Here is a 72089-nt window from a genome sequence, read left to right on the forward strand (position 1 = left end):
ATAAAATATTACTACCCAGGTTACTATAAAAGTAATTAATAAATTACTTTCCCTTTTACATATATTAAAAAGGTAAGTAAAATATGTTACGTATATAATTTATGTATATTTTTATTAAATAAATAAATTATACACATCCCATTATTTATTAATGGATTATCCAATAATAGTTAAGTTACCATAATATTATAAAGTAACTTAAAACATAATACGTATCAAATCTATGTATATTTTTGTTATTTAAATATAAAACATATACATCAATAAAATATTACTACCCAAGTTACCATAAAAGTAATTAATAAATTACTTTCCCTTTTATATATATTAAAAAGGTAAGTAAAATATGTTACGTATATAATTTATGTATATCTTTATTAAATAAATAAATTATACACATTCCATTATTTATTAATGGATTATCCAATAATAGTTAAATTACTATAATATTATAAAGTAACTTAAAACATAACACGTATCAAATCTATGTATATTTTTATTATTTAAATATAAAACATATACATCAGATTAAATATTACTATCCAAGTTACCATAAAAGTAATTAATATATTACTTTCCCTTTTGTATATGTATATAATATATATCTATATATATACATGCACAACTATCCATGGGCAATAATCCATACACATCCAACCTCCTATCCAAGTAGTCCATGGGACCTAATTAGTTGGCCCATTACTACTAACCATAACCATAAAAGAAAAATAAAATAAAATAATAAAAGAAAAGAAAACATTTAATTTACAATTAATCAAAACACTATTTAAGCACATAATCTAATTAAACAATTAACACATAGACAAATATAAATAATACATAGACACATAATCAAATAATCAAGTAATACCAATTCAATTAAACACATAAGCAATTGGTCAAACAATCAATTAAATAATTAAAAATACAATTAAAATAAATAAATAAATACCGAGACTATCTTTTTAAAATTAAGGGTATTACAATACGTACCCTAACCATGGTCCTGAGATTGAAGCTCATATCATGACACCATAACATATATATATAAACTTCGTATACTCCTAATACAAAATATCATCCATCTAGTATGTGGCCTGATATATATATAACAATCCATCCAAAAATCAAAGTAGGTCATTCAATTATTTTATTGACATGACACAAATATGAGTAGGACTTAACCTTTATGGTTACCTCAATCTAGATTAGGTAGGACTTAGTATTTGAACTAATCCATCCCTAGTATGCCACCGTCCCGTACCGGTCCATACTATCCTTCAATCAACATAATTGATAAAACAACACTAGGTATTCATCAACCATTCTCCAAAATATGCATCAATAGAAATTAATACATATACAACGATATTAGGCATTCATTGTAAAACCTAAAAATCATGTTCCAACTATTTAAATTGCTAAAATAAATCAAAGCATTTAAATCCTCCAAATCGTCCATAACTTGATAAAGTTAAAAGCAAGTTAAATATCAATTTATTCCAAACCAAGCATAGTTAATTGCAAGCAATTCACTGCACTTATAACTTTGTTTAATTATGATTAAACAGTATTAAATTATATATAACAGAATCTCTAGTTTCCTGTAATTAACTTAAATAACCAAACAGGGTACAACATGTAGATTTTTCTCTAAGTTCACATTGCTCCATTCTTTAATACATTTACCAATTAATGCTTCCCTATATTTTTACAGGTCCTTAGCAATTACCTACACTATTTAATGCAATTTAAACGGATTACACAGACCCGATACAGCCCAAACACAGCCTAAAAATCATTAATACGTAATTATGGGCTAGAGCAGGCTTTCACAAATTGAGAGCCTGCTCCATTAACATGGGAGCCGGCTTTGTGGAGCTAGGAGCTTGCTCCACACTCTTTGGAGCCGATTCCATTAATGAGGGAGTTGGCTCCCTTCTTTTGGGAGCCTACTCTCTCACTCCCTGAAGCCGTTCTGCGTTTCTGCTTCGTCTTCCTCGCCTCCGACGATTCCCAGGGCCTCTAAAATCTTTTAAATACTTGTTCCAGTGTTCAATTAATGTCCCAGATTATTTATAAGACATCATTATGCATTAACAACATCAATTACACAAAGCTTACAATCAAGGACAGAAAGATTCAGTTTGAAAACTTAAAGAATTATCAAACCAGTTTATTTCAACGAAGCTAATAAAAATTTAAACATGCATCAAAGATATATTTTAGCATTAATTAAACCTCTGGAGTCTACCTAGGCATGCATAGAACACAGATTTAAAGGAAAGAGTTAGAATAGAGACTTGCCTCTAATTTCAGTTTAGAAATCTTAAACCATCTTCTTTAGCAACTCCGGCGACCTTAATTGCTTTTACTGACCTCTGTTGCTCCCAATTCAACCCACAAGCATGCGTTAATTATTCCTCCTTGGTTCGGCCTTTGACCCTAACCAAACCCTAACTTTTCTCTCTCTGTTCTCTCTGCCTCCACTGTTCATGAAAAGGGTTCTAAAAACCCTTAGCAGACTATACAAGTATTTATAAAGGCTAATACAAAACCCTAGTCCACTTAAAACAGGAGATAGAAAACCCTTATTAAATTCTAGTCGGCCACAACATGAATCATAAAAAAATAATAAAACCCAAATTTAATTTAATTAACGTATTTAAAAAACTAAACAATTACTTCAATTAAAGAAAACAATAATATAATCCATTCAATTAAAGAAAAATAAAAACACAATTAAATAACATAATTAATCAATTAATTCAAATAACCCCAATTAAATAAGACAATTCATTTAAATACAACAATTCATCAATTAAGTCAAATAAACAAGCAAACAAACCATTAAACAATTAAAAATGCAATTTAAACAATAAATTAAATACTAGGACTTTCCTTTTAAAATTAGGGGTATTACAACACCCAATCTCACCTGAGATGAAATGAACTCCTTATGCACAAGGAGAAGGACCAACTAGAAACACACACAGGACTACGACCTCGATTCTAGGCGACCTCGCCACCAACAGACCGTTATACAGTATCAACAAAGAAACCTCGTATACGATACACCGCGATACTCATGCTAACCAAAACCAATTAGATAAGAGTACCCACGTTCATGACACACTAACACTAGAAACAATCACAACCCTTCAGACACTGCGTCCCATTCTACCTGGAACCTGTCACTCCTAAATGACAACCCCTATGTTATAAAATGACACTGCACCATCCATACCATTTTTAGCTTCTCAGACAATATTGCCTCAATCACCGTGTACATAAGACTTGTGACCTTAGTTATAACAACCCACTGACTCGTCAAAAGAAAAATGTGCCTATCTGGCAATATCGTCCTCACTGGCTCTGTGATACCCCTCGGATCCGAGACACTGGTTGATCAGGCCCAGGCCCAAACTCCAGGGAATATCAAACAATTAAAGTATTTTAAAGCGAACACAGATGACAAAATGAAATAATAAAGATGGAATAAAACTGAAAGAACATTTAATTATAAAACCCTCCATGCATAATTGAAAAATAAACCTCCAATCCTCCAAAACTTCAAGGTTACAACTTGGGAATCCACTTGTGGACCCCTAACCAAAAGTTCAACTGAAAACTGAAAACTGAAAATAGATAATGCTAAAAACATCGAGAGAAGTCCTACGTAATCAGATGAATGTGAGACTGTCCTCGACAAGCACGATCAAGCTCTAAGGCTAGAACCGTCTTGTACCTAAAAAGAATAATAAAGGAGTGGGTCAGACCCACGAGCAAGTTTTAATCTAACTGCAATCCATACAGTGACCCGATACGCAGATACACCGTAGACACCTCACAATATCTATCTAGTCCATACGTATAAATATATCCATACTAAGGGACATTCACTAGTCTATAATAGGGGTCTCAACCTGAATAGAAGGCAATATGCGAATACGCACCCAAAGGTGGGCATGAGTACCTAAACCTAACAGGATACACCTCAACCTATTATAACCAGCTACGCATCCACTACATATACGCACCCTAACCAACGAGTCTGAGACTCAAGCTCATCTCGTGGTACCATAAACATATATATGAAGTCCATCCAAAACCAGGGTATGTAGTTCAATTATTTATCGAACTGACATACAATAACAAATTAGTTAGTCACTCAACTTATTCAGTTGATATGACTTAACCATCATCCATTAATCCAGGAAGCCACTCAACTTAGTTGCAGTTGATTTGACTTAAACACAATTAGGATTCAATATTTATAAATCCATTCCTTTAATCTGTTAGGTTAGGTTTAGGCATTTTGAGCTAAACCGTTCCTAATATATCACCGTCCTATACCGGTACATACCATCCTCCATATCCAGGTAAATTACAATGTATACATAATGAACAAGTAATCTACAGTCCAAAACCACTATCCAAATAATTGCAGAAAAGTATTTAAAGTTTCAGCAATTTAAATCCAAGAATCTAACCATATAATTGCAGGAGACAATTTAATAAATCAACAACTAACATCCAGAGCATACATAGACCAAATTTAATATGTCAAGGACTCCATCATGCATGTGAATAGGTTAAATAATCCTATTATTAGCCAATAAATTGCTAAAACAATTCCAGAAGATTGTTTAATGTTTCAGTAATTTAAATCCAAGCATTAACCACATAGTTGCAGGAAACGAATTAATAATTCAGCAACTAGCCTCCCGAGCATGCATAGATCAAAATTAATAATTAAATGACCTTATCATGCATTTGAATGTATTTTAAAACAATTTTTATAAACACATTACATTTCATCAAATTGCTGAAATTTATTTCAACAATTAATTTAACTTCCATTTGTTAACAGCATAGGAAGTGCCTTAATTTTTACACTGTTTGTCCCGACAATTTAGAATTAAACTTTAATCAATTTAGGGTCTTAATAACACTCAAAATTCATTCCTTAATCCCTCTGTAAAGTTTCAAATTCACTCAAATAGTCTTCATGCTCCAACAGTGTTAAACAGTACGTAGAAAACTAAAAAAAAAAAATAACAAAAAAAACAAAATTGAAGATGGAACCTGCTCCAAATTTTGGGAGCAGGCACTTTCAGCCTAGAGCCGGCTCTAGGAGTCCTTAGAGCCGGCTTTACTTGTTGTGGGAGCCGGTTCCCACATCCACGGAGCCAGCTCTCACCTCCTTTGAGAGCCTTTGTCCCCGTTTTGCTTCATTTCAGTCCGTCTGCTCCCTCTCTGATCAATTCCTACCACTCTGTTGGTTTCTAAAACTAATCTTAGGAGTCTTAATTTAGTCTAGAAGCATCCCCAAGGTTGTTTACAATAATTTTGAAAACAATTACAGAGTTTAATCAAGCCATTTAAACTAGCATTGTTGAAGAACAACACTGAAACTAATTTGCAACATCAGTTCTATCCCAACCCCTCTGTTCTTCCTCCAATCTAAATTTGAAGGTCTTAAATTACATCTAGTATCCATTCAGACCTTGGTTGATTTCAGTAAGATTCAAAATAAAAATTAGAAAAGTGGGACGTTATACTTAAACAAAGAATAGAACACATACCTGACAGAATGGTTTTACAGATAAATTTTCACGGTCAAAAGATCCTCAAGTAAACATATACAAATCATGCATGGTTCAGTTAATGGCCAATTAATCCCCTAGAGGTTATCTAGGTGCGCAGAACACAAGCTAGAGGGAAGGAGGAAGATAACAACTTGCCTGTACAGTTTTGTAAACGAAACCTTGTCGCCGTTGTTCTAAGCTTTCCGACGACCACTGCAATATCGTCTAGCATCCTATGACTTCTATTCCTCCCTTCTCCTAAGCCAAATCTTGAAGCCTCGGTTGGAAACCTCACAAACTTGCTCTGCTCTTTTAAAGCCTCACTCTGTAACTCTCTGTATCTATGTTATGTGAGTAGGGTTTTTCCCACCTTTAATACAGATTACAACTTTGTATATATAGGCGTAAAAATCCTAAACCCTAATCCTTGTTTAATTAAAGCCAGAGCCCTAATGTAAAACTCTAGTCAGTCGGCCCATATAACAATCTAAGTTATAAGATACTCGGCTACATACGCGTAACCTCTTAGGGAACCCTACTGTTTAAAATTAGACCAGTTATTAATTTATTTTAATACAGTAACTGTTACTAATTTAATCCATAATTTAATCTAATTAAAACATTTAAATAAACTAATTTACACATTAGAATGACCAAACTAATCCAATTACAGAAAATATACATATAACTAAATACACAACCCAATAAAGAAAACAAGAAACAATTAACGAAATTAAAATTCATAATTAAACAATTAAAACACTTAAACAATTAATTCCAATTAAATTATAAAAGATAACACATGTCACATAGTTAAGCAATTAAATCAAATAATAAATAAAAATAATTAAGCCAAATAATCACCCAAAAATACAATAAAAATAATTAAATAAATGCTGAGACTATCCTTTTAAAATTAGGGGTATTACATTCTTCCCCCCTAACAAAAGAAATTCCGTTCTCGGAATTCGCTTTTACCTTCTTCCAATATTTCAGGAAACTGCGAGCGAATGACATCTTCCCGTTCCCAAATGGACTCAGCCTCATTGTGATGACTTCACTGCACATGAACCAAAGGGATAACCTTATTGCGAAGGATTTGATCTCGACGGTCAACAATACGACATGGTGGCTCCAAATAAGTTGCATCCGGCTGCAACTCAATCTCCACAAAGTATGTCAAAACAGTCCACTAACCCATCAAAACTTGTGGAGGAGTATCGTCCACCACTTCCTTTTCGTATCCTGAAAAATAATAGGGTGAACATAAGCTCAGTAGGAAGTGTTTAAGGCACACCTCTTACAATCCCGTGAATCCACATATGGAATAGAATACAAGAGAATGAGATCATATCTCGGGAAGCAAATAAAATAAGTATAACATCAACAATTTTGTGCACAAGTCATCTGACAACTAAATACGCACAATGTACCAATAGAATGCCATGCCATGCAATATCGCTCCCCATTTTCGAAACAATACCGTTTCAACTTCCAAACCATTAGTGTAATCCGACCCAAGGCACCTCTAAGGAGTCACGAATGGAGGGTTAACTAACTATCCACGACCACAAGGCACCTCCAAGGTGTCACATCTGGCTAGTTAGCTCAACTATACTCCCTTCTAGATTACACTAACAACACGGACCACTAGGTGCCTCCTAGGCGTCCGGTTTTCACAAACACCTTTAAAAATATTTTTCCCAAAAATAATTTCATTTATTTTAAAAACAAACTTTCCCCTTTACTTTCCCAATAGCAATGCATGAATTATGCAATTCCTTTAATGTTATGACAATATAGAAATTTCATACATATCATCCACATCATTTAAGCTTATTTAAAACATGAATTTTCACACACTATCATATTTTCATATTTTTAAATCATGGTATTTTACATACTTTCAATTCGTAAATCCAACAACTCAAGTATATAGGGCATAAAATAAAATCCTTTAAGCATGTATCATCTCAACAAGGCAACTATCACAAAATCACACATTTTCTACACCATAAAAAAAAAATCATGTATAAAATATATAAATTACATCTCAAGTACTTAACACAATATAAACATGCTTATACATCAATTAAATGAGATTAATTCACAAAGCTCAAAGAAATGGGTATTAGAACACCCCTACCTCAAGTATTGAAGAAATCCTCAATTTCAGCCTAATTTTCGGAATCCGTAGTACTCCAAATTGAAAATTGCTCCGATCAATATAAAGCCCACGACAAGCTCTTCAACTTTGCTTTAAGTGGCAAAGTCTAATTCCCACTAGTTAAGCCTAGATCAAGGCTTGAAGTTTGTGAGAAAAAAAAAAAAGTTACGAAGGAGAGAGATACAGACGTGAGGAGAGAGAGAGAGAGAATGTGTGATGACCCGATTTTTTTAAAAATTTAATTTAATTAATTTATGATTTTTAGATTGTTTAAATTAATTAATTATTTATTAAATTTAGTGGGTTTTGAAATTTAAATTAGTTTTTTTATATAATATATATATATATATTTATAATATATATATATATTTATAATATATATATATATATTTATATATGTATTATATTTGGATGAAGATATGTTGTTTGACGGAGGTGGTGATGTGGCGTCCACTAAAAGTGATTTAATGGGTTTTGTTCTTGGATTGTGATATGTTATTTATATATGTCTAATGGAGGGAATAAGGAGCTAATTGGGTTGGATGAAATTGGTGGGAAAAAGGAAAGAGAGAAATGACTTTTTGCGGGACCCACTTAAAGATTTGCTTGGCTTTGGCCTCGGACCTTGATTTTTTTTCACGTGGCTGTAGGTTTTATGGTGTAGATTGTTTGGAAGGAAAGTTGAAGTGATTTTTGGTGGGGCACACAAGAATTTATTTTGTTAAAATTTCTTTGAACTTGGTTCATCCACGTGGGTTGAAGTTGGTGATGATGTTAGGTGATAATGATGAAGATAGAAATGAGTGTTTTTGGCGGACCAACTTTTTGACTTGGTTTTTTTTATTCACTGTGTGGCTTTATTTTGTGGTGAGTTTTGTGTGAGGAGTCGGTGCATTGGCCTATTTAATGTGTGTTGTGAATGAGTTGAGGTAGAGAAGATAGAAAAACAAAGAGAGTGTACACAGAGTGAGTGAGCCAAGAAAAATTAGAGTGAGCAAAGAGAGAGACAGTGAGAGCTGAGAAATTGAGCAGACATTTAGTGAGTCGAGTGTTACAGAGGGCGCAGCGGAAGCTTGAAGGTTGATCTTTTTACAGAGTAGGGTTCTCTATACTTTGAATGGCATGGGGAGGTTTTGATTAAATGTATATTTATTTTGTTTATACTTACTTGTATATGTTTATTTTGTGAACTTGTTTTATTAAACCTCCATGAGATTCTTGTTATGGTTTTTCCTACTGGGACTTTTGTCTCACCACCTTCTAGTTTCAGGTACCAAAGATGAATGGGGATCGCTAGAGATGGGCTTAGGATGAAAAGTCGGCGTTGCGAGTTACATTTTTTTTTATTTGGAGAATTTTCTTTTTTTTTTTTTTGTATATTTGAGGAAATTAACTTTGTATAAAAGAGGGGGTAATTTTTATGATCCTGGGTGTATTTTGATGTATTTGATTTTGAATAAATCGAGAATTTTATTAGAATTTTCGTGTAACGACCCTAGCTGATGCCAAAATTTAAAAAAAATTCGGCATAACCTCCCCTAAAAATGGGCCTTCAACAACCTGTCCCAATACACAAAACACATAATATCATCTAACATCCCATTGATCCGTTCATTATACCTCAACATAGTTCCTCTCATGGTGGAACATCCACACACCAATTAATCTAAATTATCATAATTACAGTCCCAAAATACATGGTTAAGATTTAAAGTCTCTGTCTTAGAACGTTACATGATACAATTGTATGGAAACATATACCATAATTCCATTAGTTTCATTTACATCAAATAAAAGATAAGTTCGTTATTAAGTTATACAACCATGAATACTAACTTAGTTACATCCCCACAACTATGAATATACATAAAACGGTCAAAATACAAAATAGCAAACAACCTTCTAACAACTTTCAAGCTTGAGGTGGATTGTCGTCCACCGATTCATTTCCAAGACCTGAAAAAAATAATATAAATAGTAGGGTGAGCATAAAGCTCAGTAGGTGACACTTAAGACACAATTCTTGTGTCTTTGTGAATCCAAACAAAGCATAGGCCAATAGGAAATAGGGATCATGCAATATAGGGAATTAAAACAATATACACGTCAATTCCAATTATAAACTATGCAGCACAATGAAATGCAATGCATGCTAATGCCACTCCCCTTTTTCATTCACCAAACCATTACTTTCAAATGTTAATACAGTCCGCCCTTTGGTAACCCCACCGCGACACGAGAGGAGGATTGACTATCGTCCCTAGACCTTTGGTAACCCCGCAGCGCCATCGAGGGGCCTAAACAGCTCAACCACGCTAGGGCGACTCCCTAGTCCCCTCTAGGCTATATTAACCTCTGGCCCGTTGGTAACCCCGCAGCGACCGGGTTTATCAAACTATTTGACAAAACTCTTCTCCCAAAATTTCCCCCATTTTCATTTCAAGACAAATTATCCCATTTCATGCATTCCAATGACATGTGCATGGATGTACATATAATCTCAATATTATGGCAATGGGAAATTTGGCATAATCTAAATAAACATGTTCTCATTAGTCATTTTTAGCATGTTAACACATAGTGGGCATGATAAAACATCTAAACATATTTTACACATGAAACAAGTCATAATCAAGCTCTTAAAAATTCTTTAGACATCATTCATACAATCATGGATACAATTAACTCCCAATTAAACATGTTTGACACAACAAGGAGGTGTAATTCACAATAGAACAAGAAAGTAGTGGATTAAGATGCCCCTACCGCAAAATAAGCAAAATCCCTAGAAATGGGTTCTTAAATTCGAGCTCCCAAAGAGGACCAAAAGTTGAAATTTCTGGTACTAGCACGTAGAGCTCGTTGTGCTCGTCGTTTTGCCTCAAACGCCACCTTAATCCGATAAGAGATGATGGAGAAATCAAGAGATGAAGATTAAACCAAAAAAAAAAAAAAAACAAAAGAAAGCCGAGAGAGAGAGATACAGACAGAGACGGGAGAAGAGAGAATCAGACTACAAAGCTTTCAAAAATGTGGTCTTATGACCACTTAAACATTAGTGGGTCCCATTTTTTTTTTTTTTCTCTTTTTCTTTTTCTTTTTAATTTACAGACATAACATTCTCCCCAACTTTAAGAGATTTCGTCCCCGAAATCAAGACATACCTAGAGAAGAAAACAACTCTGGATACTTGGAGCGAACCTCCTGTTCGAGCTCCCAAGTAGCCTCCTCGACTCCGTGGTGTCTCCAAAGGACTTTCACCATTGGTATCGTCTTGTTCCTCAACACCTTTTGTTGTGTGTCAAGAATCTGAACTGGTCTTTCCTCGTAGGAAACATCCTCATCAATGTCTACATCAACCCAACTCAAAATGTGAGATGGATCTGGCTCGTACTTCTGTAACATCGATACATGAAAAATATTATGGACCCTATCCAACTATGGTGGCAAAGCAAGTCTATAGGCAACCTCTCCTACACGGTCCAAAATCTCAAACGGTCCGATGAATCGTGGCGATAACTTGCCACTTTTCCAGAATCTCATCAATCCTTTCCGTGGAAAAACCCGTAGAAAAACATGGTCTCCCACCTCAAAGGATAACGACCGTCTTTGCTTATCCACATAACTCTTCTGTCGGCTCTGAGCTGTATGTAACCTCTGTCTTATCAACTTAATCTTCTCAGTAGTCTCGAGTACAATGTCAGGTCCTAAGGGGGCTATCTCACCTACCTCAATCCAACAAACAGGAGACCTACAAGGTCTACCATACAACGCCTCAAATGGAGCCATCTGAATGCTCGCCTGATAACTGTTGTTGTAGGCAAATTCAATAAGTCGAAGGTAATCCTCTCAACTACCACCCAAGTCAAGCACACATGCCCGAAGCATATCCTCCAAAATCTGGATAGTACGCTCCGACTGACCGTCAGTCTATGGATGTAACGTCGTACTCAGATGCAACGCTGAGCCAAATGCTGCTTAAAGTCCTTCCCAGAAATTCGAAGTGAACTTGGCATCCCTATCTGAAACAATGGTTATTGGAACTCCATGCAACCTTATAATCTCCTTCACATAAAGAACACCAAGCTTCTCTGCATTATCTGTTGCCTTAATAGGCAAAAAGTGAGTCGTCTTGGTCAATCTGTCAATGATGACCCATACGGACTCATTGCCCATTCGTGACCTTGGAAGACCTATCACAAAATCCATAGCAATATGCTCCCATTTCCATTGTGCTACAGGTAATGGTTGCAATAAACCGGCTGGTTTTTGATGCTCGGCCTTCACCTGCTGACAGGTGAGGCATCTAGCCACAAACTGTGCAACATCTTTCTTTATCCCGTTCCACCAATACTGATGTCTCAAATTGTGATACATCTTGGTACCACCTGGATGAACTGTAAAGCGGGAAGTGTGAAACTCCCGTAAGACGTCCTTACGACAAACCGTAGGAACCACCAACAAACCCTTGAACCGTAGACCCCCATCTGTATACAAGGCCCAATCTTTCACTGTCTCACCACTAGAGATCAAAGTGTGAATGACATCTAAATCCAGGTCCTGTCTCTGTGACTCAATCACTCGTACAACAAGAGTAGGCTGAGCCACAAGACTAAACAAAAAGGCCGGCTCACTGTCAACATCGTCATCAAAACAATACAATCCCGTCTCTGCCAAATCCTTAAGCATCTTCCACTTCCGAATAGCCAAACAAGCCAAAGTTCCACGAGATTTTCGGCTTAAGGCATTTGCTACCACATTTGCCTTGCCCGGATGATACTGCAAGTCAAAATTATAATCTTCCAAGAATTCAACCCATCTTCTCTGTCAATTGTTCAAGTCCTTTTGAGAGAAAAGGTACTTGAGACTTTTATGATCTGAGTACTCATCAAATCTCTCACCATACAAATAATGTCTCCAACACTTTAAGGCAAATACAATTGCCGCTAACTCCAAATCATGAGTAGGGTAGTTGTACTCGTGAGTCTTCAACTGTCGAGACCCATAAGCCACTACTCTACCATCCTGCATCAACACACACCCTAAACCATCACGTGAAGCATCACAATAGGTCACATAACCCAAGCCATGCTCAGGTATCACCAACACTAGAGCCGTAGTCAACCTTGTCTTCAATTCCTGGAAAGATGACTTACAGGCTTCATTCCATGTAAACTTAATCCCTTTCCAGGTTAAACGGGTCATAGACGCTGCCAAACGGGAGAAATCTTTCACAAATCTCCGGTAGTAACCCGCTAGACCAAGAAAACTACGGATCTCAAGCACATTCTTGGGTTGCTCCCAATTCAAAACAGCTTCAATCTTTGATGGATTAACTGACACTCCGCCTTCTGAAACAACATGTCCCAAAAACTTCACCTCTTGTAGCCAAAACTCACATTTCTCATATTTGACATACAACCGGTGCTCCTGCAAAATCTGTAAAACAATGCTTAAATGGATCTCGTGCTCCTCCTGAGATCATGAATACATAAGAATGTCATCCATGAAAACTACCACAAACTGGGCCAAGTAATCGTGAAAGACGCGGTTCATTAAGTCCATGAATGTCGTTGGAGCATTAGTGAAGCCAAAAGGCATAACAAGGAACTCATAGTGTCCATACCGTGTACGGAATGCTGCCTTCGGGATATCCTCATCCCTAACCCGCAACTGATAATAGCTAGACCTCAAGTCAATCTTGGAGAAACAACTGGCTCCCCTCAACTAATCAAATAAATCATCTATCCTTGGCAAAGGATACTTGTTCTTGATAGTGGCACGATTCAACTTCCAATAATCGATGCACAACCTCAAAGAACCATCTTTCTTCTTAGCAAACAAGACCGGTGCGCCCCATGATGACACACTCGGTCAGATGAAACCTTTCATCCTCAAATCATCAAGCTGTCTTTTTAATTCCTCCAATTCAACTGGTGACATACGATATGGTGCCATAGAAATCGGCACTGTACCGGGCATCAAGTCAATAGTAAACTCCACTTCTCGGTGTGGAGGCAACTTTGTCAAATCCTCCGGAAACATATCCAGAAAATCACGAACAACTGCAGGATAATATTCTTCCACAATATCATCCTCTTCGGCTATAAGGTTAGCCAAAAACTAATCACCACGACTCCGTCCACAAATTCCATAAAACGATGAAATGTGGGAATCACTCCGATCTCCCACAAAAAAGAAACAGTTTCCCTCGAGAGTACAAACTGTAACCCTTCCTCTGTAACAGTCGATCGTGGCATTAAAGGAAGCTAACCAATCCATCCCTAGAATGACATCAAAGCTAGTCATCTCCAGGAGGATAAGGTCAAACATAAAAGTCCGCCCAACTATCACAATGGAACAGTCCCTCACGACTCAGCTCAAAGACACTGAAACTCCAACTGGCGTATCAATACACAACGCCCGATCCATAAAACTGACCTCTAACCCCGATGTAAGTGCAAATGATGATGAAATGAAAGAATGAGATGCACCAGAATCAAACAAAACACAGGCCCAAGAACCAAACACTGGAAATATACCTCGGAGAACTGAAGATCCAGGAGATGCATCAGTCGGTGCAAGGACAAAGACATGCCCCTGCGGTGCCTGTGCCTGTGAACTACTAATCTGAACACCAGACTGTTGTGCCAACACAGTAGGAGTATCCCTCCTAGCTGGTCGTGAACCTTGAGAAGATAAGACAGTCTGAAACCTGATTGAACCGTAGCCGACTGTGACGGCCTCTGCCGTGACCCTCTGCCACTAGTGGTGCCTGCTCCTTGACTCGGACAGTCCCGAATCAAATGGCCCTGCTGGCCATACCCATAACAAGCTTTCGGAGCTGAAGAAACTGAAGTCAATCTCATGGGACAACTGGACTTGTAATGCCCAGGCTGCTGACATTGATAACAAACAACTCCACCCTTGTCAGATCTAACTAGCGTATGAGTGGTAGGAACAGATTGTGTAGATTATTGCCCCTGAAACTGAAATGAACCACCATTGTTCTTCTTCCAAGAAGATCCTTCTGAGGATGACCCTGCACCCCTCTTCTGCTTCCACTGTTCTCTTCTCGCATCCTTATCTCTGTTATCCGCTTCTAACATTAAAGCCCTTTCCACTGCTTTAGAATATACCTTGATGAACTGTACCATGATCAACGGCCTCATCCGATCATTAAGACCAGAAGCAAACTTCCGAGTCTTGTTAACTTCATCTCTCACCATTTCTGGAGCAAAGCGAGAAAGTGAAGTGAACTTGTTTTCATATTCTGCCACTAACATGCTCCCTTAGATAAGGTTATGAAACTAGTCTTGTAACTCCCATCTTTTGGAAAGCGGAAAGTACTTTTCATAAAACAATTCCTTAAACTTGTCCCAACTCATCTCCTCCACCTTGTACCGGTTCGTAACTGACTTCCACCACAGTTTGGCATCCTTAGCAAATTTATAAGTAGCTAGGATGATCTTCAAATGATCCTCCATCACATCCATAGAAGTCAATTGAGTTTCAACTTGCTCCATGTAGTCATCTGCTATCATTGGATCCGCACCGCCCTCAAACATAACCGGCATCAGCTGAGAAAACCCCTTAATAATCTTGAGACGCTTCTGAGTTGGCGTCTCCTCAACTTGAACTGTAGGTTGTGGTGCCGACTGCGACTGAGCAGCAATTGTTGCCCTCACGACATTTTGCAACAAACGATTCAACTCCAGTGCCACAGAACCTTCACCCACTTTGACGGGTGCTTCAACATTATCCCTCCTTGTGGGGATAACTCACAGGGGAATCAAGTCCCTAAGAAGTGTGTCCTCATCATTTAGCTCCTCCGGATTGGAGCTGGAGTTCTCGCCAATATCACCCCTAGTCGGTCTAGGGCCAACTTCCCCGATTTCCTCACACCGTGACATCATTCTATAAAACAAAGAAAACAATTCAATAACGATAACACTAAAGTCCAACCGTGAACAACCCAACGCAAAACGATACTGTACTAACATTTAGCATGTAATACTATGCAATGAACACATTAATATAGGCATATAAGCACATAAGCACGTAAGCAAGTAAACAATTAAGCATGTTTTTTCACATAACAAAACACTTTTCCAAACAAAGAAATAACAATGCAAATGACTTCCCAGACAACCCTAGGTAAGCCTCTACCCATCGTCCTAATGGTATTCGAACCATCGCTCTGATACCAAATTTGTAACGACCCTAGCTGATGCCAAAATTTAAAAAAAATTCGGCATAACCTCCCCTAAAAATGGGCCTTCAACAACCTATCCCAATACACAAAACACATAATATCATCCAGAATCTCATTGAACGTTCATTATACCTCAACATAGTTCCTCTCATGGTGGAACATCCACACGCCAATTAATCTAAATTATTATAATTACAGTCCCAAAATACATGGTTAAGATTTAAAGTCCCTGTCTTACAACGTTACATGATACAATTGCATGGAAACATATACCATAATTCCATTAGATTCATTTACATCAAACAAAAGATAAGTTCGTTCTTAAGTTATAAGGCCATGAATACTAACTTAGTTACATCCCCACAACTATGAATATACATAAAACGGTCAAAATACAAAATAGAAAACAACCTTCTAACAACTTTCAAGCTTGAGGTGGATTATCGTCCACCGGTTCATTTCCAAGACCTGAAAAAAATAATATAAATAGTAGGGTGAGCATAAAGCTCAATAGGTGACACTTAAGACACAATTCTTGTGTCCTTGTGAATCCAAACAAAGCATAGGCCAACGGGAAATAGGGATCATGCAAAATAGGGAATTAAAACAATATGCACGTCAATTCCAATTATAAACCATGCAGTGCAATGAAATGCAATGCATGCTAATGCCATTCCCCATTTTCATTCACCAAACCATTACTTTCAAATGTTAATACAGCCCTCCCTTTGTTAACTTCGCCGCGACACGAGAGGAGGATTGGCTATCGTCCCTAGACCTTTGGTAACCCCGCAGCGTCATCGAGGGGCCGAACAGCTCAACCACGCTAGGGTGACTCCCTAGTCCCCTCTAGGCTATATTAAGCTCTGACCCGTTGGTAACCCTGCAGCGACCGGGTTTATCAAACTATTTGACAAAACTTTTCTCCCAAAATTTCCCCCATTTTCATTTCAAGACAAATTATCCCATTTCATACATCCCAATGACATGTGCATGGATGTACATATAATCTCAATATTATGATAATGGGAAATTTGGCACAATCTAAATAAACATGTTCTCATTAGTCATTTTCAGCATGTTAACACATAGTGGGCATGATAAAACAACATCTAAACATATTTTACACATGAAACAAGTCATAATCAAGCTCTTGAAAATTCTCTAGACATCATTCATACAATCATGGATACAATTAACTCCCAATTAGACATGTTTGACACAACAAGGAGGTGTAATTCACAATAGAACAAGAAAGGAGTGGATTAAGATGCCCCTACCTCAAAATGAGCAAAATCCCTAGAAATGGGTTCTTAAATTCGAGCTCCCAAAGAGGATCAAAAGCTGGAATTTATGGTATTAGCACGTAGAGCTCGTTGTGCTCGTCGTTTTGTCTCAAACGGCACCTTAATCCGATAAGAGATGAGGGAGAAATCAAGAGATGAAGATTAAACCCAAAAAAGAAAAACAAAAGAAAGTCGAGAGAGAGAGATACAGACAGAAACGGGAGAAGAGAGAATCAGACTACAAAGCTTTCAAAAACGTGGTCTTATGACCACTTAAACATTAGTGGGTCCCATTTTTTTTTTTTTTTCTTTTCTCTTTTTCTTTTTCTTTTTAATTTACAGACATTACATTTCGGGTCGTGACAGAATGGCCATAATGGCCGTTGGCCATTTTAATGACCAAAATAAAAGGGGTGGGTCCCGCAAATAACTTTCCATTTTCCATTTTTATTTATTTTTTATTATTTTTTTATTTATTATTTTTTCTCTCTCTCTCTCTCTCTCTCTCTGGGCTAGCAGCCACTTGCTCTCTTCTTTATTTGATTCACAATATGCGCGCGCGCACATATATATATATCATAAACATTACAAGGTGAGAGCCTCAAACATTGTATTTCTCATTTGAATCTTACTCCATTTAATTTGTTCTGTGGCTTCTCTTGCTGCTCTTATTTTGTTACAATTATTTTTGGATGCTTAAATTATTTGCTTTGTTCATTCTGTATTTGCCATTAGATTGGTTGACAAAATATCAACTTTTGCTTTAATTTAATTTGGTTCTTGAATTCTTTGTATACTATATTATCCTTTTATTCATTCGTAGACAAGGGTTGGGACATGTTGGCACGACCCAGTAGTCGAAGCACTTCAAATTGATTAATCTTGAATTGGTTTCTACAATCATATTAAAACTACTACATAAAAGATACCTTAATATTCTTGTGTTCAATAATATTCCCAGACGTACTACTTCAAATTGATTATCTTGAATTGGTTTCTACAATCCTATTAGCACTTCTACAAAAAAGATACCTTGTTGTATACACTAATTTTCCCACAACTATGCCTACAAAGTAATACTTTATGACATTCCAATTTTCACAAAGCAAGTTGATCAAGAATATGACGAGAGCTAAAGCGGAACAGATCCCACTAATCAGAAATAAACCACTAAAGTTGTCGAGGTTCAGAACGTTTGGATTGTTGTTGGTGCTAGTCACTGAGTCTTGCTGGGCCATAGAAGATGACTCACTATTAAACCATGCCTTCTCCATCTTCACAAGCTTTCCTTCTTCTCTCAGTTTCATAATTGCCCTTGACATTTCACTAACCAACGGTGAACCTTTCTGAAAAACCTATCGCAAGACATCAACATTATTTTATATTTATTAGAGTTTGCATAGACATATGCATAAAGAGAGGAAATGTCCACATTATGCGTGTGTGTGGACGACAATTTGTTAAAGGCTGATACTCACAAAGGCAAATCCGTTGGTGGTAGATTCTGATGCAATCATGGCATAGTCATGGGGATATCTTGCGAAAAACGCCTTCATGTATGGGATCTCATCAACGATAGCATCAACACCACCATTTTTAGTTCCCCTTGACAAAGCATCGGCATATTCCTCAGGTGAATAATATGGTCTAAGTCTAGTGTCTTGAAAATTCAGGTTGCTGACAATATCTAGAGAGCCACGTTGGTATCCTATATAATTGTCTTTTGATGTTAGTTGTATTTGTTGGACGGTCAACAGTGAAGATAAAGTTGCAGTGTAGCTTGATGTTAATATAAGCACAACGAACACCCACACAATCACTATAAGCCTTGACAAATTGCTTGATAACTTTTCTCCTGCAGTGTCAAAAACACCAAAATTTTTGTTCTTAAAACTTTTCTGGAAGGTTAATTTGTTTTGTTCCAATACAATATATACCTTTACCAAAAAAAAAAATTACGAAAGAACTTACTATGAGCAAAAACAAGGGTTGAGAAGGAGAACCAAAAGACTGTTCCAATTTGCTGACCAGCCGAACCTTGAAATTCTTCATTTACAGAATGCTCGATAACCCACACAACAAAGCCGGTTAGGATAAAGAAAGCAGCACTTGTGAGCCATAGATTTGAATCAAGTGGCTTCAAGAAGATCCACATGTTCTTATTGCCAACCCTTGCAACCCTTGCTATTGTTCCAGCACCCAAGTCGGTAAATGGCATTGTAAAGTCGACATATAAAGATCTATTGGCCGTTATTGTAATATCCCCCACCACACCATCATAATTCTAATCCATTCAAAAATGCAACATACATAAAAAAAGACCACTATGCAAATATATATAAATAAGCTAACTAGTATGCTCTGTTGTGTGTGGATATGATGAGGTGATGCGTATGAAAAATGTTTCCCATACTAAATATTTGTGAATCATTCAGTTGTAATATTGTTCTACATTTTGAATTGAATTACCTGAAGATAGACCTGATATACAAGATCGTTGTAGTTTCCTGCCGGTTCCCCATTGGAATCCTCAAATGGAATGAACTCATATGATACATCACTTGGTAATGCATCAATGGCAGCCTTGAATACATCAATGCAGAAACCAGTGGCAGTTGTTGCATTTGTTCCAGGATCATGATGCACCTTTATCAAATCTTCGAACCCTTGCTTCACTGGAACACCAATTCTTAGCTTTTTACTATTCATTGGCATCAACCAACCTTTCGGAGTAGTTGAAGATCCTCCTGGCCAGATAATGGCTTCAAGACCACTAGTACTTGAAGACGTTGGATGCTTTTCACTAACAGTAGGAAACATTTCTCTAGTGATTCCATCAGTCAGTGTCCAAAATCCAACTCTTCTCTCCCCTTTGCCAAATACATTCACTATTTCAAATGCCCTAGAGATTAGTTTCCCGTTCATAAATTGGAACTCACCACTTAAACCCCTAAATCTAATTTGCAGTAATTCATTTAGAATTATTGAGCCACTTTGAGAAGCTCCAATGTTAGCTAAGTCCATCACATTCAATGCAACATTTTGCTTCTTAGTTTGAGAAATCTTATCCGTTACCCTCTCCACTGCCCTTGCTAGTGCCCAAATTGCATCATAGGCCCATAGGCCAAACACATTTAACTCAATCATCTCCATATTGGGTTTTTCCATACGAAATTTCCTTCTCCATCTTACAGTGAAGTTGCTGAGTTGGTACGATGATGGAATATGAGACTTGAATCCCAGAACCCCTTGCATAGACTCAATGAGTACTGAAGAATCCATTGAGTGCAAGAGGTCCATAGTCTTATCAGTAACAATCCAAGCATATCCTTCACTCATCATTCCTAACCTTTTGACATTTAAGAAAAGACGAGACGCTAGAGAAGGTGAAACATGCACAACAAATGTTGTTTGAGGAGTACTACTACTAGTGATATTATGGAGCTCTACAAGGATTTGTTCATCAGTGGCTGACGGAGAAATTGCACTCCTATAAGCAATGCGAATGTTTTTTTCTTGGAACGAATCGGCCAAATTTGATATGATCTCTCCCTCCTCATAAATAAGGATGACATTCGTCCATTGAAATGATTCTACAACGGAAGCAACACCATAAAATTCAAGGGTTTGGTCTTGTAAAAGTTGAACAAGGTATGGATATTCTGTTGGAGGAGTCCTAGAAAAAGAAAGGATAGGAACTTTGGCCTTGTCCCCCAATGCAGCCAAGAGCATCGCTTCAGGTGAGGTTCCTGGACCTATGATTGCTTGCACCTTCATATTCTCCAAAAGATCAAGAGCTGCATTGGGCAAATGAAGCAATTTACTTGATTAGTTAATGTCAATGTAAAAGCCTTCCAATTTCAAGCATGAACATAGACTTCAAGTTCAAAAATATCACTCTGAATTTTTTTTTATTTAAAAAATGATAGGTTTATGAAAAATGATATAAAATTCAAATCTTTTTTTTTTTTTTTTTTTGGCCAAAAGAAAGCCGAGTTGACTCAGGTGACCAAATAGTAGCATTTTCTTTTCTATGCATATGAGGCCATGCATGCCAATAAATAGTGAATGAAAAATGAAGAAGACAATTCAGAACAAAAAAGCTTAAGGTACCAATTCATTAAGATGCGCGTGGAATGAAAAATAGAGACTCACCGGCAGACAAAGCACGTAGGGGTTCTCCCTTGGAATCCCTGATGTGAAGAAGTATCCTTGTTGTGTAGTGTGTGTTAAGAGCATAAAAATCAGATATAGCCATGCTAATGCAGCTATTAACAACCTTCCCAACCAATGATCCCATATCCAGAATTACTCCAACCTGAATTTCCTTCACTACACTGATATTACTACTATGATTTGCGTCGATTTCTGCATTTAATTGATAGAGATGGCTCAACAATATTAGAAGTGAAATGAAGATATAGTTCTTCATCCTCGTCTTTCTGCTAGAGCAAAAATGAGTGCTTAATTATTTATAATATGAATCACTAATACTATTATGTAACTACTAAGAACTAATGAATTGCAAGTCTACCTGAAAATTGTGCCGTGTCTAGCGGTTCAAGTTAGTATAATAGTGTGCCGTGTGAAAAGTATAGTATTGCTGACCGGCCTTCAAAGAAAGATAACTTTGTCTTTGAAGTTTATTTTTTATTTTTTTAAAAAATAAAAATAAAAAAATTGAAACCAAAGACAATCTGAATTGATCTTGTAAAAGATTCACTACACAACAAATACATTAATTTTTTCTAAATAATCTAAGTCTTGCCTTTGTATTTCAACTACTTGAATGAAACACAACAATATGTTAACATGAGAGAGAGAGAGAGAATGAAAAAAAAGACTTGAATGTTCAATGATAGCTCATCGATCAAGAAAGGAAACAAAAACAATTAAAGAAGTATACATATATATAAACTAAAATTAAAAATGAAACGAGAAAAAGTCTTATATTATAAGTAGAAAAAGGAGAGTGCAGAGGAAGCAAGGACAAATAATCATATTAATTTAATGCTGCAATTGACTCTGGATATGGACATTTATCTGATCACTTGCAAAGTCACCAATGTCGACAATTCTACATTCACCTATTCTTGTTATGAAATAAAGAATTTGAAATAAAGAATCTCTTGTGACAGGGAAATAATAGTAATTATTATAAAAAATAAAGAATCTCTTTGACTTTGGTTGCTGGAAATAATTAGTACGGCATGAGAAAAGTCAATGCTAAAAAGTTTTTTAATAATTTTTCCTTAAACAACTTAGACACATGAATTATATTGTAAGTTCGTTTGAGGACTAGTTCAATATTTAAGGAGATCGTGTTCGTAATAGTATCAAGAAATCAAATGACAGGATGGTGTAGTTCAAGACATTTAAGCCTTTTATTATTATTATTTGACTCAATAGGTGCAAGTTCTAATGAAAATACTGTGAAATTTTTTATGTAGTGTTGAATCTATTGAATTGATTTGTCTTGTCATTGTTGTCAACAAAATGTAAAGTATTTATCTAAATTATTATTTTTCATCAAGCCTAACTATAAAGAACAAGTCCATACTTGCACTAATCTGTCTGAGAAACTATTACATGGTCAATCAAATGACAGTAATAATTTCTTCCTCTAGATCTCTCAGCAAATCACCCAATGGATTGACTGGTAGCCGTTGCAACGGCTATCTAGCACATCTTCCATTTGAACAAACATATGGGCTGATCTCCATTATATTGGGCTTGTCTTCTGGACTTCCTTCTATTGTAATACTTCATTACATTTATACCATCCTATAGCACTATTGGGCTTGTTGAGCCCAAGTCTCAATATTCCACCAATGTACATTTTACACGTCAATATACACTTATTTCACCATCCATGGGAAAAAATCAATAAAAATGTTTAAGGAGAAGCTAAAATACACCTTTAATTTCATAAAGCTAAAATACTGTTGCAGTTGATGCTTGTAATTTATGTGAGCTTTCATGACGCAAATTGCTACATGAATTATGAAAGTCATATATATATATATATATATATATATATATATACACATATATATTTCTTTCTTTTAAACAAAGAAACAACCTATTCCCTTCATATGATTCATAATTACTTGCTTCAAGATTTTACTACTTCTTGTGACAACAAGGTGAAGTAAGTTATTAACCCAAGCAATGAAAAAAAAAAAAAAGTGATTTGTGTCATAAAAAAAGGAATTATAAATTTTAACATTTTGTTGTATGTAGTTAAGGTTGTAACCCGAGCAAGAGGTATCACTCAAGCTCAACTTGACATATGAAATGATTAATTTTAACCTGATTATTCAATATAAGCTTAACCCATCTTTAAAATTTTAAACTCAAGTTGAGACTTAGGATTAGAAAGTCCCGTTATTTTGAGTTATGCTAATCTCCACAGTTGAAAATTTTGAATGATTTTATAAGTTAGTTTTAGTTTAGATTACTCTTAGGCACAATTCTTTTTTAAAAAGGCGCAAATCCTCTGAAGTTATTTTCCATGCGGTCCCTATGGTGCGCTGATGAGAGGCCTTGGTTTGGCCACGTCTAATTCTATTTATAATATGTGAGTCCAAAGCTTCACTTTCTCATCAAAAAAATGGGTTATTACTGGCCCCAGAAATAGATAAGGTTTTAATATCTCTGTAGCGAATTTAACTTACAATAACTTAGAAAATATTTAACATAGAGGATCCAAGTCGGTCAATTTTAGCTTTCTCTGACTTTCCACTCTTGCTGCTTGGTCCTCAAGGCTCGATTACTATATCGACGACTCAAACCCTGTTTACGTAATTCAACCCAAAATTCTGCCCACTAGGTGTGCTTCAATAGAGAGGTGACTAAGTTTCTGAATTAGAGGAGTTTTGCTTGATACAAACAAATTCTTAAAAGTTTAATTCTCTAAAATGTAGATCCTAGTGGCCAGATATACTAATAAATTGAGATTTAAATTAAGGAAGTAATCATAATTTAAGTATTATATACAATATATTTAAAATAAAAAAATATGTATAAAATAATATTAAAAATTGAGTTGGAGTTGGGTTCACTGGCACATCAATCCATAACCTAATCCTGATTATGTTGGAATTGAAAATATTCAATCCTAGTAAACCGTAATTGTAAAAAAAATTAGTTATCCAAGCCTGTAAAAGACCGAACCTGACTGGAATTGGGTTTGATTGGGCTACCCAAATTGCAGTCTTCAATGAATATGGTGAGTTGGTGGTTGACGGTGAGAAAGAATCCTCTGAGCGCGAACGAGCACGGGAAGGCGGCCTTATTGCATTGAGAGATTACATAATAGGTGAGTGAGCCTTATTTTGCTTCTACTTTATTGTTTTTTTTTTTTTTCATTTTAATTTCTTTGTTTGATTTCAACTTAAAACTTGGTGGCTCTTGTTTTGTTGAATTATTTGCTTTATTATTTTGTATTTGCCCTTAATTGGTTGACAAAAATATACACTTTTGCGTTAATTAAGTTGGTTTTTGAACTCTTTGTAAATTACTGGCCTTTAATTCATTCGTTAACAAGGGTTGGCCCCAACATTTGGGAAATTAGAATGTGTTTTAGCCCAATAGTGATATCTAAAGTTGCATTACTGGGGTGGTAAGCAAAAGAACAATAGTAATAGTTGAAGCATTTCGAATTTGATTATCTGGAATTGGTTTCTACAATCATATTACGACTTCTACATAAAACATACCTTACCGTATGCACTAATTTTCCCCCAACTATGCCTACAAAATAATACTTTATGACATTCCATTTTTCACAAAGCAAATTGATTAAGAATATGACAAGAGCTAAAGCTGAACCGATCCCATTAATCAGAAATAAACCACTAAAATTGTCGAGGTTCAGAGCGTTGGGATTATTGCTGGGGCTACTCAAAGAGTCCTGTTGGGACATAAAAGATGATTCACTATTAAACCATGCCTTCTCCATCATCATAAGCTTTCCTTCTATTCTCAGTTTCATAATTGCCCTTGAAATTTCAGGAACCAATGGTGAACCTTTCAGGAAAACCTGTCATAAGAAATCAACCATAGTATATTAATTATAGTTCGCATAGACAGATAAATAAAGAGAGGAAATGTCCACATTATGCACAAGGTCTGTATATTATTTCTATTTATATGCCTGCATATGTGATGACATTGTTGTTCTTTTATGTTCATGTGTCTCTGTGCAAAACCAATTTGTTTAAGAATGATACTCACAAAGCCAAAGCCATTGGTCTTTGATTCTGATGCGATCATGGCATAATCTTGGGAATATCTTGCAAGGAAGATCTTGACGTATGGGATCTCATCAATGATAGCGAGAACACCACCATATTTAGTCCCCCTTGATAAAGCATCTGCATATTCCTTAGGCGAAGAATATTGCATAAGGTTAGTGTCTTCAAAATTCAGGTTGCTGACAATATCTCCTTTTATGAGAGAGCCACTTTGGTATCCTATGTAATTCTCTTTTGATGTTAGCAGTATCTGTTGGACCGTCAGCATTGAAGATAAAGTTACAGTGTAACTTGAAGTCAATATAAGCACAACGAACACCCAAACAATTACTGTAAATCTTGACAAATTACTTAATAACTTTTCTCCTGCAATGTCAAACACCAAAATTTTGGTTCTTAATTTAATTTAATTTAATTTTTAATTTTTTTTTTCTGGAAGGTTATTTTGTTTTGTTTCAATGCAATATGCTTTTACCAATTAAAAAAATTACAAAAGAACTTACTATGAGCAAAAACAAGGGTTGAGAAGGAAAACCAGAAGACCGTTCCAATTTGCTGAGAAGCTGAACCTTGGAATTCTTCATTTATTGGATGTTCAATAACCCAAACAACAAAGTCGGTTAGGATAAAGAAAGCAGCACTTGTCAGCCATAGATTTGAATCAAGTGGCTTCAAGAAGATCCACATGTTCTTATTGTCAACCCTTGCTATTGTTCCAACAGCCAAGTCGGTATATGGCATTGTAAAGTCAACATATAGAGATCTATTGGCCGTTATTGCAGTATCCCCCACGACAGCATCATAATTCTGAACCATTCAAAAATGCAACATACATTAAAAAAACCACTATGCAGATATATATAAATAAGCTAGCATTCATGTCTAGTTGCATGTTTTGTGTCATGTGTATATGAGGGAATGTGTGTGGGAAATGTGAAAAATGTTTCCCGTACTAAATATTTGTGAATCTCTTAGTCGTGATATTGTTCTACATTTTGAATTGACGTACCTGAAGATAGACTTGATATACAAGATCATTATAGTTTCTTGCCGACTCCCCATTGGAATCCTCAAATGGAATAAACTCATATGATTCAGTATTTAGTAAGCCATCAATGGCAGCATTGAATACATCAATGGAGAAACCAATGGCAGTTGTTGCATTTGTTTGAGGATCACGCTGCACCTTTATCAACTCTTCGAACCCTTGATTCACTGGTATACCAATTCTTAGCTTTCTACATTTCATTTGCATCAACCAACCTTTTGGAGTAGTTGTAGATCCTCCCGGCCAGATAATGGTTTCAAGACCTATATTAGTACTTGAAGACCTCGGATATTTTTCACTAATAGATGGATTCATTTCTTTAGTGATTCCATCAGCCAGTGTCCAAAATCCAACTATTCTCTCCCCATTGCCTAATACATTGACTAGTTCAAATACCCTAGAGATTAGTTTCCCGTTCATAAATTGGAACTCACCACTTAAACCCCTAAATTTAATTTGCAATAACTCGTTTAGAATTATTGAGCCACTTTGAGAAGCTCCAATGTTAGCTAAGTCTGTTATGTTCAATGCTAGCTGCATTTTGTTCCTTGGTTTGAGAAATCTTATCTGCTACCTTCTCCACTGCCCTTGTTAGGGCCCAAATTGCATCATATGCCCATATGCCAAACACATTTAACTCCATCATTTCCTTATTGGGGTTTTCCATATGCATTTTCCTTCTCCATCTTACAGTGAAGTTGTGGAGCTCGTTTGATGGTGGAATATAAGACTTGAAACCTAGTGCGCCTTGTATTGACTCAATAAGTACAGAAGAATCCATTGAATGCAAGAGGTCCATAGTCTTGTCAGTTATAATCCAAGCATATCCCTTACTTATCATTCCTAACCTTTTGACGTTTAAGAAAAAACGAGACACTAGAGAAGGTGAAACATGCACAACAAATATTGTTGTTTGGAGAGTACTACTCGTGAGATTATGGAGCTCTACGAGGATTTGTTCATCAGTGGCTGAGAGAGAAATGGCACTCTTATGAGCAATATGAATGTTTTTCTCTTGGAATGAATCGGCCAAATTTGATATGATTTCTCCCTGCTCATAAATAAGGATGACGTTCGTCCGTTGAAATGATTCTACAATGGAAGCAACACCATCAAATTCAAGGATTTGGTCTTGTGTAAGTTGAACAGGGTATGGATATTCTGTTGACAACATAGGACTCCCAGAAAGATAAAGGATAGGAACTTTGGCCTTGTCCCCCAGTGCAGCCAAGAAATTCGCTTCAGGTGATGTTCCTAGGCCTATAATTGCTTGCACCTTCTTGTTCTCCAAAAGATCAAGACCTACATTGGGCAAGGGAAACAATTTACTAGATTATTTAATGTCATGGTAAAATCCCAAAATTTCAAGCATGAACTTTGGCTTCTAATTTCAAACATATCAGTCTGGAAAGAAAATGATAGGTTTATGAAAATGATAAAGAATTCAAATGAGTTTTCTTTTTTCTTTTTTTTTTCTTTCCTTGGCAAAAGGAGCCAAATCCACTTAGGGGACCAAACAGTAGCCTTTTCTTTTATATGGATATGAGGCTATGCATGCCAATAAATAATGAATGAAAGATGAAAAAGTCAATTCAGGAAAAAAAAAAACAAACAAACAAAACTCTCAAGGATTCATGAAGAATGTAAAGCGAAAACTCACCAACAGATAGAGCACGCAGAGGTTCTCCCCCCGAATCCTTTATGTGAGGAACTATCCTTGTTTTGTAGTGTTTGTTTAGAGTATAAAAATCAGATATTGCCATAATAATGCAGCTATGAACAACCTTCCAACCAATGATCCCATATCCAGAATTACTCCAACCTGAATTTCCTTCATTACACCCATACTACTACTTTTATTTGTGCTCGGTACTTCTGCGTTTAGTTGATAGAGATAGCTCAACAATATTATAAGTGAAATGAAGATATGGTTCTTCATCCTGTCTCTCTGCCAGAGGAAATGGGTGCTTAATGTATATATACATATATATAGGTATAGGTATAGGTTGGTTGAATATGAACCATTGAACCTAACAATTACAAACTACTTATGTAAGAACTACAAGTCTACCTGAAAATATATGTCTAGCTGTGTCTAGCGCGTTCAAGTTAGTATCCAGTGAGGAAAGTAGAATTGTTAACCGGCCTTTAAAGAAAGACAACTTCAACTCTCTCTCTCTCTCTTTTTTTTTTTTTTTAATCACTTGCAAGTTTAATGATAGCTCATCAAGAAAGGAACAACTTGAAGAATTTCAAATATAGCAACTAAAATTAATTGTGAAACAAGAAAATTAAAGTTTTTGTTAGGAATTATGTCTCAAATTCCCATTATTATTAGTTTCTATTTTAGAGTGTAATTTTATGGTAATTTCTTATAGAGACGTGAATTGGGCTTTAAGAAATTGTAATCCTTGTCCACAAAGGAATTGGGTATGTAACTCTATAAATAGACACTTAGACTATTGTTGAGAGTTATGAGTTCAGAGAGATGTAGCCTCATGAAGGAGTACGTGGATGGTAGGGGTGAGTTACGGATTTGGTAGAGTGAACACTGATGGTGAGAGGGAGTCTCGTGGCGTACACGGAAAACTCGGTCAAGAGTTTGTGTGCATGGTCCAGTGTTGAAATTCTCTACTATTGTAATATCTCTACATATATAATAATTCTCTTTTCATCCGTAGATGTAACCCTGATTTTGGGTGAACCACGTGTATATCTTGTGTTGTGGTTTGAATTATTGTTTTATTTCTTTCTTTTGCTTCCGCTGTGCCCCAACAACTGGAATCAGAGCCAAAGGTGAAGGAGATTCAGAAAACATAAGAAGTCTCAACATGTGCTACAACGGGCTTCAGTTGTAGGTAGAGTCAATCGGCTTGATTACATGGCATAGAGCTTGAGCAGTCAAGGTGGAGCCTTGGGGTTTGACTGATTGAGCAACGTATAGTGAGGGGATAATCCGAGTTTTACAATAAGATCGCGAAGATTGAAGTTGCAGAGAATTATCCAGATTCAATTGCCATAAGAAACGATGATTGACGTAATGGAATTTGAGCCAAGGCAGAGATTGTTAGGAATTATGTCTCAAATTCCCATTATTATTAGTTTCTATTTTAGAGTGTAATTTTATGGTAATTTCTTATAAAGACGTGAATTGGGCTCTAAGAAATTGTAATCCTTGTCCACAAAGAAATTGGGTATGTGACTCTATAAATAGACACTTAGGCTATTGTTGAGAGTTATGAGTTGAGAGAGATGTAGCCTCATGAGGGAGTACGTTGATGGTAGGGGTGAGTTACAGGTTTGGTAGAGTGAACACTGATGGTGAGAGGGAGTCTCGTGGCATACACGAAAAACTCGGTCAAGAGTTTGTGTGCATGGTCCAGTGTTGAAATTATCTACTATTGTAATATCTCTACATATATAATAAATCTCTTCTCATCCGTGGATGTAACCCTGATTTTGGATGAATCACGTATATATCTTGTGTTGTGGTTTGAATTATTGTTTTCTTTCTTTCTTTTGCTTCCGCTGTGCCCCAACAACTGGTATTAGAGCCAAAGGTGAAGGAGATTCAGAAAACACAAGAAGTCTCAACATGTGCTACAGCGGGCTTCAGTTGTAGGTGGAGTCAATCGGCTTGATTACCTGGCATGGAGCTTGAGAAGTCAAGGTGGAGCCTTGGGGTTTGACTAATTGAGCAATGTATAGTGAGGGGATAATCCGAGTTCTACAATAAGATCGTGAAGATTGAAGTTGCAGAGAATTGTCCAGATTTAATTGCCATAAGAAGCGATGATTAACGTAATGGAATTTGAGCCAAGGTGGAGATTGTTAGGAATTATGCCTCAAATTCCCATTATTATTAGTTTCTATTTTAGAGTATAATTTTATGGTAATTTCTTATAGAGACGTGAATTGGGCTCTAAGAAATTGTAATCCTTGTCCACAAAGAAATTGGGTATGTGACTCTATAAATAGACACTTAGGCTATTGTTGAGAGTTATGAGTTGAGAGAGATGTAGCCTCATGAGGGAGTACGTTGATGGTAGGGGTGAGTTACGGGTTTGGTAGAGTTAACACTGACGGTGAGAGGGAGTCTCGTGGCATACACGGAAAACTCGGTCAAGAATTTGTGTGCATAGTCCAGTGTTGAAATTCTTTACTATTGTAATATCTCTACATATATAATAAATTTCTTCTCATCTGTGGATGTAACCCTAATTTTGGGTGAACCACGTATATATCTTATGTTGTGGTTTGAATTATTTTTTCTTTTTTTCTTTCTTTTGCTTCCGCTGTGTCCCAACAGTTTCATCATCACAATACTAGGAGTAGTTACAAAAGAAAAAGAAAAAAGAAGCTATACTATTGATTTACCAATTTATTGATGTGTTTTTTCGTCCAACATTCAGTACTCTTGACCACATGGTTAAGATTGACTATTATAATTTTCAACAATTGCAAAATCAACCAATGACTATTTTACATTGAATTATTTTGGTTGTGGACAAAGTCATTGTGGAAGAAAACGTCTCTTAAACGTCTGATAATGCTTTTCTTTTTTCATATTTACGTTTATTATATGCACACACACATATAAATTGCTGTGTATTTCTGTTAAAAACGGCATGCAAACGAATAACTGAAGTTGACATTCGTCCATTGAAATGATTCCACAACGGAAGCAACACCATAAAATTCAAGGGTTTGGTCTTGTGTAAGTTGAACAAGGTATGAATATTCTGTTGGCGACGGAGTCCTAGAAAAAGAAAGGATAGGAACTTTGGCCTTGTCCCCCAATGCAGCCAAGAGCATCGCTTCAGGTGAGGTTCCTGGACCTATGATTGCTTGCACCTTCATATTCTCCAAAAGATCAAGAACTGCATTGGGCAAATGAAGCAATTTACTTGATTAGTTAATGTCAATGTAAAAGCCTTCCAATTTCAAGCATGAACATAGACTTCAAGTTCAAAAATATCACTCTGAATTTTTTTTTATTTAAAAAATGATAGGTTTATGAAAAATGATATAAAATTCAAATCTTTTTTTTTTTTTTTTTTTTGGCCAAAAGAAAGCCGAGTTGACTCAGGTGACCAAATAGTAGCATTTTCTTTTCTATGCATATGAGGCCATGCATGCCAATAAATAGTGAATGAAAAATGAAGAAGACAATTCAGAACAAAAAAGCTTAAGGTACCAATTCATTAAGATGCGCGTGGAATGAAAAATAGAGACTCACCGGCAGACAAAGCACGTAGGGGTTCTCCCTTGGAATCCCTGATGTGAAGAAGTATCCTTGTTGTGTAGTGTGTGTTAAGAGCATAAAAATCAGATATAGCCATGCTAATGCAGCTATTAACAACCTTCCCAACCAATGATCCCATATCCAGAATTACTCCAACCTGAATTTCCTTCACTACACTGATATTACTACTATGATTTGCGTCGATTTCTGCATTTAATTAATAGAGATGGCTCAACAATATTAGAAGTGAAATGAAGATATAGTTCTTCATCCTCGTCTTTCTGCTAGAGCAAAAATGAGTGCTTAATTATTTATAATGTGAATCACTAATACTATTATGTAACTACTAAGAACTAATGAACTGCAAGTCTACCTGAAAAACCCTTCTGCCGTGTCTAGCGGTTCAAGTTAATATAATAGTGTGCCGTGTGAAAAGTATAGTATTGTTGACCGGCCTTCAAAGAAAGAGAACTTTGTCTCTGAAGTTTACTTTTCTTTCCTTTTCTTTTTTTTTTTTTTTTTTAATTTAAAAATTGAAACCAAAGACAATCTCAATTGATATTGTAAAAGATCCACTACACAACAAATACATTAATTTTAACTAAATAATCTAAGTCTTGCCTTTGTATTTCAACAACTTGAATGAAACACAACAATATGTTAACATGAGAGAGAGAGAGAGAGAATGAAAAAAAAATAAAAAAGACTTGAATGTTCAATGATAGCTCATCGATCAAGAAAGGAAACAAAAACAATTAAAGAAGTATACATATATATAAACTAAAATTAAAAGTGAAACGAGAAAAAGTCTTATATTATAAGTAGAAAAAGGAGAGTGCAGAGGAAGCAGGGACAAATAGTCATCTGCATATAATGATGCAATTGACTCTGGATATGGACATTTATCTGATCACTTGCAAAGTCATCAATGTCGACTATTCGACATTCCACTATTCTTGTTCCGAAATAAAGACTTTGAAATAAAGAATCTCTTGTGACAGAAAAATAATAATAATTATTATAAAAAATAAGAATCTCTTCGACTTTGGTTGCTGGAAATAATTAGTACGGCATGAGAAAAGTCAACGTTAAAAAGTTTTTTAATAATTTTTCCTTAAACAACTTAGACACATGAATTATAATGTAAGTTCGTTTAAGGACTAGTTCAATATCTAAGGAGATCGAGTTCGTGATAGTATTCGAAAAGCAAATGACGTGTAGGATGGTGTAGTTCAACACCTTCAGAGATTATTATTATTATTATTTGACTCAATAGGTGCAAGTTGTAATGAGAATATTCATGTCGACTATTCTACATTCAGCTATTCTTGTTATGAAATAAAGACCTTGAAATAAAGAATCTCTTGTGACTGGGAAATAATAATAATTATTATAAAAAATAAAGAATCTCTTTGACTTTGGTTACTGAAAATAATTAGTACGGCATGAGAAAAGTCAATGCTAAAAAGTTTTTCAATAATTTTCCCTCAAACAACTTAGACACATGAATTATAGTGTAAGTTCGTTTACAGGATGGTGTAATTCAACACCTTTAGAGATTATTATTATTATTTGAGTCAATAGGTGCAAGTTGTAATGAAAATATTCATGTCGACTATTCTACATTCAACTATTCTTGTTATGAAATAAAGACCTTGAAATAAAGAATCTCTTGTGACAGGGAAATAATAATAATTATTATAAAAAATAAAGAATCTAAAATTCACGTCGCTGTCCAACTAAGCCGACTGGGTTGCCAACTCAGTCGGCTGAGTTCCCAACTCAGTCGGCTGAGTTCATGCTGACTCGTCTTCTTCGTCTGTTCTCCGTCTGTTCAGTCTCTGTAAACCCTAAAACTTCATTGTTAAGGCCTTTAAGCTTCAACCTAAGTCCCATACGTCAATTCTAAGTTATTTTAGGTGTTTTTTTCCTCAATAGGTGCAAGTTGTAATGAAAATATTGTGAAATACTCTATTTCTTATGTAATGTTAAATTGATTTGTCATGTCAACAAAATGTAAAGTATTTATCTAAATTATTATTATTTTTCATCAAGCCTAAGTATAAAGAACAACTCCGTGCACTAATCTGTCTGACAAACTATTCCATGGTCAGATTCTCTACGACAATTACAAACCGTAACGCAATCAAATGACCAGTAATAATTTCTCCCTCCCCTTGTCTCTGAAAATCACCCAATGGACTGACTGGTAGCCACTGCAACGGCTATCTAGCCTACCTTCCATTTGAACAAATATATGGGCTGAGCATGATTATACCGGTCTTGTCATCTGGACTTCACTCAATTGTAATACTTCATTGCATTTATACCATCCTATAGCACTATTGGGCTTATGGAGACCAAGTCTCAATATTCCGCCAATGTACATTTTACACGTCAATGTACACTTATTTCACCATCCAGGGGGAAAAAAAATCAATAAAATGTATAAGGAGAAGCTAAAATACACCTTTTAATTTCATAAAGCTAAAATACAGTTGCAGTTGATGCTTGTAATTTATGTGAGCTTTCATGACTCAAATTGCAACATGAATTATGAAAGTCATATTTTTATTTATTTATTTATTTATTTTTCTGTTAAACAAAGAATCAACCTATTCCCTTCATATGATTCATAATTACTTGCTTCAAGATTTTACTACTTCTTGTGACAACAAGGTGAAGTAAGTAAATAGCCCAAGCAATGAAAAAAAATTGTGATTTGTGTCATAAAAAAGGAATTATAAATTTTAATATTTTGTTGTATCTAGTTAAAGTTGCAACTCTAGCAAGAGGTATAATTCAGGCTCAACTTGACATCTGAAATGAAATGACCAATTCTAACCTGACTTGTAACGTACTAAACCGGAGGTCCGGATCGCTAACAGGGTCCTTACCCGAACCCGATGACATGCTAGGGGTAAAATGGTTTTTTTATAATATGAAAGGATAATCCATCGTAAAACTAGTCAAATGAGGTTTCACAGTCACCAAATATGAATTCCCAAAAATGCCCTTACCGGTTCAAAGCAAATTCTGACACTGTTTCACTAAAACAATCATAACTCTCAACATAAGTGGAATATGAAGATAGGGTTGGTCTCGTTGGAAAACTAACTCAAAATCCTTGAAAATGGGCTTAAGAATGACCTCATTTGGGCTTGAAACGAAGAAGTTGTGACCGTCCGAAATTAAGTGATCCAAACTGATAATGTAATGACCCTAAGCTGAATACCGAAAATAAAAAAATTTTAAAAAAATTTCGGCATGACCTCCGCTAAAAATGGTCTTATAACAACCTGTTCAACCTATCCAACCTGCCCCAACACACAATACAAAAGAAATATAATGCATTCCCCAATACCACAACATCAACAACCTTCCCAAATTAGCCCATCATCGTCATCCCCTTCAACTTAAGCATTTACATGGTCTCAGTTTACAACAAAAATAATCAAGTATCTTAGTTATGTTACAGGGCTATAATTTGCAAAAAAAAAAAAAAAAAAAAAAAAAAAAAAAAAAAAAAAAAAAAAAAATTACTCTTTTACATAGTTTGAGACAATACAAAAAAAAATGGACCAAGATACAAAAGATAACAAAATACAATTCCTAATCTTCTCAAGCTTGCGGGGGATTGTCATCCACTACTTCTTTTTCAAGCCCTGAAAAATGTTAAATAATAGGGGTGAGCAAAATTGCTCAGTAGGTAGTGCCTAATGCACACCTCTTGAGACCTCCGTGAATCCACACAATGAATAGGAATAAGGAAATTGGGATCATACCATACCGGGAGTAAAAGTATAACTACGATACCACATCATTAATCCAATACCACAAATAAATATGCCATGCACTGAAATGTCGTGCCATGCAATGTCACTTCCCATTTTCCCCAAACCATTTCTAAACCGTTAGTGAACCCATCCCATGGCAACTCCATGGCGGCACAAGAGGAGGATTGGCCACTGTCCCTGACCCATGGCAACTCCATGGCGTCATTTGGGGCCCAGGTAACTCAACCACAGTAGGACGATCTCCCTAATCCCTTCTAGGCCTCACTAACGCAGCGGTCCCTAGGCAACTCCTAGGCGGCCGGGTTTTTCACAAAATTCTTTTCAATTTTTTTTTTCCCAAAAATATATATGTATATATATAAATTTATTTATTTATTTGTCAAATTCATGTTCCCATCTCTTTCCCAATGAAGTACATAGATGCTTCATGCCTTTTTAGTCATAGCAACATTTATCATCACACGCCAATTTTAAGATTTAATTACTTAGCATGCTTCACAAGAAGTTTAAAAAAAAAATAACATACTTCCTTCAACAAAATTCTAGCATGGTAAACAAGTAAGACATGGAATTAAATTCATATAAGCATATATTTCATGTAACACCAATTAAAACACATAAACACATATCTCATTATAACAATATGATCATTTCAAGGAAAAACTAACACAATTTAACATGCTTGACAACAAATCAAATAAAGTGAATTAGAAACAAAAAAAAAAGTGAATTAGGAACCCCTATCTCTATTTTATGCAAAACCCCCAATTTTCACCTCAAACCCTCAAAATGGGTCACAATTTTCGGACTCCCTAGAATAGCCAAAAGCTGAAATTGTTGGTATGGATTTGAAGATCTCGTCGTGGGCTTCAATTTGCCGCAAACGGCATCCAAAATTTTCAAGAGATGAGTAAGAAATCAAGGATTGAAGTTGCAAAAGAAAAAAAAAGAAAAGGAAAATACAGAGGCAGCGAGAGAGAGGAAACAAACTGGCCGAGAGAGAGCTGAGTGAAAATAAAATGGGTCTGTAATGACCCTTATATTACAGGTGGGTCCCACAGTGAAAAAGTAATGTTTAATAATAATAATAATATTATTATTATTATTATATATATATATATATATATATATATATATATATTGATAAACATTACAGATAAGCTAACAAGGAGGATGTGCATACTTGAGGTCTTGAATACAATGAAATGTCCCAACCAACACTCGGACACAACTGGCACACCCCACGGTGTCCGACACGCAAAACGAGAAAAGACGAAAATACTCTCGAAAAATAAAAAATAAAAATTTAGAAAATGAAAAATGGTAAAATTTGAAAACATTACATTCTACCCTCCTTAAAAGATTTCATCCTCGAAATCTACCCTCCTTAAAGAAAGAGACCCACAGCCATACACTTTCCGAGAATACCTCACAAAATCACGAGACTAAGAACTCAACAACCTTATTGTGATACCCCTCAATTCTAGAGCCACGGGTGATTAAGTCCGAGCACAAATCTGAGGGATACCAAACAATTAATATGTAAATAAGCACTGAATACAAAAATGAAATAAGAATAAAAAAATATGCTGAAAGAATTCTAAATTAAAAATTCTCAAAATATTATTATTAAAATCCAATAATCCAAAACCTCCATTAATTTAACAACTCGGGAATCCATCTTGTGGACCCCTAATAAAAACTCAAACTAAAAAGGAAACAACTGAAACAAAACATAAAGCTAAACATTGAAAGCAGTCCTACGTAGTCGGAGGAGTGAGTGACTGTATCTGCTCTACATGATCAAGCGCTAACCCTGGAACTGACTAGCACCTGAAAAATAAGAGTGGGTCAGGCCCACATGCAAGTTCTATCCTACTACAATTCATACAGAAACCTGATACGTAGATACATCCTAGATAGCTCAACAATAACTAGAATAGTCCATATATATATAATTACACATTATAAGATGCTCACTAGCCCAATAGGTCTGTCTCAGCCTGAGTAGAGATACCATGCGAATCGCACAAAACGTGGTTATGTGTACCTAGACTTATCAGGGAACAACAACTATGTCCAGTTATCCATCCTAGGTGATATACGCACCCTAACCATGATCTTAAGACTCAAGCTCATATCATGGCACCATACTCATAAGTATATAAAGTCCGTATAAGCCTAATACAAAATATCATCCATCTGACGTAGTGGCCTGACATATGTACAACAATGCATCCAGAAACCAAAATATGTCATTCAATTAATTATTGACTTGACATCAATATGAGTAGGACTTAACCTTTATGGTTAATCCATACATCAATCCAAAATAGGTAGGACTTAGTATTTGAACTAATCCACCACTAGTATGTCATCGTCCCATATCGGTGCATACCAAAACACAAGTTCGTATAATTGACAAAACAGGAATAAGTAACTCATCAATCATACTCCAAAATAAGCATAAATAAAGTCTAACCTGTGTATGACCCAAGTATGCATCCAATATAAGATTTAAGAATCTGATTCCAGTCTTTTACATTGATAAAGTAAGACTAAGCATTTAAGTCCTCCAAACAGTACCATAATTGATGCAATATACATTATATTTAGACATCGATTAATCCAATCTAAGCATTCTTATTTTCCAGATAAACAACCATATGCTTATACACCGCTGAAACATGATTAACAGTTTTACATCATGCAGAGAAACAAAATTGCTAAATATTAGTACACAATTTAAATTAATTTTCCAACCTTCTACATGCAAGATTACTATTTAACCTTATGTTATTTCATTTTTCAACATCTTACTGTAAACATGCTTCTCAGTGATTTTTATATCTTTGTAACAATTATATACACCAACCATAGCAACTAAAACAACTTAGAAAGCCCCCTACTGGACAAACCAAACTCAGAACCACGGAAAACCAAAAAAAAATAGAAGAGGGAGCCACCTCCCTAAACAAAGGGTGGAGCCGGATCCATACTTATGAGAGCTGGCTCTCTCATCCCTAGAGCTTGCTCTTTCCTTTGGAGAGCCGTCTTTTAATTCCGGTTGTCTTCTTCGCCTTCGGCGACATGCAGAATCCTCTGTACTATTTTATTAAGACTTCTAAGGTCCAATTTATGTCCTAGAATTAATTATTAACTGGTATCATACATTATCGACATGAATTGAAACAAGTTTAAAATCAACGAACATAAAATTTAATTATGAACATCAATCAACCATAATACAGATTTATTCCATGCAGTTAAATACAATTCAAACATGCTCATAAGATATATTTTAACCTTAATTAAACACTGGAGTCTACCTAGGCATGCACAGAACACAGAACACAAATTTAAGAGAAAGAGTTAAAATATAACTTGCCTGTGAGATTTTTGAATTAAAATCTCTATGCCGTCTTCCTAGATTTTTCGGCGATCCTTCACTGTTCTAACTCCTCTGTTTCCTCCTTAGTTCAACACACAAACAACGCCCTTTTAATCCTTCCTTGGTTTAGCCTTAGTCCCAGCTAAACCCTAGTTTTTCTCTCTCAGTTTCACTCTACCTCCAGTACGTGAATAGGGTTCTAAAAACCCTTGGTAGACCTACTGTTATATTTATAGGCTTAAGAAAAATACTAACCCTAATTCTAATTTAATTTAGAGATGGAAAAGAACAATTCATTCTATATCTAATTCGGCTATATAAAACGTGACTACCTAAAAGAAAGCAAAACCCAAATTAAACAATTAAAACAATTTCCAACAACTGGTCCGTATTTAACAATTAAGGAAAGCAACAAATATAAATTACCATGTAAGCATAACATCAATTACACAAATAATTCAATTCAATAAAACAATTAAGCAAAGAATTAACTACAAATAAAAACAAATAACCAAATAATTCAATAAAATAAAACAATTAAACAGTTAGGCAATTAACCAATTAAAAATACAATAAAATAATGAATTAAAATGTCAAGACTATCCTTTTAAATTAGGGGTATTACACTTATTGCCTTTGACACCAGACGCCAATAGGCAATCACACATTGTCGTCAATGCTCACCACCCTATGAGGGTACTCGTCACTCACAACATCATACACAAAACCCGTTGGATTCTATACTTGACTTAAAACCAACACTAGTCCCCTCTACACCGCTACACAAGGTTTGGGAGCCAAAAAAAGAACGGTCACAAGACCCTTGAACATGACAACATCCTATCTCAATTCATCCTTCAAAGGGCACACAAGACCCCAAACGAGGAACCCCGTTCATCTCATAATCAAGCTCAAACTCAACTTTACATGTCTTTGTCAGACCAAGCACTCGTTATTCACTGCATAGCTACACCACCGCACTATACGACAATCACCATACTAACCGGGTCCTTACCCGAACCCGAGGACATACTAGGGGTAAAATGGTCTTTTTACAATATAAAAGAATAATCCATCCTAAAACTAGTCAAATGAGGTTTAAAACAACTATTCTAGTAGTTCCATGATGATCGGTGAGGTTCCACGGTCACCGGATATGAATTCCCAAAAATGCTCTTACCGGTTTAAAGTAAATTCTGACACTGTTTCACTAAAACAACCATAACTCTCAACATGAGTGCAATATGAAGATGGGGTTGGTCTCGTTGGAAAGCTAACTCAAAATTTTTGAAAATGGGCTCAAGAATAACCTCATTTGGGTATGGAACGAAGAAGTTATGACCATTTGAAATTAAGTGATCCAAACTGATAAGCTAACAAGGAGGATGTGCATACTGGAGGTCTTGAACACATTGAAATGTCCCAACCAACACTCGGACACAACCAGCACATGTGTCCAGCACGCAAAATGAGAAAAGACAAAAATACCCTCAAAAAATAAAAATAAAAATTCCAGAAGATAAAAATAGGTAAAATTTGAAAACATTACATGACTACTCAAACTGAGCTTAACCCACATTTGAATTTTTAAACTCAATTTGAGATTCAGTATTAGAAAGTCCCGTTATTTCGAGTTATACATATCACCAATCTCCACAATTGAAATTTTGAATGATTTTATTAGTTAGTTTTAGTTTAGATTACTCCTAGGCACAAATTTTTTAAAAAAAGACTTGATGCAATTTTTTACAAAATTACAAACAAATTCTTAAAGGTTTAATTCTCTAAAATGTAGATCCTACTGGCTAGATATACTAATAATCAAATTCGAAATGCGAACATTAATAGTTGAAACATTTCAAAATTGATTATCTTGAATTGGTTTCTACAATCATATTACAACTTTTACAATAAAAGATGTCGTATTGTATGCACTAATTTTCCCTGAACTATGCCTACAAAGTAATACTTTATGACAATCCTTTTTTCGCAAAGCAAATTGATCAAGAATATGGCAAGAGCTAAAGTTGAATAGATCCCACTAATCAGAAACAAACCGCGAAAGTTGTCAAGGTTCAGAATGTTTGGATTGTTGCTGGGGCTAGTCACTAAGTCCTGCTGGGACATAAAAGATGACTCACTATTAAACCATGCCTTCTCCATCTTCACAAGCTTTCCTTCTTCTCTCAGTTTCATAATTGCCCTTGAAATTTCGGGAACCAATGGTGAACCTTTCCGGAAAACCTGTCATAAGAAATCAACCATAGCATATTAATTAGAGTTCGCATAGACCTATAAGTAAAGAGAGGAAATGTCTACATTATGCACTAGGTCTGTATATATCTTTTATATGCCTGCATATGTGATGACATTGTTGTTCTCTTATGTTCATATGTCTCTGTGCAAAACCAATCTGTTTAAGAATGTTACTCACAAAGCCAAAGCCATTGGTCTTAGATACTGATGCAATCATGGCATAGCCTTGGGAATATCTTGCAAGGAAGATCTTGATGTATGGGATCTCATCAATGATAGCGACAACACCACCATTTTTAGTCCCCCTTGATAAAGCATCTGTATATTCCTCAGGCGAAGAATATTGCATAAGCTTAGTGTCTTGAAAATTCAGGTTGCTGACAATATCTCCTTTTACGAGAGAGCCACTTTGGTATCCTATATAATTCTCTTTTGATGTTAGTTGTATTTGCTAGACCGTCAGCATTGAAGATAAAGTTGCAGTGTAGCTTGCAGCCAATAAAAGCACAATGAACACCCAAACAATTACTGTAAACCTTGACAAATTATTCAATAACTTTTCTCCTGCAATGTCAAACACCAAAATTTTTGTTCTTAAATTTTTTTTTCTGGAAGGTTAGTTTATCTTGTTTCAATACAATATACTTTTACCAATAATAAAAAAAATTACAAAAGAACTTACTATGAGTGAAAACAAGGGTTGAGAAGGAGAACCAGAAGATCATTTCCATTTGCTGAGCTGCAGAACCTTGGAATTCTTCATTTACTGGATGTTCAATAACCCAAACAACAAAGCCGGTTAGGAGAAAGAAAACAGCACTTGTCAGCCATAGATTTGAATCAAGTGGCTTCAAGAAGATCCACATATTCTTATTGTCAACCCTTGCTATTGTTCCAACACCCAAGTCGGTATATGGCATTGTAAAGTCAACATATAGAGATCTATTAGCCGTTATTGTAGTATCCCCCATGACAACATCATAATTCTGAACCATTCAAAAATGTGACATACATCAAAAAGACCACTATGCAAATATATATAAATAAGCCAGTATTCAAGTCTAGCTGCATGTTTTGTGTCGTGTGTATATGAGGGCATCCGTGTGGGAAATGTGAAAAATGTTTCCCGTACTAAATATTTGTGAATCTCCCAGTTTGTGATATTGTTCTACATTTTGAATTGACATACCTGAAGATAGACCTGATATATAAGATTGTTATAGTTTCCCGCCGGCTCCCCATTGGAATCCTCAAATGGAATAAACTCATATGATTCAGTACTTAGTAAGCCATCAATGGCAGCAATGAATACATCAATGCAGAAACCGATGGCAGTTGTAGCATTTGTTTGAGGATCACGCTGCACCTTTATCAACTCTTTGAACCCTTGATTCACTGGTACTCCAATTCTTAGCTTTTTACCATTCATTCGCATCAACCAACCTTTTGGAGTAGTTGTAGATCCTCCCAGCCAGATAATGGTTTCAAGACCTGTATTAGTACTTGAAGACCTCAGATATTTTTCATTAACATATGGATTCATTTCTTTAGTGATTCCATCAGTCAGTGTCCAAAATCCAACTCTTCTCTCCCTTTTGCCTAATACATTCACTATTTCAAATGCCCTAGAGATTAGTTTCCCGTACATAAATTGGAACTCACCACTTAAACCCCTAAATTTAATTTGCAATAACTCGTTTAGAATTATTGAGCCACTTTGAGAAGCTCCAATGTTAGCTAAGTCTGTCATGTTCAATGCTGCACTTTGTTCCTTGGTTTGAGAAATCTTATCTGCTACCTTCTCCACTGCCCTTGCTAGGGCCCAAATTGCATCATATGCCCATATGCCAAACACATTTAACTCCATCATTTCCATATTGGGGTTTTCCATACGCATTTTCCTTCTCCATCTTATTGTGAAGTTGTGGAGCTTGCTTAATGGTGGAATATAAGACTTGAAACCTAGTGCGCCTTGTATTGACTCAATGAGTACAGAAGAATCCATTGAATGCAAGAGGTCCATAGCCTTGTCAGTTATAATCCAAGCATATCCCTCACTCATCATTCCTAACCTTTTGACGTTTAAGAAAAGGCGAGACACTAGAGAAGGTGAAACATGCACAACAAATATTGTTGTTTGGAGAGTACTACTCGTGAGATGATGGAGCTCTACAAGGATTTCTTCATCAGTGGCTGAGGGAGAAATGGCACTCTTATAATCAATACGAATGTTTTTCTCTTGGAATGAATCGGCCAAATTTGATATGATTTCTCCCTCCTCATAAATAAGGATGACGTTCGTCCATTGAAATGATTATACTATGGAAGCAACACCATCAAAGTCAAGGGTTTGGTCTTGTGTAAGTTGAACAAGGTATGGATATTCCGTTGACGACGTAGGACTCCAAGTAAAAGAAAGGATAGGAACTTTGGCCTTGTCCCCCAGTGTAGCCAAGAAATTCGCTTCAGGTGATGTTCCTGGGCCTATGATTGCTTGCACCTTGTCATTCTCCAAAAGATCAAGAACTGCATTGGGCACGGGAAGCAATTTATTATTTAATGTCATGGTAAAAGCCCCCAATTTCAAGCATGAACTTTGGCTTCTAAGTTCAAACATATCAGTCTGGAAAGAAAATGATAGGTTTATGAAAATGATATACAATTCAAATAAGTTTTTTTCTTTTCTTCCCTTGGCAAAGGAGCCAAATCAACTTAGGGGACCAAATAGTAGCCTTTTCTTTTATATGCATATGAGGCCATGCATGCCAATATATAGTGATTGAAAAATGAAAAAGACAATTCAGAAAAGCTTAAGTAAGGTGCCGATTCATCAAGATGCATGTGGAATGAAAAATAAAGACTCACCGGCAGACAGAGCACGCAGGGGTTCTCTCTTGGAAATCCCTGATGTGAAGAAGTATCCTTGTTGTGTAGTGTGTGTTAAGAGCATAAAAATCAGATATTGTCATGCTAATGCAGCTATTAACAACCTTCCCAACCAATGATCCCATATCCAGAATTACTCCAACCTGAATTTCCTTCACTATACCGATATTACTACTATGATTTGTGTCCAGTTCTGCATTTAATTGATAGAGAACAACAATTGCTGATGGGTCTCAGACTGAAATCCGTCCCTACTTCTTCCAAGTGATATGAAGATATGGTTCTTCATCCTGCCTCACTGCCGGAGGAAATGGGTGCTTAATTATTTAGTTAGCATCTCATCTTAACCTCTTGTTGCTCTTAAATATATATATATATAAGTATAGGTTGGTTGAATATGAACCTCTAACAATTACAAACTATTTCTCTAAGAACTAATGAACTAAAAGTCTACAAGTCTACCTGAAAATATATGTCCAGCCGTGTCTAGCGCATTCAAGTTAGTATCCGGTGAGGAAATTAGAATTGTTGACTGGCCTTTAAAGAAAGACTTCTTCAACTCTCTTTTTCTTTCCTTCTTTTTTTTTAAAAAAAAAAAAAAAATTATTATTATTGTTACGTTTTATTTTTAATCACTTGTGAGTTTAATAGCTCATCAAGAAAGGAACAACTTGAAGAATTACAAATATAGCAACTAAAATTAAGTTTGAAACGAGAGAATTAAAGTTTCACCATCACAATACCAGGAGTAGGAAAAAAAGAAGCAGCAGCTATACTGGGCATTATTGATTTACCAATTTATTGATGGTTTTTTGTCCAACATTCAGTACTCTTGACCACATGGTTAGGATTGACTATTATAATTTTCAACATTTACAGAATCAACCAATGACTATTTTACATTGAATTATTTTGGTTGTGGACAAAGTCATTGTGGAAGAAAAAGTCTCTTAAACATCTGATAATGCTTTACTTTTTTTATATTTATGTTTATAACTTTATTATATGCACACACATATAAATTGCCGTGTCTTTATGTTAAAAACGGCACGCAAACGAATAGGACCCTTCCTTATTGTCACGCCCCGCCTATGGAGGTTGTACCACGCAGGTGACACGCAGACGCTAAGGAGGACGCTGCATGGCAACTGCATGGCAAGTGGAGTTTCTAAAGTCTTCCGGAGTAGTCTAGAGTTGTGTGGAAGATTCTAGATATGTGTAGTATATTCTAGAAGTGTGTGGAAGGTTCTAGAATTCTCCAGAATTGTGTGGAGTAGTATGGAGGGTTCTAGAATGTTGTAGATATGTATGGAGATGTGTAGAAGGTGGAAGAAGATTCTAGATAATCAATCTCCACCGTTGGTTAGAATGCATCCTAGCCATCCATTAGGGATGGGGATGCCTATAAATAGGAGTAGGACTTCATTTTGCAAACAACAAGTCCTAGAGTGAGTCTTGAGAGCCTTGTAGAGAGCTTGAGTGTTAGCCTTGTACAAAGCATTCTTTGAAGTAATAGAAGTGTTCTTTCCTTGCCAACTTAAGTGCCTTAGTGTGTGTGAGTGTGCAAGCCAAGTGAGGAGAGGGCAAAGGCAACTACAACACTAGTAAGCGCACGAGGGGAGTGTGTTGGCTAAGGTGTGCACGGGAGTTAGGCTGACCAAGTACTTGCGAGAGTGAAAGCAACGTCTTGGTGCCGCACGGGAGCAGCTAGAGTGGTGCTGAAACTCTAAGCCCGTGACAGTTGGTATCAGAGCAGGTTCGTCAAGGGAGCTTTGTTGGAGTAGACATGGCTAGCGGAGGAGACCACCAAGTCCACATCTTAGAGCAGAGCTTGGAGGAGAAGCTTGCCACACACTTGGTCTACACGGAGACCAAATTTAATAGGCTCGAGAGAAGGATGGCGGAGCTCTACGAGCTGATTGATGGCATCGCCAACAAGGCGCAAGAGAAAGAAAGGGACTTGCATGGTTTGGTAGACGACTTGCGCGTGGAGATTGCCGAGTGCAAGAAGGAGTTCTCCCAGGCGCGCGAGGTCGTGGTGAAGCCAAGGAAGAAGAAGGCGCCGGAGCCCAAGGAGTACGATGGGGCAAGGAATGCGCGCCAGATTGACAACTTCTTTTGGCACATGGAGCGGTACTTCGAGTGCATGGAGATCGAGGATGATGAGGAGAAGGTGCAGACAGGCACTATGTACCTCACAGACACCGCCGCTCTATGGTGGAGGCAGCGCTTCACTGGTAGAGGCGCAAGAGCAGTTGACACATGGGAGGAGTTCAAGAGGCAGCTCAAGAGGCAGTTCTACCCTGGGTGCGTTGAGGACCTGGCCATGATCAACCTAAGGCGCTTGAAGCAGAAGGGCAGCATAAGGGAGTATGTGAAGGAGTACTCCAATTTGATGCTGGAGATCCCAGAGATGCCGGAGCGGCATCGCGTGTGCTTGTTCATAGATGGGCTGCAGTCTTGGGTGGCCACGGAGCTAAGGAGGAGGGAGCCTAGAGACTTGGCATCCGCAATGGCTATAGCGGAGCGCCTCGAAAACTTTAGGCGCGATGACAAGAGGGCCACGTCTCCCAGGAGGGACCACGGCAAAGGTGGGGGAGACCGACGCTTCAAGAAACGGGGCTCGCCCAAGTCTAGTGATGATGAGCACAGCGATGAGGAGAGACGCCCACGCCATGATAAGGGCAAGGACCATGGAGAGAGGTCCAAGGCTAGTGGCAAATGGGAGCGCCGCGATAAGGGCAAGTGGGAGCCGAAGTGCTACTTGTGCGAAGGGCCGCACATATTGCGACACTGCCCCAACAAGAAGACCATGAGCGCCCTTGTGAAGGATAAGGGCAAGGGCAAGGTGGATGATACGGGCAGCGACGAAGACAGGTGCATGGGGGCTATGCAGATGCTGAGTAGCATGGCGCATGACACCAAGAAAAAGGGTAAGGCGAAGAAAGTAGCTGGGGTGCGCTATGTGGATGCGCAGGTTGGTGGCAAAGCCGTACAAGCGTTGGTGGACACGGGCGCCACACACAACTTCATTACCCCAGAGGAGGCGCAACGACTTGGCTTGGAGATGCGCAAGACGGAGGGATGGATCAAGGCCGTCAACTCCGAGGAGGCACGCGTGAGTAGAGTGTGCAAAGAGGTGGAGCTATGCTTGCAAGGATGGAAGGGCAAGGCCGACTTCCAAGTTGCGGAGATGGACGACCATGACATGGTGCTGGGGCTGGAGTTCATGGACAGGAACAACGCCGCGCCACTACCATGCCTTGGTGCGTTGATGATACTTGGAGGCGAGGAAGGCAAGGCCGCATGCATGGTGCCGCTCGTGGGCAGGAAGGAGAGTCCAGAGGTGGCAGTCAACACGATGGAGCTCGTGAGGACTTCACATCTCCCGAAGGGCGCTCGTACGTTTGGGCCAAGGACATATGCGCAAGTGCTGATGACCTGCGAGAGGCTGGGTCAGTTGAAGAAACCGTGACGAGGGCGTCACGGAAATGGGTGGGGGAGAATGTCACGCCCCGCCTATGGAGGTTGTACCACGCAGGTGACACGCAGACACTAAGGAGGACGCTGCATGGCAACTGCATGGCAAGTGGAGTTTCTAGAGTCTTCCGGAGTAGTCTAGAGTTGTGTGGAAGATTCTAGATATGTGTAGTATATTCTAGAAGTGTGTGGAAGGTTCTAGAATTCTCCAGAATTGTGTGGAGTAGTATGGAGGGTTCTAGAATGTTGTAGATATGTATGGAGATGTGTAGAAGGTGGAAGAAGATTCTAGATAATCAATATCCACCGTTGGTTAGAATGCATCCTAGCCATCCATTAGGGATGGGGATGCCTATAAATAGGAGTAGGACTTCATTTTGCAAACAACAAGTCCTAGAGTGAGTCTTGAGAGCCTTGTAGAGAGTTTGAGTGTTAGCCTTGTACAAAGCATTCTTTGAAGTAATAGAAGTGTTCTTTCCTTGCCAACTTAAGTGCCTTAGTGTGTGTGAGTGTGTAAGCCAAGTGAGGAGAGGGCAAGGGCAACTACAACACTAGTAAGCGCACGAGGGGAGTGTGTTGGCTAAGGTGTGCACGGGAGTTAGGCTGACCAAGTACTTGCGAGAGTGAAAGCAACGTCTTGGTGCCGCACGGGAGCAGCTAGAGTGGTGCTGAAACTCTAAGCCCGTGACATTATGCTCCATTTGAATTGGCTCTTTAAATGTTGCTTTTGACTTGGTGAGTTTAGAAGTCACTTCCTCAAAATGTTTTTCTAAAAAGACACGACAAGCCAAAATGGTGTTTTAGTAAAAATTTTAAAAATTCAAATATACCCCTTTTTAATATATATATATATATATATATATATATATATATATATTCGAGTGTGTTTTAAACCCAATTCATTTCCATCCAATGGTTTCATCATCAAGGTTGTTTTCTCTTTTATTTAATCAAATCAGAGACCCTAAACATCAAGATTTTTTTCTCGTTTTTTTAATTAAATCAGAAACCCTATCAAACCAGAATTTGTAGACACTATAACCATATTCATTGGATGGAGGTTTTACTCGGACTATGGTAAAGATTCGATATCATTTAAATAGTTAATCAAAATTACGTCTTTTTAAGGGAATTAAATGGCAAAAATAGGACAATATATATGAAAAAAAAAAAAAAAAATTTCTCTCCATCTTTAATTTATTTTTTTTCTTCCATAAATTGACTTAGGATATAGGTACAGTTGTATTTAATTTGCTCCAACATCTCAATTTATCAAATCGCTATAGAATCCTTTTAATAGAATTTAGTTTTTTATTTAGCTCATTTTATAGACCTTAACAATCTAAAAAAATTATTCTTGAGATTCATGATAAATGTACTACAAATTTTGTTCTATCACAAGTTATATGTTTATCATTCATGTTATCACAAATTATGTACTTATCATTCATGCATGAGAGAGATTCAAGATATATAAGTGACAGATTTTATTCTATCACAAATTTCATTCACTAGGCTACTGTGACTTGAAATTTTAAGCATATGGTGAAAATAATTTATTTGACTCATTCAGATAGAATGGGTGCAGAGTTGATGTTTTGATAAACATCTTATTTTGTTTTATTAATGATGAAATGAAATTGGTGAGTTTTTTTAAACATAATTTACTGTTTTTATATTTCACATATTAGATTAAATTTGATTACATTAAATGCTTATTTGGATGTGCTTAAAAAAAGAAATATAAACTGAAAAAAAAAATAAGGACAAAATTGTTATCTGAGAAGTATAACTGTATAAGAGCTTTAACCAAAACATTTGCCAAACAGACGGTAATCTCTTCGTCATTGGCTTCCGAAAATAATGAGTACTGAGATTGTGTCAAGGCTTACAGGTTTCTATCATTGTCCCTTAAACAAGTTAGAAACATGAATTATATATATATATATATCTGTAATTTCGTAAGAAAGCTCTATATTTCATGCCGTGTTGACTCAATTTAATTGTGTTGGCTTGTCAACAAAATGTATAGTATTTTTTTAATTTAGGCTCTGTTTGTTTTGATTTAAAATATATATATTTTTATTTCAGAAAAAAATATATATATTTTTTATTTTTATTTTTCAGTGTTTGACAAAAATCTAAATTAAGTTCATTGAGTGGGACACATAAAATACTTTGTCCAAAATTAATAAATAAGTTATTTTTGTTAGTTTTAATATTTTTTTTTTTATAAATATTTTATGAGAATCAAACACCAAAAAAACACAAAAAAATATTTTTGCCTCAAACAAACGGGGCCTTAATTATTATTATTATTTTTAAAGGAATGTATTAACCCTCTCAACCCAAACGTAACTATAAAGAACAAGTGCATCAGAGCCGGAGGCAGACCCATAAACTTTTGCTGGGGATGCCTACCTAGCCCTATGTGTATACTTAGAATTCTAATTGTTAAAAAACTAATTCATATGTGGAGTATTAATATGTGAGACTAAAAATCCAATTGGATTGCATTGAATCGGATTTACATATTAAATGGATATGATATGTTAAATTAAGGGTAAATTATACTTATTTCTCTTGAGTTTGAAAAAATCTCATACAAGTGGAGCATTTTAAATTTATTGTTTTAACCTTTCTTGAGGTTTCAGCGTATGTTCAACAACCCTTTCTTTATCAAAACTTGTAAAAAAAATTCATAAAATGACCAAATTGCCCTTACACATATTTTTTAAAATAAATTTATTTACAATATATTCTTTAAATTTATTGTTTTAACCTTTCTTGAGGTTTCCGTGTATGTCCAATAAAACCTCTCCATCAAAACTTATAAAAAAAAAAAAAAAAAATTTCATAAAACGACCAAGTTACCTTTACACTTTTCCTTTTAGTTTTTTTATTTTTTTTATTTTAGGAGTGGACAGCTCTGGTGGAGAGGAGACAGAAAATTGATTTTTTTAAAATTTTATAATATATTTTGTATTAGAAAAATATATTATATATAAAGGTATAATTGATTTTTAAGAGGTAATATATTACATATATGAGGCCGTGCATGCCAATAAATAGTGAATGAAAACTGAAGAAGGCAATTAAGAACAAAAAAAGCTCAAGTAAGGTACCGACCAATTCATGAATGCAAAACAAACACTCACCGGCGGAGAGAGCACGCAAGGGTTCTCCCTTGGAATCCCTGATGTGAAGAAGTATCCTTATTGTGTAGTGTTTGTTAAGAGCATAAAAATCGGATATAGCCATGCTAATGCAACTATTAACAACCTTCCCAACCAATGATCCCATATCCAGAATTACTCCAACCTGAATTTCCTTCACAACACCGATATTATTACTCTGATTTGCGTCAAGTTCAGCATTTAATTGATAGAGATGGCTCAACAATATCAGAAGTGAAATGAAGATATAGTTCTTCATCATTGTCGTCTCTCCGCTGGAGCAAACGCTCGAGTGCTTAATTATTTGGTTAGCTTCTTGACTTCATGTTGCTCATGCTCTTATATAGAATATGAATCACTAATATTTTACAAACTATTATATATGTAATAATTACTAATGAATTCTAAGTCTACCTGAAAGCTAGCCGTGTCTAGCGGTTCATGTTAGTATAATAATAGTCTCTAGTGTGGAAAGTAGTATTGCTGACCGACCTTCAATGAAAGACAACTTCAACACGGTTTAACTTTTTAAAAAAAAAAAAAATAATCCGAATTCATCTTGTAAAATTCTGAAAAAGACTAGTATGTTCAATGATAGCTCATCGATCAAGAAAGGAAACAAATTAAGACAACTTTAAAAAGTACACATATATAAACTAAAATTAAAAGTGAAACGAGAAAAAAGTCTTATATATTGACATTTAGCATACATATCACTTGCACTCCTTCAAAATATTCTCCAGATGTTTTCACTATACCAAAAGAAAGAAAGACGAAAGAAAAGAAAAAGAACTACACTGATATTATTGATTTACTAATTTATTTTTTGGGTAAATCAATTTATTAGATGAAAAAGACAAACTGTACAAGGGCGGGCCAAACCCAAAAAGCCCACCCAAATAAACAAGTGATGCTGTAAGGTGTAAATAGAACACTCCGTACTACATTTAGTGCTCTTGACTACAATTAATTGCAAAGTCAGCAATGACTATTCTATGTTGAACTATTCTTATTCTGATTCTTGTGAAATAAAGAATCTCTTGCGACAGCTGGGAAATAATAATAATAATAATTATTATTATTATAATAAATAAAAAATCTCTTCGTCCTTGGTTGTTGCTGGAAGTAATGAGCTAGAACTGCCTGAGATAAAGTCGAGGGCTAAAAGGTTTTCAATAATTGTCCCATAAACAAGTTAGGGACATGAATTTTATTTTAAATTCGTATAAAAACTAGTTTAATATCTAAGGAGATCGACTTTGGTGATAGACTGATAGCATAAGGAAATCAAATGATTGTTCAATACCTTTGGAGATGTAAGCCTTTTATTAGTATTATTATTATTATTATTATTATTATTATTTTTTGAGTGCAAGTTATAATAAAAAGGATTCAGCGAAGTAAACTCTTGAATTATGACCTAATTGCAAGAAACCTTCCTGAATTAAAAGTAATTCCTTGAACTATAAAAATGTTGCATTTGAGTACAATTCGTCGACCAACCATTAATGAAAAAATAAAATTACCTTTAAGCCCTTTAGTGTAACTGCGACGTTTTGTGTTAATGGGAATTAATATGTTGACGTGTCAAGGAAATTTCCAACAGCCAATAGAAAAACGACAGCACATATACTTACCTTATCCTTACATAAAAACTGGCACCAAAGTGACCAAACCAACCCTACATCAATTTATGGCACCAAACAATTCAGCCCCATCTCTCTCTCACACAGATGGCGTCCAAGGGGTGGAAAACGATTCTCTCAGTCAGATATAACAACAGCGACAGCAAAGGGATCCTATCTAGGGTTTTAAGTGCTATCTCACAGTCCTCAATCGAGTACCGAGGCAAGCAAACAAACGTCGAACGCTGCCTACGCAACGATGTGCCTGATGAAGAGCATGGAAAAGGGCGCCTGGATCGCCGATTCGCCGGCACGACGTTCCTCATCGTCGTCTTGCGCTTATCGTCGAGATGGATCGCGGTCTGCAGCTTAATGAGCTTGAGTTACAGCAGGCGAGTTTACTCGGTACCCTACTTGCCTAGTACGAATTGCCCTCTTTGCTTCATGAGGTGCTCCGGCTCCTTTGGTATGGAGATGGTCCGCATCTGTTCTCTTCCTTCACAGATGCAATTTCAAATTACACACTCTTCTCCCAAAAAAAGAAACTCTTTGTCCTCACTCACTTGTCTATATGATTTTTTTTTTTTTTTTTCCTTTCTGTGAGGCTATCACTTTGGGGATTACATAATTAGTAATCCATTGTCATAGATAAAACAAGCGTAAATGAGAATTGAGAAGCAAGATAACAAATGAACTGATGCCCAATCAAATAAATAAGATAATTGATTCCCATGAACAAATTGTGGAAGATGGATTGAGGACAAATAGTGGATGATTAATATGCCAATTACGAGCATTTACCGATTTATATATATATATATATATCTAAATCCTAAACACACAGATAGAGATATATAGAGAAAGAGAACACAACAAGTTGAATAATTCTTAAGATTTGTTGTTGAACATAAATTGTGATTCTTAAAGATTTGTTGTTCAACATAAATTGGGGATTTTCACGTAGATAGATACATACTGTATATGTATATATAATAATGGGTTTAACTGTCAAGGGTAGTTTAGGCATTTTCAAATTGGGCAAGCTCATGTGTGTCACGTGCCTTAAGATAGCGGCAATCTAACGGCTTGCAACAATTGGAATAGTTTAGGGGTTAAGTGTCTTTGTCTTGTCAATAAAGTATTTATCTAAATTATTATTATTTTTCATCTACTATAAAGAGCAAGTCCGTGCACTAACCTGTCTGAAAAAACTATTAAATGGTCGACAATAACAAATCGTCACCCAATCAAATGACAAGAAATAATTTCTCCCTTTGGATCTCTGCAAATCACCAATGGTAGGAACAATTTCTTCCATATATTTGTTCAAATGGAAGATAACGATGAATTTTCTAAAAGAACGAACTAGGGTTTAGTTAAACCAACCACAACTCTGCTCTGTTGTCACCCCTACCCAATACAGGTAGCCACTGTAACGGCTATCTAGCCTATCTTCCATTTGAACAAAGATATGGGCTGAGCTCGTTTATATTGGGCTTTTCATTTGGACTTCACTCTATTGTAATACTTCATTATATTGATACCATCCTATAGCGCTATTGGGCTTATTGAGCCCAAGTCTCAATATTCCACCAATGTACATTTTACACGTCAATATACACTTATTTCACCATCTAAGGGGGAAAAAAATCAATAAAAATGTATAAGGAGAAGCTAAAATACACCTTTAATTTGATAAAGCTAAAATACTGTTGCAGTTGATGCTTGTAATTTATGTGAGTTTTCATGACTCAAATTGCAGCATGAATTATGAGTGTCTTTTTTTTTTTTTTTTTTTTTTTTAAACAAAGAATCAACCTATTCCCCATAATTTCTTACTTCAAGATTTTACTACTTATATACACAACAAGATGAAGTAAGTAATTAACCCAAGGAATGAAAAAAATTTGTGATTTGTGTCATAAAAAATTAATTATAAATTTTAATATTTTGTTGTATGCAATTAAGGCTGCAACTTGAACGAGTTAGGGGTATAATTTAAACTAAACTTGATATATGCAACGATCAGTTCTAATCTGACTACTCAATTAAGCTTAACACACCTTTGAATTTTCAAACTCAAGTTGAGATTTAGGATTAGAAAGTCTGATTATTTTGAGTTATACATATCACCAATTTCCATAGTTAAAATTTTTGACTGATTTTATTAGTTAGTTTTAGTTTAGATTACTCTTAGGCACAAATTTTTTCAAAAGACATAATGCAAATATTTTCAAAATTACAACCAAATCGTTCAAAGATTAATTCTCTACAATGTGGATCCTCCTAGCCAGATATACTAATAAATTGAGATTTTAACTAAGAAAGTAATTATAATTTAAGTATTATATACAATATATTTAAAATAAAAAAAAATTATCAAATAATATTAAAAATTGAGTTCGGGCTCACGGAATTGACACATCAATCCAAAATCTAATCCAAATTATGTTGGAGTAGAAAATTATCAAACCTAGTAAACCGTAATTGTAAAAAAAAATAAATAAATAAATAAATAAAATAAAAAATAAAAAAATAAAATAAAATAAAATAGGTTATCCAAGCCTGTAAAATTATGTTGGAGTAGAAAATTACCAAACCTAGTAAACCGTAATTTTTTTTTTTTTAAAAAAAAAAGGTTATCCAAGCCTGTAAAATACCGAACCTGACTCGAATTGGGTTTGATTGTGCTACCCAAATTGCAGTCTTCCATCAATATGGTGAGTCGGTGGCTGACGGTGACAAAGAAACCTCTGAGCGCGAACGAGCACTGGAAGAAGGCCTTATTGCATTGAGAGATTACATAATAGGTGAGTGAGCCTTATTTTGCTTCTACTTTATTGTTTTTTTTGTTTTTTTTCTCATTTTAATTTACTCCATTTGTTCTTCTTTATTTGATTTCAACGTAAATCTTGGTGGCTCTTATTTTGTTGACTTATTTGCTTTATTATTCTGTATTTGCCATTAGATTGGTTGACAAAATATCCACTTTTGCGTTAATTAAGTTGGTTTTTGAAATCTTTGTAAATTAGTGTCCTTCAATTCATTCTTCAACAAGGGTTGGCCCAACATTTGGGAAATTAGAATGTGTTTTAGCTTGCATTAATGGGGTGGTAAGCCAAAGAACAAAATATCTTGAATTGATTATCTTGAATTGGTTTCTACAATCATATTGCGACTTCTACATAAAAGATACCTTACCTTATGCACTAATTTTCCCCTAACTATGCCTACAAAGTAATACTTCATGACATTCCATTTTTCACAAAGAAAATTGATCAAGGATATGACAAGAGCTAAAGCTGAACAGATCCCACTAATCAGAAATAAACCACGAAAATTGTCGAGGTTCAGAGCGTTGGGATTTTTGCTTGGGCTACTCGGAGCGTCCTGTTGGGACATAAAAGATGACTTACTATTAAACCATGCCTTCTCCATCATCATAAGCTTTCTTTCTACTCTCAATTTCATAATTGCCCTTGAAATTTCAGGAACCAATGGTGAACCTTTCCGGAAAACCTGTCATAAGAAATCAACCATGGTATATTAATTAGAGTTCGCATAGACATATGAATAAAGAGAGGAAATGTCCAAATTATGCACTTGGTCTGTATATATTTATTTGTATGCCTGCATATGTGATGACATTGTTGTTCTCTTATGTTCATGTGTTTGTGTGCAAAACCAATTTGTTTAAGAATGATACTCACAAAGCCAAAGCCATTGGTCTTAGATTCAGATGCGATCATGGCATAGTCTTGGGAATATCTTGCAAGGAAGATCTTGATGTATGGGATCTCATCAATAATAGCGACAACACCACCATTTTTTATTCCCTTTGATAAAGCATCTGCATATTCCTCAAGCGATGAATATTGCATAAGCTTAATGTCTTCAAAATTCAGGTTGCTGACAATATCTCTTTTTACGAGAAACCCACTTTGGTATCCGATATAACTCTCTTTTGATGTTAGTTGTATCTGTTGGACCGTCATCATTGAAGATAAAGTTGCAGTGTAGCTTGAAGTCGATATAAGCACAACGAACACCCAAATAGTTATTGTAAACCTTGACAAATTACTTAATAACTTTTCTCCTACAATGTCAAACACCAAAATTTTTGTTCTGGAAGGTTTGGTTATTTTGTTTCAATACAATATACTTTTACCAATTATAAAAAATAAAAATAATAAAAAAAATTACAAAAGAACTTACTATGAGCAAAAACAAGAGTTGAGATGGAGAACCAGAAGATCATTCCCATTTGCTGAGCTGCTGAACCTTGGAATTCTTCATTTACAGGATACTTAATAAGCCAAACAACAAAGCCGGTTAGGATAAAGAAAGCAGCACTTCTCAGCCATAGATTTGAATCAAGTGGCTTCAAGAAAATCCACATGTTCTTATTGTCAACCCTTGTTATTGTTCCAAGAGCCAAGTCGGTATATGGCATTGTAAAGTCAACATATAGAGACCTATTGGCCGTTATTGTAGTATCCCCCACGACAACATCATAATTCTGAACCATTCAAAAATGCAAAATATATCAAAAAGACCACTATGCAGATATATATATATATATATATATAAGCTAGCATTCATGTCTAGCTGTATGTTTTGTGTAGTGTGTATACAAGGGAATGCATGTGGGAAATGTGAAAAATGTTTCTCATACTAAATATTTGTGAATCTCCCAGTTATGATATTGTTTTACAATTTGGATTGACGTACCGAAGATAGACCTGATATACAAGATCGTTATAGTTTCCTGCCGGCTCCCCATTGGAATCCTCAAATGGAATAAACTCGTATAATTCAGTACTTAGTAAGCCATCTATGGCAGCATTGAATACATCAATGCAGAAACCAGTGGCAATTGTTGCATTTGTTTGAGGATCACACTGCAACTTTATCAACTCTTCGAACCCTTGATTCACTGGTACACCAATTCTTAGCTTTTTACCATTCATTCGCATCAACTAACCTTTTGGAGTAGTTGTAGATCCTCCCGGCCAGATAATGGTTTCAAGACCTGTATTAGTACTTGAAGACCTCGGATATTTTTCACTAACAGATGGATTCATTTCATTAGTGATTTCATCAGTCACTGTCCAAAATCCAACTCTTCTCTCCCTTTTGCCTAATACATTCACTATTTCAAATGCTTTAGAGATTAGTTTCCTGTGCATAAATTGGAACTCACCACTTAAACCCCTAAATCTAATTTTCAATAACTCGCTTAGAATTATTGAGCCACTTTGAGAAACTCCAATGTTAGCTAAGTCTGTCATGTTCAATGCTGCATTTTGTTCCTTAGTTTTAGAAATCTTATCCACTACCTTCTCTATTGCCCTTGCTAGGGCCCAAATTGAATCATATGCCCATATGCCAAACACATTTAACTCCATTATTTCCATATTGGGGTTTTCTGTACGCATTTTCCTTCTCCATCTTACAGTGAAGTTGTGGAGCTCGCTTGATAGTGGAATATAAGACTTGAAACCTAGTGCGCCTTGTATTGACTCAATGAGTACAGAAGAATCCATTGAATGCAAGAGGTCCATTGTCTTGTCAGTTATAATCCAAGCATATCCGTCACTCATCATTCCTAACCTTTTGACGTTTAAGAAAAGATGAGACACTAGAGAAAGTGAAACATGCACAACAAATATTGTTGTTTGTAGGGTACTACTTGTGAGATTATGGAGCTCTACAAGGATTTGTTCATCAGTGGCTGAGGGAGAAATGGCACTCTTATAAGCAATACGTATGTTTTTATCTTAGAATGAATCGGCCAAATTTGATATGATTTATCCCTGCTCATAAATAAGGATGACATTCGTCCATTGAAATGATTCTACAATGGAAGCAACACCATCAAATTCAAGGGTTTGGTCTTGTGTAAGTTGAACGAGGTATGGATATTCCGTTAACGACGTAAGACTCCCAATAAAAGAAAGGATAGAAACGTTGGCCTTGTCCCCCAGTGCAGCCAAGAACTTCGTTTCAGGTGATGTTCTTGGACCTATGATTGCTTGCACCTTGTTATTCTCCAAAAGATCAAGAGCTGCATTGGCAAGGGAAACAATTTACTTGATTATTTAATGTCAGGGTAAAAGCCCCCAATTTTAAGCATGAACTTTGGCTTTTAAGTTCAAACATATCAGTCTGGAAAGAAAATGATAGGTTTATGAAAATGAGATAGAATTCAAAACAGTTTTCTTTCCTTGGCAAAAGGGGCCAAATCAACTTAGGTGACCAAATAGTAGCCTTTTCTTTTATATGCATATGAGGCCATGCATGCCAATAAATAGTGAATGAAAAATGAAGAAGACAATTCAGGAAAAAAAAAAAAAAAATGCTCAAGGATTCATTAAGATGCATGTGGAATGTAAAGCGAAAACTCACCAATAGACAGAACACGCAGGGGTTCTCCCTCCGAATCCCTTATGTGAGGAACTATCCTTGTTCTGTAGTGTTTGTTTAGAGCATAAAAATCAGATATTGCCATAGTAATGCAGCTATGAACAACATTTCCAACCAATGATCCCATATCCAGAATTACTCCAACCTAAATTTCCTTCACTACACCCATACTGCTACTTTTATTTGTGTCCGGTTCTACATTTAGTTGACAGAGATAGCTCAACAATATTATAAGTGAAATGAAGATATGGTTCTTCATCCTATCTCTCGGCCGGAGGAATTGGGTGCTAAATCTTTTAGTTAGCATCTTATTTAAACCTCATGTTGCTTATATATATATATATATATATATAGTTGGCTGAATATGAACCATTGAACCTAACAATTACAAAGTACTTATGTAAGAACTACAAGTCTACAAGTCTACCTTAAAATATATGTCTAGCCATGTCTAGCGCGTTTAAGTTGGTATCCGGTGCGGAAAGTAGAATTGTTGACCGACCTTTAAAGACAAACAACTTCAACTCTCTCTTTCTTCTTCTTGTTTTTTTTTTAAATTATTATTATTGTTATGTTTTTTTTTTTTTTGTTTAATCACTTGCGAGTTTAATGATAGCTCATCAAGAAAGGAACAACTTCAAGAATTTTAAATATAGCAACTAAAATTAATTGTGAAACGAGAAAATTAAAGTTTCATCCTAGTAGTAGTTAAAAAAAAAAAAAAAAAAAAAAAAAAAAAAAAAAAAAAAAGAAGCTATACTGGGCATTATTGATTTACCAATTTATTGATGCTTTTCTTGTCCAACATTCAGTACTCTTGACCACATGGTTAAGATTGACTATTATAATTTTCAACAATTGCAAAATCAACCAATGACTATTTTACATTGAATTATTTTGGTTGTGGACAAAGCCATTGTGGAAGAAAACGTCTCTTAAACGTCTGATAATGCTTTACTTTTTTTATACTTAGGTTTATTATATGCACACACACATATAAATTGCCGTGTATTTCTGTTAAAAACGGCATGCAAACGAATAACTAAGTTCAAAACTTGTGAAATAAGGCCCTTCCTTAATTATATCAAGAATCTCTTCGTCATTGGCTTCTGTGATACCCCCTAATTTCGAAACACAGGTTGATCAAGTTCGCGCACAAAATCAAGGGATATCAAAACAATTAAAGTATTTAACAAGCATAGAGTACAAAAAGAAATAAAAATAAATAAATAACTCGCTGAAGGAAAATCTATTAAATGAAAATCCATTAATAATTCTCCAATGGTTACAGCTCGGGAATCCCGTAACTCAAGGGTCCCTTAACAAAAATCCACTATTCAGAAATTCATCAATACATAATGAAGTAAAATATCCTACTTTAAAATAAAATAGAAAGAATAGATAAGTCCTCCAACTGCGGATCCTCAACCTTGAGATTTGGAACTTCTAATGACCTAAAAATAAATCGCGGGTTAAACCCTACGAGTAAGCTCTCTCTACCAGACCTCTGAAAACTAATAAATAAATCATCTCTCACCAAAACCAATCATATTAAATTTTTTTTTTTTTATCTTTTATAAACAATGATATACATAAATATAAATAATTATATGTAATACATTAATCACATCCATTAATAGGTTCATTAAATCTAAAACTATTAAACAATGATTAAATAAATAATCATTCCTAAACCAATCCACAATTTCTTTTATAAAGAAACTCTTTTAATCCCAAACCCATTCTAGTCAGTTATTTAATCATTTAAACAATAAAACATAAGTAAAGGAATATTATATTTAATTCAATCCATAATAATAATTGTAGTTATTTAAATCACATATTCAAAGTCCAAACTTTGACCAATAATACATGTCTCCACCAGTATTATTTTATTAATTTATATACAATAATATACTAACCTTTAAACACAAGATTATTTTAATATAAGAATATCTAACCCTAGTCCAACTGATACATACAATAACCCTAGATGAAATCTTAATCATCTAACACATAACAATTAAATTACACTTTGGCAAATCAACCATGCCCTTAAAAATATATTTATTTATATATTGACAATTTAACCATGCCTCCTTAAGTATAATTATTTATACTTTGGCAATTCAACCATGCCTCCATAAGTATATTTATTCATACATTTAATTAACAACTCACCCATACTTCCCATCTATGTATTCTATTCATACAAATATTTAGGTAATATTTTTAATCCTTTGGCAATTCATCCATGCTTACACTTCAACCATGAATCACTTTAAACTTAACAATACGTTAAATCATACATAACCATCTTATGCATAGTACACGCATATCATTAATTTAATAATCAACTTATCAAGATATATCAAATGAGAATGATAATATTAATCATTTTAAATTATATATATATAAATATATACCTACATATATATTATTTAATATATATATATGTGTGTGTGTGTGTGTGTGTGTGTGTGTGTTTAACACATTCCTTAATAATCCTTGATTATTTAAAATCAATATAATTCTCTACAATTCATAAACGAATTAAACTATATATACACATATATAAATAATTATATATATATATATATATATATATATATATATATATATATATATATATATACACTTCCTTCCATAACAAATTATTAATTTATTATATTTACACAAATTAATGCTACTAAATATGTCAGAAATAGTTTCCCCTAAATACTCCATATCAATTTAAATAGTTTTCCGACACCATCTCATTAAAATGTAAATATCTCTTAGTAAGATGAGAATCTGATAATAAAATTGGTACCATTGGAAAGAGGACAAAAAATCCTTGAATTTGAGCTCAAGAATGACCCAATTTCGATTTAAGATGACTAAGTTATGACCGTTTTAATTTTATGTCACAAACGGGCAAAATAATTGGTTGTGCTCAAACACTACTGTGAGTGAGCCCACATTGGATTAGCTCACTTGAGCTCACACAAATGCACCCACACCAGATTAGCTCACTTGAGCTCACATGTATACACCCATACCAGATCAATCTTCTGTTGACCAAACCTAATCCATGGTCCAGATTCACATGCGCACTCTTTTGTGTACATCGTAATGCACCGAATCATTCCACTTATATTTAAACTATTCCAATGGCCCAGATCAGTGATGTAACCTCTTACCATGCATACTATCACACTAGATCATACCTCGAAACACTGAATCCATCCCCTAGTTTATGCACCGATTCACACAGAGTGCATAGAATTAATTTAAAATTTAATAAAAATAATTCTAAAATAAATTCCAGAATATAAAAAAAATTACAAAACAAATTCTAAAAATATTCTGAAAAATAAAGAAAAATTCCAAAAAATATAAAAACCCAAATTAATCCCCTTGGGTTACAGTTCCACCTATACATTGATTTTAAAATATATATACAACACCTACATATACAAATAAAATCCAATAATCCAAAATTAAAAATATATAATAATTCATACTTTTAAATAATCATATATAAACATGATTTAATCAAATAAATTAACTTGATATTTTTAATTAATCCAAATTAATAATTTAATTAAAGCCTTAATACTCACGGTAAAATCCTTATGGGTTCTAAGAGGAAAAATAGAGAAAACTCGCCTGAAGGTTTCGAAACGAAACCGACGCTTCAAGCTTTGATTGTCTCTTCCAATCCAAACGTCCTCCTTCTCAGATCCGGTCTCCTCCTTGTCAGCCCTTCTTCTTCCTCTCTCTCTGACTCCCTTATTTTTCTAACGTGTAAACTTTTAATCCTAAAGCCTTATGTGCATATTTATACACATTAAAATTCAAATCATATTCCAACTAAGACTATGAATTAAAATAATAATCTTTAAATAATTTATATCTATAAACATATATTATATTACATATATATATACACCTTGCATAATTAACCCATTGATTAATTAAATCATATATACCTATATATATCAATTAATATATATCTATATATATATATCTTTCCATAACAATTATTAATTAATTATATTTATATATAATTATATATATTTATAATTAATACAAAAATGATCATTTAAATAATTAAATAATCACGGGTCTTTATTAATTAACCCAATAAGACTTCATACAAGCCCAAGATCACATCTTTTGGTCCAACTTCCCTTAAGCTCAAATTCAATTAATTTAAATAAACCAAATAATTAAATAAACACTTAAATAAAAAAAACAAAAACTAATTACACTAAGCACATAAACAAAACAATAAATTACAACCAAGTCACACCATACCAATAAAATCAACACGCCAACAATTCAATCAATAATTAAGTACACACACAACAATCATCATATCAATGATTCACGAAATATAAATAAAATAAAACAAAACAATTAATCTAAGCACTCAATAGAACAAATCAATTAAAAATTAAAATAAACGCAATTAATTCAAATTAAATCAAATAAATCATTTAAAAATAAAATAAAAGTAATTAATTTCAATTAATAAATCCTTTAAAATATCGAGGTATTACATTCTTCCCCCCTAACAAAAGGAATTCCGTCCTCGGAATTCACGAATTCATGAAATGAAAATTTTGATTATTTAATTTCAAATTTCATTATTCCTTTTATCCGCACACATATTCATAATTAGCAGACACATCTTGTAATTAGCTAATTCTATATTTATATAATTGATAAATATAAGTACACACTAGAGACTCTCACTGGACTAAAGCAGTCTAAACCGGATAGTGGGTATCTCATGCAAAACGCACACAAAGGTGGTCACGAGTCCTCCTTCTACCAGGGCCCACACATCCTTAAATCCAGTTACCCATCTCAATAGGCAATATACGTCTCCATCCTAACCACTGATCCTGAGACTCAAGCTCATATCGTGGCACATATATATATAATCCATTATATCCAAGCATAAAAGTAAACTATCCAACCATATTATTTCAATGGCATGCCATCCAACTATTCTGTTGACTTGACATGAATAAGTAGGACTTAACTCTATGGTTAATCCGTTCCCTTATAAATATATAGGTTATATTCATAAATAAATAAATAAATAAATAGGTAAGACTTAAACCATATCGGTGCATTAAACCATATAATCCATAAATAAATAGGTAGGACTTAACTTTTTCATTAATCCGTCCCTAAAATACCTCCATATTATTTTAATGGTGCATAAATCTATAAAACCCATAATTCATGCAACATATATAATTATACATCAAATAAACCAGAAGTAAGCATAATATAAATCTAATAAATACATGATTATATTATATGCCAATACATGATTAAAATCACATAAATATAAATTGAAATTGCTAGAATAATATTAAGCAACTAAATCATTCATTCACAACATCTAAGTTAATTAAAATTCCATATTGTTCAAGTCCTTAGCATATTAATGTATATTATGCATTCTGAGATTTTAACCAGTCTATTTCAACCATTTAAATTACCTAATTTGATCTAAATAACCTTGGAACACCCCAATCCTCAAAACAGAATTTAAAATAAAAAAAACAATTCTGCACCTACATTCATCCTCCCTGAACAATACTGGGTGTAGAAGTAATAACTTCCCAAAATTCAGTTATCTACTCTATCCCGCACAAACTATTGACCGCCGTAGTCTAGTCATTCAATCAGTTTTCATAATAAATATTGTCTCCCTGCATACTGATTTAGTATACGATCTTGGCACCTACGCTCTTACCTCCTCAAATACCTTCCAAATTGGCATCCTACCATTTGCTGATAAGATAAGATGATTTAATGTTAGGACGTACTAACGGACCGAATGTAGAATACAATGAATCCAAAACTTAAGCTCTAAGTAAAAGAATACACAACGCGGAAGTTATACAATGAAAGACACCCTAGGGACATTTGAACCTAGAGTGCTCTGATACCAACTGTGATACCCCCTAATCAAATCCACGCACAAAACTAGTAGATATCAAAACAATTAAAGTATTTAACAAGCACAGAGTATAAAAAGAAATAAAAATAAATAAATAACTCGCTGAAGGAAAATCTATTAAATAAAAATCCATTAATAATTCTCTAATGGTTACAGCCCGGGAATCCCGTAACTCAAGGGCCCCTTAACAGAAATCCACTATCCAGAAATTCATCAATACATAATGAAGTAAAATATCCTCATTTGAAATAAAATAGAAAGAATAGATAAGTCCTCCAGCTGCGGATCATCAACCTTGAGACTTGGAACTTCTAATGACCTGAAAAATAAATCGCGGGTTAAACCCTACGAGCAAGCTCTCTCTACTAGACCTCTGAAAACCAATAAATAAACCATCTCTCACCAAAACCAATCATATTAATTTTTTTTTTTTTTTATCTTTTATAAACAATGATATACATAAATATAAATAATTATATGTATTACATTAATCACATCCATTAATAGGTTTATTAAATCTAAAACTATTAAACAATGATTAAATTAATAATCATTCCTAAACCAATCCACAATTTCTTTTAAAAAGAAACTCATTTAATCTTAAACCCATTCTAGTCAGTTATTTAATCATTTAACCAATAAAACATAATTAAAGGAATATTATATTTAATTCAATCCATAATAATAATTGTAATTATTTAAATCACATATTCAAAATCCAAGCTTTGACCAATAATACATGTCTCCACCAGTATTATTTTATTAATTTATATACAATAATATACTAACCTTTAAATACAAGATTATTCTAATATAAGAATATCTAACCCTACTTTAACTGATATATACAATAACCCTAGATGAAATCTTAATCATCTAACACATAACAATTAAATTATGCTTTGGCAAATCAACAATGCCCTTAAAAATATATTTATTTATATATTGACAACTTAACCATGCTTCCTTAAGTATAATTATTTATACTTTGACAATTCAACCATGCCTCCATAAGTATATTTATTCATACATTTAATTAGCAACTCATCCATGCTTCCCATCTATGTATTCTATTCATACAAATATTTAGGTAATATTTTTAATCCTTTGGCAATTCATCCATGCCTACACTTTAACCATGAATCACTTTAAACTTAACAATACGCTAAATCATATATAACCGTCTCATGCATATTATACGCATATCATTAATTTAATAATCAACCTATCAAGATATACCAAATGAGAATGATAATATTAATCATTTTAAATTATATACATATAAATATATACCTACACATATATTATTATTATTATATATATATATATATATATATATATATATATATATATATATATATAATGGTATATTTCATCTAAAATGTTATTTTTTGACATAACAATCATTTCACATTTATTTTAACAACTTTTGACAATCTTAAAATATGCGAAGTCTTTTAAAGGCCTATTAGAGTGTTTTATTTTTATCTACTAGTTATATTTTGAATTTGAGAACTATTATATTTGATAATATTTTTGACAATCTCAAAATATAAGATATTTTTTAAAAGACTATTAAAATATTTTATTTTTATTTACTTATTATATTTTGAGTTGAGAAGTCATTCAAGCCGGACATTGGAGATGCTGTAATCTAACAATTGAGTTCGCATGGCTATCCTACTGGGCGACTATATTTGACACTTCTCGAGTGGGTCCTACTGCGGGATATTTCACTCATATGGCTACTACATTATCGAGACTGGAATAATATCGGTGGTGCTAAGGAGAGTCCACGTGTTACAGTGATAAGAACTCGCCAGTTGCATGGACCCACAACCAAAAACAAATTAACATTGATACATATATTGTCTCCATGCATGTAAACATTCGTGAGTGGGGCCTTTGATTGGATCAAAGAATTGAATGGTGACCTAGTTTTATACATGTATTATGTATTGCATGTAGTTATAGGATTTTATATTTTATAAAGATGATCGATGATAGCTTTATAAAAACTTTCTTCGAGTTTTTAATGGATAACATAACCTTTCAAAACTCTAATATTGTAAGTTTTGATGATCCGATCGAGCTGATCATGAAAGCCATAGACATATTGAATATTTGAACATAGCTCTTTAGTATTCCTTTAGTATATGGTACTGCACTCAGGAAATTATAATTTGAGAAAGAAATTAGACAGAAATGTAATACATTACCCAATTCCAAGATCAAATAAGACAACATATAATTTCATTAAGTTAAAACACCAATATGCTATACATGTAACATGTCCAACAGTTTTAAGAGCCTGTCTAGTAAAAGGGTCATGATTCAATAAGAGAGCCAAATTGCCTATAACTTTTCAAATACGTAATTAATTAACTTAGTTAATGAAAGACATGTGTTCATGCATCTTTTATGGAACAGGTGCCAATGTCTTTGATAGAGTAACCATGAGGACAACCATATAGATGATTAGAGCAGAACAGATAATCACAATCATGTTGTTAGAGTTGCACTTACACAATCAACCGAATTTGATTCTAGTTGTTGTGGTGAAAATACAAAATAACAACGCACGTTGTTCCAGGAATAATCAAGTAATCACAAAGGAAAAAAAATTACACATAAGAACACAAGATATACATGGTTTACCCAAATCTTAGGGCTACGTCCGTGGAGCACACCGAACAAATTTACTATGAAAAAGATGAAGAATTACAAGGAAAATTCTCTCTCAATTGCTCTCTCTTGTATTGGCACACATTTATCTCTAATTTTCACCCCTATTTATAGAGTCTCAAACTTGTCCTACAAGAACTTGCCTTTTGTAGAATCCAAAACCAATAAGGAAATTAAATCAGATCAGGAAACTGAATTTTCCTTAAACCAATAAGGAAGTCAAATCAGATTAGGAAATTGAATTTTCCCTAACAGATTAGGAAACTGAATTTTTCCTAAAATTCAGTACTCTTGAAGTTTCCATATAATTAAATCTTCTTAAAAATCTTCCACCTAATCAGACTCCATAAAACCATAACAATCTCCCACTTGGAGGCTGGAGCACTTCTAAACCCATTCCATCTTCTTCTCATGCATGTCGGTGCGCTTCTCTCTGTCTTCAAGCTAAAAGACCAACTGAAGTTGCATACAACTTTAGTTTCTCCATGGTCACTGTCTTGGTCAACATATCAACCGGATTCTTGGTACTAAGTATTTTCTCAAGTGTCAACACCCCATCTTCTAACAAAGATCTGATAAAGTGATACCGAAGTTTTATATGCTTGGTCCTTGAATGAAATGTTGAATTCTTTGCCAGATGTATCGCACTCTGACTATCACTGTGCAAAACGTTCTTCACCTGTTCGAATCCCAACTCTGTTAACAAACCTTGTAACCAAATCATCTCCTTACTGGCCTCTGTCATCGCCACATACTCTGCCTCTGTAGTAGATAGTGCTACAATCTTCTGTATTTGCGAAACCCAACTAACTGCAGTTGTACCCACCATGAACACATACCCGGTAGTACTTCTTCTGTGGTCCACCTCACCAGCAAAGTCTGAATCTACATAACCATGTAGCTTTACTTCACCCTTTCTGAAACAAAAACATCTGTCTGTGGTACCCCGTAGATATCTCAATATCCACTTTACTGCTTCCCAGTGTAACTTGCCCGGATCCTTCATGAACCTGCTTACTACTCCCACTGCATATGCAATGTCTGGTCTTGTGCACACCATAGCATACATTAAACTTCCAATGGCTGAGGCATATGGAATTTTAGCTCTGAAGTTTTTCTCATCTTCTGTCTTCGAACACTGATCTTAAGATAATCGGAAGTGATTAGCTAAGGTAGTACTCACTGCCTTAGCATTATTCATGTTGAACCTCTTCAGAACCCGTTCAACATACTCAGCCTGAGACAACTGCAATGTACCTTTCTGTTTGTCTCTACTAATCCTCATCCCAAGAATCTACTTCGCTGCACCAAGATCATTTATCTCGAATTCACTAGACAACTGCTTCTTTAATTTGCTGATTTCTTCAAAATCAGAACCTGCCACTAACATGTCATCAACATAAAGTAAAAGAATAATGAAACTTGACTTAAACCTCTTGAAGTAGCAGCAATGGTCAGCGTTGCACTTGTTGTAGCCATGTCGCTTCATAAAACCATCAAACTTCTTGTACCACTGCCTCGAGGCTTGCTTCAAACCATATAAGCTTTTCTTTAACTTGTACACTAGTTTCTCTTTCCCTTTGACTGAGAAACCCTCTGGTTGTTGCATGTAAATCTCCTCCTCAAGGTCCCCATGGAGGAAAACAGTTTTGACATCTAACTGCTTAAGGTGCAACCCCTCTGCTGCAACAATGCTAAGAACTGAACGAATAGTACTCAGTTTCACAACCGGAGAAAAAATGTCTGTGTAGTCAATGCCTTACTTTTGCTGAAAGCCTTTGATCACCAATCTCGCCTTGTATCTCTTGGAACCATCGTGTTCCTCTTTTACCCTGTACACCCATTTGTTGTGAAGAGCTTTCTTCCCCATGGGTAACTTGGCTAGTTCCCATGTTTTGTTGGAGATAAGGGACTTCATCTCATCTTCCATTGCAAGCTTCCACTTGCTAGCATCTTTAACTTGACATGCTTCATCATAGCATTCAAGTTCACCATCATCTGTGAGCAACATATAATCCAAATATTTCCTATTCAGTACATGAGGTCGCGTAGACCTTTTGGGTGCAGACATAGGAGTTGGAATCTTCGATGAACTCTACTCTGTGAGTTCTGGCCAAGAACCCTCATCTGTCTGCTCCGCATCAACGCTCTCTGGATCATCATCCCACTCAATAAACTCAGGCTTACTCTGTATATGACTAGTTAACTGTGCTACATCTCTATCTTTGTATATCACCTTCTCGTTGAAAATCATATCTCTACTTCTGATGATTTTCTTGTTCTGATTATCCCAGAGTCGATAACCAAACTCATCTCTGCCATACCCAACGAAGATGCATTTTAGTGACTTAGGGTCGAGCTTTTTGTGATACCCCTCGGATCCGAGACACGGGTTGATCAGGCCCAGGCCCAAACCCGAGGGATATCAAACAATTAATATGTAACCAAACACAGAATACAAGATAAAATAAGAAATAAAAATAATAAGCTGGAAGAGTGCTAACTGAAAATCCTTAAGATATAAATATTGAAATCCAAAACAATCCAAAACTCCATAAGTTTACAACTCGGGAATCTATCCATTGGACCCCTTATTGAAATTCTCCAAAAGATACTGAAATAATAAAAATAAAATCCAAAGCTAACATAGAGAAGGTTCCTACATAATCGGAGGAATGAATAGCTGTATCTACTCTGCACGTCCAAGCTCTAACCCTGGAGCTGACGAACACCTGAAAAATAAAGAAGTGGGTCAGGCCCACATGCAAGTCCTGATCTACTACAATCCAAACAGTAATCTGATACGCAGATACATCCTAGGAAGACTCAACAATATCTAGAGTAGTCCATATAAGTATATAGTACACACTATAGGACGCTCGCTAGTCCAGTAGGTTTGTCTCAGCCTGAATAGAAGGCAACATGCAAATACGCACCCTAAGGTGGGCATGAGTACCTAGACCTACCAGGGAGCAACACCTATGTCCAGTTATCCATCCTAGGCGATATACGCACCCTAACCATGGTCATGAGACTCAAGCTCATACCATGGCACATTTAATAAATATATAAAGTCCATACTCCTCCTAATACATAATACCATCCATCTGTTTGGTGGTCTGGTATATGTATATCCATCCATCCTGAAACCATATTAAGTCATTCAACTATTTTGTTGACATGACACAAGTAGGTGATGGACTTAACTCATAGGGTTAATCCATACCTTAATCCAAAGTAGGTAGGATTTAGTGTTTGACTAATCCATACCTAAAATGTCACCGTCCCATACCGGTACATACAAATCCTCCATATAGCATAGTTATTAAAACAACATTATATAATCAACAACCGTACTCCAGAATATGCATTTGTATAAATTCATAGATATACCAATATTAGGTATTCATTACAAAACCTAAATATCATGCTCCAATCATTTAAACCGCTAAAATAAATTATAGCGTTTAAGTCCTCCAAAACAACCGATAAATTGATACAAATTAAACAAATTAAATATCAATTAAATCCAAACTAAGTATAGTTAAATATAATTAATTCACCATAATTATAACACTATACAAATATAGGATTACATATAATTCAATTATATATAAAAACTTTGCCAAGTTCTAGTCATATAAACCTAGCAAAAACAGTGCAACGTATAGCCACTATTTGAGTTGTTCATTGATCCTTTCCTTAAACCATTATTGTATTAAATGTTTTCAATATTTATTTAAGTCCCTAACATTTAATTACATCTCACAGTAGCTTTTAAACAGCCTTAGAAAACACCGTGTAGCCCAAACAACCCTTAAAACTCCTTTCAGTGCGCTTCAAGAAAGAGCAGGCTCAATTAAAACATTGAGCCTGCTCCATTTTTGGGTTAGAGCCGGCTACTTCAGCATTGAGCCGGCTCTAAACTCTAATAGAGCCGGCTCCTTTGCCTTTGAGCCGGCTCCTTTGTGTTTTGGAGCCTGCTCCATCCCCTTCAGCAGCCTGTTGCCCGTTCCAGCTTCATCTTCTCTGACTCCGGTGATTACAGAGCCTCTGTGGTGTGTTCTAATTCTTATTCTAGGTTCAATCTTAGTCCCAAATAAGTTTAAACCGCTGAGATCCAATCCTAACATGTGCAGAAACACAAGTTTTAAAACCACGTTTACAGAACCTTAGTTTGAAATTTTTAAGCAACCCACAACAGATTTATTTGGTGAAATTAAATACTGTGTTAAACACTTATTCTAGGGTTCATTTAAAGTCTCAGACTAATAAATATATCTTCACAACAAGAATCTAACACAAGATTCAAAAACAATCCGCAGCAAAATCAAGTAGCAGAAAATCAACAATTCTTGCAAAGCAGTTAATTCACGAGAGTAAATGAAATTCATACATGCATATAAAACTTGTTATAAAGTTTATTTAAGTCCATTTTATCCTTGTTTTAATCCTTGGAGTCTTAACTAAGTATGCACAGAACACAGATTCATAGGAAAGAGAAGAATAGGGACTTGCCTTTGAATTTCAGATTTGAAATTCTAATTCACCGTCTCTGTGTGATATGTTTGTGTCCTACACTATAGTTC

At 35.2% G+C, this 72089-nt stretch overlaps 7 protein-coding genes across 7 annotated transcripts; all 7 read right to left on the reverse strand.

The window, feature by feature from the left end:
* Positions 1-11708: 11708 nt before the first annotated feature.
* On the reverse strand, positions 11709-21742 carry LOC132269662 (glutamate receptor 2.3-like). The gene is made up of 8 exons (XM_059770915.1): positions 21415-21742; positions 19729-21056; positions 19231-19543; positions 18738-19114; positions 18330-18614; positions 14759-14906; positions 14301-14447; positions 11709-11776 (listed from the first exon to the last, which is right to left on the reverse strand). The coding sequence occupies exons 1-8, from the start codon at positions 21689-21691 to the stop codon at positions 11709-11711; spliced, it is 2943 nt and encodes a 980-aa protein (XP_059626898.1). The 5' UTR covers positions 21692-21742.
* A 3051-nt stretch (positions 21743-24793) lies between these two features.
* Positions 24794-26985, reverse strand: LOC132269664 (glutamate receptor 1.2-like). The gene is made up of 5 exons (XM_059770916.1): positions 26527-26985; positions 26021-26324; positions 25498-25883; positions 24981-25303; positions 24794-24875 (listed from the first exon to the last, which is right to left on the reverse strand). Exons 1-5 carry the CDS (start codon positions 26983-26985, stop codon positions 24794-24796), a joined length of 1554 nt encoding a protein of 517 aa, XP_059626899.1.
* Positions 26986-27070: 85 nt separating this feature from the next.
* Positions 27071-28328, reverse strand: LOC132269665 (glutamate receptor 1.2-like). Its single transcript, XM_059770917.1, has 2 exons — positions 28226-28328; positions 27071-27867 (listed from the first exon to the last, which is right to left on the reverse strand). The coding sequence occupies exons 1-2, from the start codon at positions 28326-28328 to the stop codon at positions 27071-27073; spliced, it is 900 nt and encodes a 299-aa protein (XP_059626900.1).
* Positions 28329-30962: 2634 nt separating this feature from the next.
* Positions 30963-32172, reverse strand: LOC132268378 (glutamate receptor 1.4-like). The gene is made up of 2 exons (XM_059769232.1): positions 31805-32172; positions 30963-31445 (listed from the first exon to the last, which is right to left on the reverse strand). Exons 1-2 carry the CDS (start codon positions 31947-31949, stop codon positions 31183-31185), a joined length of 408 nt encoding a protein of 135 aa, XP_059625215.1. The 5' UTR covers positions 31950-32172; the 3' UTR covers positions 30963-31182.
* An 8731-nt stretch (positions 32173-40903) lies between these two features.
* On the reverse strand, positions 40904-41603 carry LOC132269666 (glutamate receptor 2.1-like). Its single transcript, XM_059770918.1, has 2 exons — positions 41433-41603; positions 40904-41242 (listed from the first exon to the last, which is right to left on the reverse strand). The coding sequence occupies exons 1-2, from the start codon at positions 41601-41603 to the stop codon at positions 40904-40906; spliced, it is 510 nt and encodes a 169-aa protein (XP_059626901.1).
* Positions 41604-41705: 102 nt separating this feature from the next.
* LOC132269667 (glutamate receptor 2.2-like) lies at positions 41706-43316 on the reverse strand. The gene is made up of 3 exons (XM_059770920.1): positions 42444-43316; positions 41937-42240; positions 41706-41818 (listed from the first exon to the last, which is right to left on the reverse strand). The coding sequence occupies exons 1-3, from the start codon at positions 43314-43316 to the stop codon at positions 41706-41708; spliced, it is 1290 nt and encodes a 429-aa protein (XP_059626903.1).
* A 12249-nt stretch (positions 43317-55565) lies between these two features.
* On the reverse strand, positions 55566-57391 carry LOC132269668 (glutamate receptor 1.3-like). Its single transcript, XM_059770921.1, has 4 exons — positions 57164-57391; positions 56637-56940; positions 56132-56517; positions 55566-55940 (listed from the first exon to the last, which is right to left on the reverse strand). The coding sequence occupies exons 1-4, from the start codon at positions 57389-57391 to the stop codon at positions 55566-55568; spliced, it is 1293 nt and encodes a 430-aa protein (XP_059626904.1).
* Between the last annotated feature and the right edge of the window lie 14698 nt (positions 57392-72089).

This window comes from Cornus florida, unplaced genomic scaffold (assembly GCF_030987335.1).
Source record: "Cornus florida cultivar Cherokee Brave unplaced genomic scaffold, ASM3098733v1 CherokeeBrave_3.0.0_Hap2_Chr08, whole genome shotgun sequence".
Taxonomy (NCBI): Eukaryota; Viridiplantae; Streptophyta; class Magnoliopsida; order Cornales; family Cornaceae; genus Cornus; species Cornus florida.

Excerpts from the sequence above, each read along its gene's own strand:
- LOC132269662 (XM_059770915.1), bottom strand. The coding sequence starts at position 21,691 with ATGAAGAACTATATCTTCATTTCACTTCTAATATTGTTGAGCCATCTC. Across the intron at positions 14,448-14,758 it reads TTGGAAGAAGAACAATGGTG|GTTCACGACCAGCTAGGAGG; the intron begins GTTCATTTCAGT and ends TATCTTCTCAAG. Across the intron at positions 11,777-14,300 it reads TGGATCTTCAGTTCTCCGAG|GGATGCCAAGTTCACTTCGA; the intron begins GTATATTTCCAG and ends TGTTTCAGATAG.
- LOC132268378 (XM_059769232.1), bottom strand. The coding sequence starts at position 31,949 with ATGGGATCATTGGTTGGGAAGGTTGTTAATAGCTGCATTAGCATGGCT. Across the intron at positions 31,446-31,804 it reads CCTACGTGCTTTGTCTGCCG|TTCTTGATCTTTTGGAGAAT; the intron begins GTGAGTCTCTAT and ends TGCCCAATGCAG.
- LOC132269664 (XM_059770916.1), bottom strand. The coding sequence starts at position 26,985 with ATGAACGGGAAACTAATCTCTAGGGTATTTGAACTAGTCAATGTATTA. Across the intron at positions 26,325-26,526 it reads TATATCAAGTCTATCTTCAG|AATTATGATGCTGTCGTGGG; the intron begins GTACGTCAATTC and ends TGAATGGTTCAG. Across the intron at positions 24,876-24,980 it reads AAATTAGTGCATACGGTAAG|TAATGCAACTTTAGATATCA; the intron begins GTATGTTTTATG and ends TTACCACCCCAG.
- LOC132269666 (XM_059770918.1), bottom strand. The coding sequence starts at position 41,603 with ATGCAATATTCTTCGCCTGAGGAATATACAGATGCTTTATCAAGGGGG. Across the intron at positions 41,243-41,432 it reads AGACCAATGGCTTTGGCTTT|GTTTTCCGGAAAGGTTCACC; the intron begins GTGAGTAACATT and ends TTCTTATGACAG.
- LOC132269668 (XM_059770921.1), bottom strand. The coding sequence starts at position 57,391 with ATGAATGGTAAAAAGCTAAGAATTGGTGTACCAGTGAATCAAGGGTTC. Across the intron at positions 56,941-57,163 it reads ATAACGATCTTGTATATCAG|AATTATGATGTTGTCGTGGG; the intron begins GTCTATCTTCGG and ends TGAATGGTTCAG. Across the intron at positions 56,518-56,636 it reads AACTCTTGTTTTTGCTCATA|GAGAAAAGTTATTAAGTAAT; the intron begins GTAAGTTCTTTT and ends TTGACATTGTAG.
- LOC132269667 (XM_059770920.1), bottom strand. The coding sequence starts at position 43,316 with ATGAGTGAGGGATATGCTTGGATTATAACTGACAAGGCTATGGACCTC. Across the intron at positions 42,241-42,443 it reads TATATCAGGTCTATCTTCAG|AATTATGATGTTGTCATGGG; the intron begins GTATGTCAATTC and ends TGAATGGTTCAG. Across the intron at positions 41,819-41,936 it reads AACCCTTGTTTTCACTCATA|GAGAAAAGTTATTGAATAAT; the intron begins GTAAGTTCTTTT and ends TTGACATTGCAG.
- LOC132269665 (XM_059770917.1), bottom strand. The coding sequence starts at position 28,328 with ATGGCAATATCTGATTTTTATACTCTAAACAAACACTACAAAACAAGG. Across the intron at positions 27,868-28,225 it reads TCTGCGTGCTCTATCTGTTG|GTCTTGATCTTTTGGAGAAC; the intron begins GTGAGTTTTCGC and ends TGCCCAATGTAG.